The sequence below is a fragment of the Phascolarctos cinereus genome, unplaced genomic scaffold (assembly GCF_003287225.1).
Source record: "Phascolarctos cinereus isolate Bilbo 61053 unplaced genomic scaffold, phaCin_HiC Scaffold_4;HRSCAF=312, whole genome shotgun sequence".
NCBI classification, from domain to species: Eukaryota; Metazoa; Chordata; class Mammalia; order Diprotodontia; family Phascolarctidae; genus Phascolarctos; species Phascolarctos cinereus.
This window is the reverse complement of record NW_027555847.1, coordinates 635,720,490-635,792,578: the sequence shown is the minus strand read 5'-3', so window position 1 is coordinate 635,792,578 and position 72,089 is coordinate 635,720,490. Positions and strand designations below refer to the sequence as shown.

At 39.2% G+C, this 72,089-nt stretch overlaps 1 long non-coding RNA gene across 1 annotated transcript; it reads right to left on the bottom strand.

The window, feature by feature from the left end:
- Positions 1–17,381: 17,381 nt before the first annotated feature.
- Positions 17,382–59,509, bottom strand: LOC110216085 (uncharacterized). The gene is made up of 2 exons (XR_013486342.1): positions 59,341–59,509; positions 17,382–18,130 (listed from the first exon to the last, which is right to left on the bottom strand). It is a non-coding gene; the product is annotated as an uncharacterized LOC110216085 (long non-coding RNA).
- Positions 59,510–72,089: the final 12,580 nt, after the last annotated feature.

The window sequence follows — 72,089 nt, the reverse complement described above, 5'->3', positions numbered from 1 at the left end:
AAATGGCAAAAGAGGTCCAAAAAGCCAATGAGGAGAAGAATGCCCTAAAAAGCAAAATTGGCCAAATGGAAAAGGAAGTCCAAAAGATTACTGAAGAAAATACTTCCTTAAAAATTAGAATAGAGCAATTAGAAGCTGGTGACTTTATAAGCAATCAAGACACTATAAAACAAATCCAAAAGAATGAAAAATTAGAAAAAATGTGAAATATCTCATTGGAAAAACAACTGACCTAAAAAATAGATCCAGGAGAGAGAATTTAAAAATTATTGGACTATCTGAAAGCCATGATCAAAAAAAGAGCCTAGACATCATCTTTCAAGAAATTATCAAGGAAAACTGCCCTGATATTTTAGAACCAGAGGGCAAAATAGAAATTGAAAGAATCCACAGATCTCCTCCTGAAAGAGATCCCCAAAGGAAAACTCCTAGGAATATTGTAGCCAAATTCCAGAGTTCCCAGGTCAAGGAGAAAATATTACAAGCAGCCAGAAAGAAAATTCAAGTACTGTGGAAACACAATCAGGATAACACAAGATTTAGCAGCTTCTACATTAAGGACCAGAGGGCATGGAATATAATATTCTGGAGGGCAAAGGAGATAGGATTACAACCAAGAATCACCTACCCAGCAAAACTGAGTATAATCCTTCAGGGGAAAAAGGTCATTCAGTGAAATAGAGGACTTTCAAGCATTCTTGATGAAAAGACCAGAGCTGAATAGAAAATTTGACTTTCAAATACAGACTCAAGTGGAACATGAAGAGGTAAACAGGAAAGAGAAATCATAAGAGACTTATTAAGATTGAACTGTTTACATTCCTGCATGGAAAGATGATATTTATAACTCATGAGACCTTTGTCAGTATTAGGGTAGTTGGAGGGAAAAATTATATGTGTGTATGATAGATAGATAATAGATAGATAGATGATGAGATAGAGGGCACAGGGTGAGTTGAAGATTAAGGGGTCATATCTGGAGAATAAAATTAAGGGTGAGAGAGGATTATACTGGGAAGAGAAAGGGAGAGGTAGAATGGGGTAAATTATCTCACAAAAAAAAACAGGAAAAAAAGGCTCTTACAGTGGAGGGGAAACACAGGACAGTGAGAGGGAATGAGTGAATCTTATTCTTGTAGGATTTGGCTTAAGGAGGGAATAACATACACACTCAATTGGGTATGGAAATCTGTCTTACCCTACAGGAAAATAGGGGGAGAAGGGGACAAGAGAGCAGGGGATGATAGAGAGGAGGCAGATTGGGAAAGGGGTAATCAGAAGCAAACACTTCTGAGGAGGGACACGGTCAAAAGAAAGAATCGAATAAATGTAGGGGGGCAGGATAGGATTAAGGGAAATAAGAGTTAGTTTTTCACAACATGATTACTATGGAAGTGTTTTGCATAACTGCACATGTACAACCTATATTGAGTTGCTTGCCTTTTCAATGAGGGTGGGTGGGGAGGGAGGAAGGGAGAAAATTTGGAACCCGAAGTTTTAAAGACACATGTTTAAAAAAATAATGTTTTCACATGCAACTGGGAAATAAGAAATGCAGGAAATGGGGTACAGAAAATCTATCCTGCCCTACAGGAAAATAGAAGGGGAAGGGAATAAGAGAAGTGGGAGGAGAGATAGAAGGGAGGGCAGACTAGGGGAAGGGATGTTCAGAATGCATGCCATCCTGGGGTGGGAGGAGGGGCAAGATGGGGTGAAAATTTGGAACTCAAAATCTTGTGGAAGTAAATGTGGAAAACTAAAAATAAATAAATTTTAAAAAAAAGAAAAAGAAAAAGAATCCAGACCAGCAGTGAGTTTACCCAATAGCCAAGACACCATGCCCTGCAAGCATAGGGAAAACTTGTGTAATGGCTATGTCCTGTCCAGAAGCAAAATCAGCAAGGAAATGTCTGTAGCAACCATCTTAAGTACAAGTCCACTCTCCACAGGTACTGAGGGAGCAGAAGAGACAGTGTACTTCCCCCTAGAACAGCTAATTAATTTATATTTGTCATCAGTGATATCAAGGAGATAGTATTGAGTTAAATGGTACTATTGTGGTGAACACATGGAATGGAAGCTTAAGCAGAGAATTAGAAGAATTATATTTATTAGAAGAACTTTAATCTTTCATGATTTCTGGGGTAGGGTCTTAGCGTGTGTGTTCATTTATATGAACATATATGTATACATAGGTATGTGTGTATATACATGAATATACTTACATATATATATGTGTGTGTGTATATATATATATATACACACATATATATACTTAATGTGAGTACAGTTATCCCTTCCACATCATGACTTTCCAGTTTCCATATATCATGGGTCAGCATAAGAAATGAAATGGGAATTTGGGGGGAGTTTTGCAGAAAACACAGACAATGTGGAAGGCTAGCAGATGACACAGGAAAAGTTTTGAAACTCATAAATGTATAAAATATATGTATAGTATTATATAATATCAACACATTTTATCTTTTAATACCATAATAATTCAGACTTCTTCACTGGTACCAAAGGAAGGTCAAAAAATCTTACATGGATTTTCCAGATTGTAGGGGTGCTACACCCCTAACCCCTGCAATGTGGAAAGGATAACAGTACATATATGTGTGTATACATAGATATCTATGCATATATATATTCAAGTAACATTGACTCATGTTTATTGAGCAGATTTATAAAATATGATCCAAATTCATATTCATTTGCCACTTGGAAGCATAGTTCTAAAATGACTTATCTTTATGCCTTCCGTTAGAGAGCAAAACTTTCTAATAATGATCTGGTCAGTCCAAAACTAGTAAAGGTCCCTCTCTTTTGTATGTTTCCCATTGGCCATCATGCCTCAAACAAAGGGAGCCCAGGCAATTTATGGATAGAGTCAACTACAGGTGCTTATGACCAATAATACTAAATTCGGCCAATGTATTCCTTAAGATAATTTTTAAAATGAACAATTAAGCAGAAATGAGGCTGGAGTAGGGTAAGGATTGCCCACTCCTCTTGGCTGATTTCTTTCACTCAGTTATCCTACCACAACAACAAAAGGCTATGATAAAACAGTCATACACCTCCCAGCTTGTCCATTTAGAAATCAACTCTCAAAATCTTGAAGAAGGGAACTTTAAGAGTGGCAGATGCCAACTGCTGCCATGGTCATGCAGCTGTCATGGGCTGGCTTCAATTTCACCCTTCTCTCCTCACTCTCCTTCAGAGTCCTGCAAAACTTCTGATGCCTGAGCATGAAAATTTCAACCACCCACACCTCACCTGGGGACTGATCTCCCTTTAGTTTCCTCTCTTCTCAAACTCAGAAGAACTATAAATCTCTGGTGTTTTGTGGCCAGCCAACCCCTTGCCAGAGGTTGTTAAACATACATAACATACACATGTACATACATGTACATATACTGTGGTAGATCTGAATCACTAATAAACATATTAATTCCCCTAAATGCTGATGCCCCACATCTTTATGTATGAGAGGCAGCATGTATTAAGGGTGGTGTATCAGTGTTGAAGCTAAGAAGACTTGAGTTCAGTACTGTCTCTGACACAAGCCTTTCCCAGCCCTGCTTAATGAAGACTGAGAAAAGTTCATTGAATTTAGCAGGTAAGAGCTCACTGACAACTTTGGAGAGAACAATTTCAGCCTAATGGTGGAGTCATAAGTCAGGTTTGTAAAGCTTAGAGAAATGAGTAGACAATAGGGCTTTTCTCAGGGCTGGGGGAAAAACTTTGTGACCAGTGTTACAGATGCAAGAAAAAACAAAAAAGATAAAAAGAAAAAAAAGAGCTTTGATACAACGTTAACACTAGAAAGAGCTGAAAAAAATTATGATGGGACAGAGACACACAGGGCAGTTTGTTACTATAGTGTTAAATTTATTATACACTTTAAAAATAGAAATTCACATTTTCTTATAAAATCTTTTAGTTTGGGTATATGTAGAAGGGTTCCTTTTGTTGAAATTTCTTAAATTCAGAATAAAACATCAAAAATAAGAAATGAGTGGGAGGTGAGGAGTTGGAAGATCATGACAGACAGGTCTTCCTAAAAATTTGGCAGTGAAAGGATGCTTAAGGAGATGGCAGAGTCAAGTGAGGGATTTTTAAGGATGGGAGAGGTCTGGACAACTTTAAAGAGTCAATACCAGGGCAGGAGTCAGTAGAAAAGGAGAAATCGAAGATAAGGAGAAGAGGGAATGATACCCTAGGAAGTTCCTGGAAAAATGGAAGCAGGTGGGATTAAGGATTGACTTCAACAAAGACCAGGACCAGCTCTACTTTGGAGGCTGGAACAAAGAAGGGGAGGACAGGGTTGTTGAAGGCTTTTCAGGTACAGGGTAAGGGAAATGAGAGAGTGCTGTAAGAGTGATCTCAATTTTCTCAATAAAGTAGGAGGGGAAGTCACCTCCTGAAGGAGAAGAAGGTAGAGATGGTATAAGGGGTTTAGGAGAAAAGAAGGAGATTAGGAGCAGCCAATGTAGAGAGTTTAATAGGAGAGATAATCAAAGGAGGATAAAAGGATTTCAGCTTTAAGGGCCCAATTGGGATTGGATAATATTTGCATTGGACCCAGTCAACAGCGTTGGATGACTAGAAGTCATCTATTCCAGAGGTATCAAACTCTTAGGGAGCAAAATTTCCCATTGGGGCCAAATCAGATTAAAATATAATTGGGAAATATGTAACAAAATAAATACAGTACAATATACATAATGGTAGTTTGTGGTTTTCTAAATCAATATATGGCCCATAAGCAGACATTTCTGTTTGAGTTTGACAACTCTGTTCTAGCACAATATAATGATTTCAGGAATGCAGAATCTGAGACCTAGGGAGAAAAAGGATTAGAATCCAGGTCTTCTGACTCCTGGTCCAATCCAGGGTTCTCTCTACTACCTTATCATATGAACTCTGCCATCAGCTCAGTGACTTTGAGAATGTCACTTAATCCTCATCTCAGTTTCTTCATTTATCAATCAAGTATTATCAGTTTATCAATTAAGTATTTTGTCTATCCTATTTACCTATGTTTATACCTTCTCATCTTTCTATCTCTGGTGATCATCACTCATCTATCTGTCTCTATCTTTCTATTTATCATCACTATCATTCAGCTGTCTCTCATCTATAAATCCATCTATTACTATCTCAGGTACAGGGGCCACAAAGACGTAAATGAAACAGTAGCTGCCCTCAAAAAGCTTATATTCTACAAGGAGAGATAATGAATTCACACAAAAGTTTGTATAAAGGGTGTGTGTGTGTGTGTGTGTGTGTGTGTGTGTGTGTGTGTTTTACTGGATCTGAGATGTGGTTGACGTAGAGAATTCTAGAAGAAGAATATCCTCTACCAATGTAAACTGGCAACTTCTCTGCAATTTATAGTTTTAGAGAGTTGTCTAGAGCACTAAGAAGCTAAGTGAAATGTTCATTAATTAATCATTAAAAGATACTGAACTAGAAGTTAGAATCCTAAAATCCCTTGAACTTGTTACAGCCTCTGTCTTAAGTCCTGGAGTAGATCCTCTTCCTCCCAAGGTCTACTGCAACTGCTTTTTTGGGGGGAAGGATTGGGGTTGGGTGAGAAGGGAGAAATAAAAGGGACGAACAGATTTCTGAAGAAACAAACTGATCAATCATGTTAAAAGCAAACTTTTACTACTGACACATTTTACTTCACACCAAGGAAAGCATTTAACATTTGTGTGTGTGTGTGTGTTTGTGTGTGTGTATATGTGTGTGTGCGTGTGTGTGTGTGTATGTGTGTGTGTGTGTAGTGGATAACAAATAAGGAGGAATAAGGGGAAAAAAGATTCAGCCAGCCAGGTACTAGAAGAGACAGGCTAAAACTAGATGTTCAGCAGGGACAGGATACATAAGTCCCAGCCTTAGGTGCTAAAATCTCTAAACCCTGAAGGTGAAAGAAAGGAATTTATGATTCAGGTGAGAAGTAATAACAGCTAGCATTTATATAGCACCTACTATGTGTCAGGCACTGTGCTAAATGCTCAGCACCCAGTCCCTTCTCCAGTACTTTGGGGAGGGATACTTGGGTCACACACCCAGGCCAAGCAGTGATATAAGAGAGCACCATATATCATCTAATCAGTTTAGCTAGAGACTTACCAATCAGCAAGACTGTGTGGAAGCTGGAAGTTTCCTTTCAGGAAGCTTTCAGGGGACTTTGAGACAAGGGTACCAGGTATCACTAGGCAGAGACAGCCTATTACTTGAAAAGCTAGGCCCAAGAAACTGGAAATTTTTTTATTTGTTTGTTTGTTTGTTCTTCTGAGCCTTCATGATAGCCAGCTCTTAAAAGGTCACAAATTTGACCATTGTCACAGAGAGCAATACTGCAAATCTCTGACTGAAAGGATGTCTCCAAACAGTGGAGAATGTCTTACAAATAAAAACAAACCTACACCCATACACCAACTGGCAAATTAAGACAAATCAGTCAAGCTCCACACTCTAGTTACTTACTGTTTTTTTGTTTTAAATAATATTTTATTTTCCCTCAATTACATGTAAAAACAGTTTTAAACATTCTTTTTTCTTTTAAGTTTTGAGTTCCAAATTCTGTCTCTTCCTGGAATGGTAAATGATCTGATATAGGTTATAAATGTGCAATCATGTAGAATATTAGTCATTTTGTTTGCCAGTTTATTTTTTAAAGAAGTTTTGTTTTGGCAATTTATTTTTTAAATCTTGTTTGGCAGTTAATTTTTTTTAAGATTCATTAACTTCTTTATTTTTAGCTTTCAACATTCACATCCACAAGATTTTGAGTTCCAAATTTCTCCCCATCCCATCCCTCCCCCAACCCCAAGACATAGTGAATTCTGAATACCCTTTCCTCTAATCTGCCCTCCCTTCTGTCTCCCCCCCACCTTCTCTTATCCCCTTCCCCTTCAATTTTCCTGTAGGGCAGGATAGATTTCGATACCCCATTGCCTGTATATCTTATTTCCCAGTTGCACGTGAAAACAATTTTTTAACATTTGTTTTTAAAATTTGGGTTCCAAATTTTCTCCCTCCCTCCCCACCCACCTTCATTGAGAAGGCAAGCAACTTGATATAGATTATACTTGTGTAGTGATGCAATAGTAGTAGTCATGCTGTGGACAACTAACTCTATTTCCCTTCATCCTATCCTACCCCCCATTTATTCTATTCTCTCTTTTGACCCTGTCCCTCCTCAGGAGTGTTTGCTTCTGATTGCCCCCTTTCCCAAGTTGGCCTCCTCTCTATCATTCCCCTGCTCTCTTGTCCCTTTCTCCCCCTATTTTCCCATAGGGTAAAACTGATTTCCATACCCAATTGATTGCTTATGTTATTCCCTCCATAAGTCAAATCCTATAAGAATAAGATTCACTCATTCCTTCTCATGGCACTGTGTTTCCCCTCCATTGTAAGAGTCTTTTCTTTTCTGTTTTTTTCTTTTTGTGAGATAATTTACCCCATTCTACTTCTCCGTTTCTCCTTCTCCTAGTATACTCCTCTCTCTCCCCTTAATTTTATTCTCCAGATATCCCCCATTTATCTTCAACTCACCCTGTGCCCTCTATCACTCTATTTATACATATAACTTTTTTCCCCTCCAACTACTCTAATACTTACAGAGGTCTCATGATTTATAAATATTATCTTTCCATGTGGGAATGTAAATAGTTCAACCTTAATAAATCCGTTACAATTTTTCTTTCCTGTTTACCTCTTCATGCTTCTCTTGAGTCTTGTATTTGAAAGTCAAAATTTCTACTTATCTCTGGTCTTTTCATCAAGAATGCTTGACAGTCCTCTATTTCTCTGAATGTCCACTTTTTCCTCTGAAGGATTATACTCAGTTTTGCAGGGTAGGTGATTCTTGGCTCCTTGGACTTCCAGAATATCATATTCCAAGCCCTGCATCCCTTAATGTAAAAAGTTTCTAAATCCTGTGTTATTCTGATTGTGTTTCCACAATACTTGAATTGTTTCTTTCTGGCTGCCAGTAATACTTTCTCCTTGACCTGGGAACTCTGGAATTTGGCTACAATATTTTTAGTAGTTTCCCTTTCAGGATCTGTTTCAGGAAGTAATCAGTGGATTCTTTCAATTTCTATTTTGCCCTCTGGTTCTAGAATATCAGGGCAGTTTTCCTTGATAATTTCTTAAAAGATGATGTCTTTTTTTGATCATGGCTTTCAGATAGTCCAATAATTTTAAAATTATCTCTCCTGGATCTATTTTCCAGGTCAGTTGTTTTTCCAATGAAATATTTCACATTATCTTATATTTTTTTTAATTCTTTTGGTTTTGTTTTACAATGTCTTGATATCTCATAAAGTCACTAGCTTTCAATTGCTCCATTCTAATTTTTAAGGAAGTATTTTCTTCAGTGAGCTTTTGGACTTCCTTTTCCACTCAGCCAATTATGCTTTTGAAGGCATTCTTCTCCTCATTGACTTTTTGGACTTTTGCCATGTGGGTTAGACTATTTTTTTAAGGTGTTATTTTCTTCAGTATTTTTGGGGTCTCTTTTAGCAAGCTGTTGGCTTGTTTTTCATGATTTTTCTTGCATCACTCTCATTTCTCTTCCTAGTTTTTCCTCTACTTCTCTTACTTGCTTCTCAAAATCCCTCTTGAGTTCTTCCATGGCCTGGGACTGATTCATATTTTTCTTGGACGCTTTGGATGTAAGAGCTTTTACTTTGTTGTCTTCTTCTGGTTGTATGTTTTGAACTTCTTTGTCACCAAAGAAAGATTCTATGGTTGAACTTTTTTCCACTGTTTGCTCATGATCCCAGCCAATTACTTGAGCTTTAAACTCTTTGTTAAGGTACAGGTCTGCTTCTGGTATGGAGAATGTACTGTCTCAAGCTTCTGGGGTTTTGTGCAGTTGTTTTCAGAGATACTTCTTTCAAGGTGGTATGATCAAGGGTGAGAGGTGTTTACTCCTTTCCTGGCCTGTGCTCTGGTCTATGAGTGACCACAAGCACTCTTTTCTGCCTTGGAACTGTGAAGAGGATTCTCTCTTCACTGCCACGACAAGCTCCACCATGCCAGCACTCCTTCTTGCCCCAGGATTGCCACCCAGAACTGTGACCCAGGTCCAAGCACAGGCAAAGCAAGTGAATACTGCCTCAGCACTGGCAAAGAGATCCCTGCAATCCCTCTCTGATTAGCCACTCAATTCTCCCTCAGTCTGTGGGTTGGAAGCTCTGGAAGCAGCTGCCACCCCAGGGCTGCATCTGGACTGGGGCTGGGACTGAGCTTCTCTCTCACCACAGTCACGGACTTTTCCTACTGACATTTTAAGTTGTCTTTGTGGGTTGAGAATTCTAGAAAGTACCCCAGCTGCCCAAGATTCAGTCCCCTGAGACTTTCTCCAGGTTTGCTGAGGCCTGGTTGTTGCCTTCATGCCCACTCCAAACTGCATTCCTCTCCCAACCAAGAGCAATAGACCTTTCTAATCAACCATCCAGGTTGATTTGGAATTATGTTTCACTCTGTCTTTTTGTGGGTTCTGCTGTACTAGAATCTGTTTAGATTCATTTTTTACAGGTATTTGGAGGGGTTTGGGGGACAGCTAAAGCGAGTCACTGCTTTTACTTCACCATCTTGACTCCACCCCAACTCTAGTTACTTATAATCTGAGCCCTGCCTGAGTTCACCCACAGGACCTGTTTTTGATCCCTAGTTTCAATCTTGCTTTCTGATTGTGACACTGCCTTGTGCATATAGGCCTTTGCTTATTCACACCTTGATTCTAACTGCCCTTGGCACATCCAGGGTGCATGCTCTTGTCCCAGACCTCCAAATTGGGGAGGATTTTCAAGCAATGCCATGGACGCATCCATTTTATCCCTTTGACTAACTAGTATGGTTAATGAGAAATCTTGAGCAATTGTCCTAGAGTAAGATAATAGGAAAGTATCTCCTTAAATTCCAAAGAGAATAGATCATAATCAGTCAACCAAACAAGGATTTTTTTTTAATTATATTTTTTTAAAGACAGGGTCACTCCATTTTAACCAAGTAGCAAATATAGGGGCTATCCAGGGATCCTTTCCCACTGTGATCAGCATGGAAGCCCTGACCTATTCTGCCCTCGATCCAGGTCAGTCTGTTCCTCCCTAGCAATCTTCCCACTCCCATTCTTTGCTCCCAAAGGCTTGCCATATTAATGATCAACTTGCAGTGTATGTCCAATCAGCATAGCCCACTGCAGCTTAGAACTGCCATGGTCAAGAGATCCTCCAACCACCAGCCATCAGCCTTAGGTTTCCTGTTAGCTGAGACCACAGGCATGTACCACCACATCCCACTCAACAAACATTTATTGAGAGTTAACTATGTACCAGGCATTGTTCTAAATGCTGGTAATGCAAAGGAAGGCACAGTCTGTGCCTTTAAGGAATTCACATTTTAATGATGGAGACAACATGCAAAAAATTGCACATACAAAATATATGGCGCAAAAGAAGGTAATCTCAGAGGAAGGCACCAGAGCTTCAGAGCACAGTAGAGGAAGAACATAATTGTCCAGTGGAATCTAGAATGGAAAAGAGGATCCCCATTGGGAAGTCTTTACCGCCTTCTTTTATCTACCATCCACCAGCGTTAGCTGCAAGTCTCTGTTTTCCACCTTAGAGAAGAAGAAGGGAGAGAGGTAGGAAGAGAGAATTGCCCAGGTCAACTCTTATAATCTCTATTTATTTCCTTGGAAGGGGGTTTGAATTTGTTTTTGCATTTTTTAAGATCTTGGAATATAGATATAGCTTACCTAACATTAGTATTTGAGTCTATGAAAATTCAGTTTTAAGTGAAACAACATTAGAAGGGCAAATTTGCTTCAGTTTCTTATTGGTAAAATGCAAGGAGTGGGAAAGGTTAAACTAGATGAATTAAAGTCCCTTCTAGGCTAAATCTATGAACTAGGATGGGAGGGAAGACACAGGGCTTGAAAAGAAGGTACTGAAAAGATGGACAGTTTTGTCTCTCTTCCCTTGTTCTCATTCCTTTCAATGGTCTTTTCTCCAAAGCTTCCTCAGGAGCCCCCAGATTTCCTTCACTGCCACATTTTCCACATCTCTTCTCCTGAAGAACAAACTCTTGTGTTGGCCAAGCTGTGTCTCAGGGTTCACTTCTCATTCACATAGCACTCAAAGTGCTCATGTGGAAGCATGAAACTCAAGATTACATTCAGGTGACAGGGATATTTCTTGTAGCATAATAACACAGTAATATTTACAGGTATTTTGGTAAAGTTACCTCTTTTCCTTCCACATTTGGACTTTTAAATTTCCATTAATTTTGGTTTATGCAACACCTCAGTTTTATTTTTCCTTTGAAATCAATAAGATAGATGTGACTGAGCTGTGTCTCTAGACAATTTGTGGGAACCATTTCTTAATCCCTTCAGGGCCTCTTTATTAGGGTCAGACATTTTATGATACAGTGTAGAGACAGATAAGTAGAAAGAGATGCTAGATTGATTGATAGATAATTAGGTTTGCCAATTAAAATCACTGGCAACTTTGGAGAGATCATGATAGATTAATGATAGATTAATGATAGATAGATAGATAGATAGATAGATAGATAGATAGATAGATAGATAGATAGATAGATAGATATTAGGGAGAGTATGTATAGACATATATTAGGGGGAAGAGAAAGAGAAATAGATAATGTAGGTAGATACAGACAGATTGATAGAATGATAGAGAGACAGACAGATAGATAGATAGATAGATAGATAGATAGATAGATAGATAATAGATAGATAGATAGATAGATCATTAAGGGTTTACTACATGCCAGGCACTGAGTTAAGGCTGGGATTACAAGAAAAAGAAAAAGAAAGACAGTCTTCATGGAGCTTACATTCTAATGGAGGAGCATACATTCTAATAATCTTTATGATTCCACAAATTCTCATTAGGGAATTAAATCTTCTATTTCTTTTTTTCCTTTTTTTTTTTAGTTTTATTAATTTATTTTGATTTACCAACAATCACTTCCATATGCCTTTGAGTTGAAAGTTTTTCTCCCCTTTCCCCCCCCTCCCCAAGAGGCCACAATCTGATATAGGCTTTACATTTACATATAAACATATTTTCGCATTAGTGGAGTTGTAAGTAAAAATTAAAACCAATAGGAAGAACCATCAGAAAGATGAAACAAAACTCAACAGAAGGTAAAAATAAGTGATAGCGATTCAACTTCCATAGTTCTTTCTTTGGATGTGGACAGCATTTTCCATCCGAGGCCTCTGCAGATGTCTTAGATCCTTGTAATGCTGAGAAGGGTTAGGTTTAACAATATTAGTCATTGCATAAGGTGGCTGTTATTGTGTACAAAGTCCTCTTGGTTCTGCTCACTTCACTCAGCATCAGACCATATAAGTCTTTCCAGGTTTTACTGAAGTCAGCCTGTTCATCATTTCTTATAGTACAATAGTATTCCATTACATTCATATACCACAACTTGCTCAGCCATTCCCCAATTGATGGGCATCCTCTCAATTTCCAATTCTTTGCCACCACAAAAAGAGCTGCTATGAATATTTTTGTACATGTGGGTCCTTTTCCCATTTGTTTGATCTCTTTGGGATATAGCCCTAGAAGTGCTATTGCTGGATCAAAGGGTATGCACATTTTTGTAGCCCTTTGGGCATAGTTCCAAATTGTTCTCCAAAATGGTTGGATCATTTCACAACTCCACCAACAATGTATTAGTGTTCCAATTTTCCCACATCTTCTCCAACATTTATCATTTTCCTGTTTTGTCATGTTGGCCAATCTGATAGGTGTGATGTGGTACCTCAGAGTTGTTTTGATTTGCATTTCTCTAATCAATAATGATTTAGAGCATTTTTTCATATGACTATAGATGGCTTTAATTTCTTCATCTGAGAACTGTCTGTTCATATCCTTTGACCATTTATCAATTGGGGAATGGCTTGTGTTCTTATAAATTTGTCTTAATTCTCTATATATTTTAGAAATGAGGCCTTTATCAGAGAGACTGGTTGTAAAAATTCTTTCCCAATTTTCTACCTTCCTTCTAATCTTAGTTGCATTGGCTTTGTTTGTGCAAAAACTTTTCAATTTAATGTAATCAAAATTATCCATTTTGCTTTTCATAATGTTCTCTATCTCCTGTTTGGTCATGAATTCTTCTGTTCTCCATAGATCTGATAGGTAAACTATTCCTTGTTCTCCCAGTTTACTTATGGTATCAGCCTTTATATCTAAGTCATGAACCCATTTTGACTTTATTTTGGTATATGGTGTGAGATTTGGGTCTATGCCTAGTTTCTGCCATACTCTTTTCCAGTTTTCCCAGCAGTTTTTTTCAAAGAGTGGGTTCTTATCCCAGAAGCTGGGGTCTTTGGGTTTATCAAATAATAGATTACTATAGTCATTGACTACTGTGTCTTGCATATTTAACCTATTCCACTGATCCACCTCCCTATTTCTTAGCCAGTACCAAGCAGTTTTGATGATTGCTGCTTTATAATACAATTTAAGATCTGGAATTGCTAGGCCACCTTCCCCTGCATTTCTTTTCATTAGTTCCTTTGATATTCTGGACCTTTTTTTTTCCAAATGAATCTTTTATTATTTTTTCTAACTCTATAAAATAATTTTTGGTAGTTTGATTGGTATGGCACTGAATAAGTAAATTAGCTTAGGTAGGATTGTCATTTTTATTATATTAGCTGGCCTACCCAACTGATGTTTTTCAATTATTTAGATCTGATTTTATTTGTGTGAAAAGTGTTTTGTAATTGTGTTCATAGAGTTCCTGGGTTTGTTTGGAGGTAGACTCCTAAATATTTTATAATGTCTACAGTAAACTTAAATGGGATTTCTCTTTCTATCTCTTGCTGTTGGGCTTTGTTGGTAATATATAGAAATGCTGATGATTTATGTGGGTTTATTTTATAGCCTGCAACTTTGCTAAAGTTGTTTATTATTTCAAGTAGTTTTTTTGACTCTAGGATTCTCTAAGTATATCATCATGTCATCTGCAAAGAGTGATAGCTTTGTTTCTTCTTTGCCTATTCTAATGCCTTCAATTTCTTTTTCTTCTCTTATTGCTAAAGCTAAGGTTTCCAGTACAATATTGAATAACAGTGGTGATAATGGACATCCTTGTTTCACCCCGATCTTATTGGAAATGCTTCTAGCCTGTCCCCATTACATATAATGCTTGCTGAAGGTTTTAGATATGCTATTTATTATTTTAAGGAAGACTCCATTTATACCTATGCTTTCTAGTGTTTTTAATAGGAATGGGTGTTGTATTTTATCAAAAGCTTTTTCTGCATCTATTGAGATGATCATGTGGTTTCTGTTGGTTTTGTGTTGATATGCTCAATGATGCTGATAGTTTTCCTAATATTGAACCAACCCTGCATTCCTGGTATAAATCCTACCTGGTCATAGTGTATTATTCTTGTGATAAGTTGCTGCAATCTACTTGCTAGTATTTTGTTTAAAATTTTTGCATCTATATTCATTAGAGAAATTGGTCTATAATTTTCTTTCTCTATTTTGACTCTTCCTGGTTTAGGTATCAACACCATATTTGTATCATAAAAAGAATTTGGTAAGACTCCTTCTTCACCTATTTTCCCAAATAGTCTATATAGTATTGGAATTAATTGTTCTTTAAATGTTTGATAGAATTCGCATGTAAATCCATCTGGCCCTGGAGATTTTTTCCTAGGGAGTTCATCAATGGCTTGTTCAATTTCTTTTTCTGAGATGGGGTTATTTAAGTATTTTACTTCCTCTTCTGTTAATCTGGGCAATTTATATTTTTGTAAATATGTATCCATTTCACTAAGATTGTCAAATTTGTTGGCATATAGTTGGGCAAAATAATTCCTAATTATTGTTTTAATTTCCTCTTCCTTGGTGGTAGCTTCCCTTTTCATTCTTGATACTAGTAATTTGGTTTTCTTCTTTCTTTTTTTTAATTAAATTAACCAAAGGTTTATCTATTTTATTGTTTTTTCATAAAACCAGCTCTTAGTTTTATTTATTAGTTCAATAGTTTTCTTAATTTCAATTTTATTAATTTTTCCTTTGGTTTTCAATATTTCTAATTTGGTGTTTAGTTGAGGATTTTTAATTTGTTCTTTTTCTAGTTTTTTTTTTGTATGCCCAATTCATTAATCTCCTCTTTTTCTATTTTATTTATGTAAGCATTTAGAGATATAAAACTTCCCCTAAGAACTGCTTTCGCTGCATCCCATAGGTTTTGGTATGTTGTCTCATTATTGTCATTCTCTTGAATGAAATTATTGATTGTTTCTATGATTTGTTGTTTGACCCAATCATTTTTTAGGATTAGATTATTTAGTTTCCAATTATTTTTTAGTCTATCTTTCCATGGCCCTTTATTACATATAATTTTTATTGCATCATGATCTGAAAAGGATGCATTTAATATTTTGCCTTTCTGCATTGGATTGTGAGGTTTTTATGCCCTAGTACATGGTCAATTTTTGTGTATGTGCCATGTACTGCGAGAAAAAAGTATATTCCTTTCTATCCCCATTCAGTTTTCTCCAGAGGTCTATCATACCTAACTTTTCTAATGTTCTATTCACCTCCTTAACTTCTTTCTTGTTTATTTTGTGGTTAGACTTATCTAGTGCAGAGGGGGAGGTTCAGGTCCCCCACTAGTATAGTTTTGCTGTCTATTTCTTCCTGTAACTCCCTGAACTTCTCCTGTAAGAATTTGGATGCTATACCATTTGGTGCATATATGTTTAGTAATGATATTACTTCATTGTCTATGGTGCCTTTTAGCAGGATGTAGTTTCCTTCCTTATCTCTTTTGATTAGATCTATTTTTGCTTTTGCTTTGTCTGAGATCAGGATTGCTACCCCTGCTTTTTTACTTCAGCTGAGCATAATATATTCTGCTCCAGCCTTTTACCTTTACCCTGTATGTGTCACTCTTTTTCAAATGTGTTTCCTGTAAACAACATATTGTAGGATTATGGTTTTTAATCCATTCTGCAATCCATTTCCGTTTTATGGGAGAGTTCATCCCATTCACATTCACAGTTATGATTACTATCTGTGTCTTTTTCTCCATCCTTTTCCCCCATTTATGCTTTTCTTTCTCCTTTTTCCTTTCCCCCTTCACTAGTGTTTTGCTTTTGACCACCCCTCCTTCAGTCCCTCCCCCTTTTATTATCCCTTTCCCTTTTCTTCCCCTTTAGTCTTACTGCTTCTTCCCTCCCTTCTTTCCCCTCCCTTTCTTTCCCCCTCCCTTTTCTTTCCCCTTTTCCCTCCTACTGCCTATAGGGCAAGTTAGATTTCTATACCTAACTGATTATGTTATGCCCTTCTTGAGCCAAATCTGATGAGAGTAAGGTTCAAACAATGCTCCCCCCCCTTCCCTCTGCTGTAATAGGATTTTGTGTCTTTTCCTGTAATGTAATTTACCCTTGTCTGCCTCCTCCTTTCTCAGTACATTTTCTAAGATCAGATTGATCCACTTATTTGGATCCATTTAACCCACTTGATTAGATTTTTTTTTATCATTACATCAAAGTCAACTAATATCCACCCTCTTTATGTATACTCCTTTAACAGGTGTAATAACAATACAGTTCTCAAGGGTTGCAAGTCATATTCCCTTGTAGGGGTTTAAACAGCCCCCCCCTTATTAACAACATATTGTATTTCTGTCCCAATTACCTTTTTAAGTCCTTCTTGAGTCCTGTACTTGGAGATCAAATTTTTTGTTGAGCTCTGGTCTTTTTATCAGGAAAGTTTGGAAGTCTCCTATTTCATTGAATATCTACCTCCTACCTTGAAAAATGATGCTCATTTTTGCTGGGTAATTGATCCTTGGCTGCATTCAAAGCTCCTTTGCCTTAGGAATATCATGTTCCATGCCCTGCAGTCTTTTAATGTAGAAGCTGCAAGGTCCTGTGTAATACTAACTGTGGTTCCATGATATTTAAATTGTTTCTTTCTGGCTGCTTGCAGCACCTTCTCTTTCATCTGGTAATTTTGGAATTTTGCTATTATTTCTTGGGTTGTCAATTTGGGATCTCTTTCAGGTGGTGATCGGTGGATTCTTTCTATGGTTATTTTTCCTTCTGGTTCTAGGATTTCCGGGCACTTTTCCTTTATGATTTCCTGAAAGATACTGTCCAGGCTCTTTTTTTTTTATCATGATTTTCAGGTAGTCCAATAATTAAATCTTCTATTTCTCATCAAGTAACTTGAGTACAAGATACTGACCCTTTATGTCCTCATTGCTCACGATCTTAGGACAGCATAAAATTACAATATGCTAAATCTCAAAAAATGTTTTAGAACATAAAATGTCAGAGCTAGAAGGAGCCCTAGATTGTAATAGTATAGAATGTTGAGGACCTTGGAATAGAGAATGTTAGAGCTGTAGGAGGCTTAGCAATCATCTAATCCTCCCCTCTCATTTTATACACATAGAAACCGAGTACCCAAAGAGTGACTTGTGCAAGTTCATGCAGCGAATTACAGTCCAAAACAAGAACTAGATCTTATATATTTAGTAATCTTTTCACTGTATCTCCTCACCATCTCTGTCAAATTCTACCTTATTTTCTCCAACAGATTGACTTCTCTAAAATCTCCATTTTCTCACTAATCTTTACTCTCTCCCTGTTTACTGGCTGATTTTCTACTATCTACAAAAATGTCCATGTCTCCCTTATCCTTCAAAAAACACTTGATCTGTCCAACCCCAGTAACTATTGCCTTATATCTCTCTTCCCTTTCATGGCTGAATTCCTTGAGAAGGTCATCTATAACCAACACCTTCACTCCCTCTCCTCTTACTTTCCTTTTAACCCTCTTCAGTCTGGCTTCCAGCCTCATTATTCAACTGAAACTGCTCTCTCCAATTACCAGTAGTTTTTCATTATCAAATCTAATGGCCTTTTCTCAATATTGATCTTCTTAGATCTCTTGGAAACCTTTGACATTGCTGTTCACCCTCCTCTCCTTCATCTTCTTCAGGTTCTCTTCTTTGTCCTGATTCTCCTACTTCTCAGACCACTTCTTCTTAAGTCTTCTTTGCAGGATCTTCATCCAGGTAGCACCTATTAACCATGAACAATATACTAAGATACACCTAATACTTATAAAAACACAATTTCACAACATTCTTGAAAGGAGGGTAGGGAGGGAAAAAGGGAAATAAGGAAAGAGGGAGAAAGGAAGGAAGGAAGGAAGGAAGGAAGGAAGGAAGGAAGGAAGGAAGGAAGGAAGAAGGAAGGAAGGAAGGAAGGAGGGAGGAGGAAGGAAGGAAGGAAGGAAGGAAGGAAGGAAGGAAGGAAGGAAGGAAAGAAGGAAGGAAGGAAGGAAGGAAGGAAAGAAGGAAGGAAGGAAGGAAGGAAGGAAAGAAGGAAGGAAGGAAGGAAGGAAGAAGGAACGAAGGAGGGAGGGAGGGATTAAGGGAGGGAAAGAGAGACAGAGAGAGACAGAGAGAGAGAGAGAAAGAAAGTTGCAGAAGTACCCATGTTCATGACTAGATCATGCTAATATAATAAATAGTTATGACTTTACCTAAATTAATGTATACACTTAATATTATTCTATGACCTCCCACATTCTCCGATTCCTAGATGTAATGTTATAAAGCAAAACAAAATAATGAAAAATTCATTTAGAGCAGGAGTTCTTAACTTGGAGACCACCAAGGTTCATGGATATATTTCAAGTGAAGTGAGCTATGATTTTTAATATAGTTTGATAATTGTAATCCTACTTATTTTATTTTGTGCATTTAAACTCTGAGAAAGAGTCTACTGGCTTCATCAGACTGCCAAAATAGGTCCTTCCCCCATAACACACACACACCACGCACACACACAAATGTTAAGAATCCCTGCTTTAGAGGAACAAAAGTCTAGAATCTTATAGGAAATAATAGAAAGGAGGAATAAAAGCAGAATCACACCTCCAGACTTCAAATGTTATTATAACATGGTAGTTGTCAGTCAATCAGAAGAGCATTTATCAAGCACCTACTATTTAGTACTTGTTTTAGAAATGCAAAAGTATATCAGTGGACCAGACTAGATAAGCAAGAATCAGAAGCAATTAAACTCAATACCTCAGTGCTTGACAAACCCAAGGACATAACTACTTGGGGAAGGATTCCCTATTTAACAAGAGAACTAGAAAAAACTGTGAAGTAACTTGGTAAAAAAGAATAATAATAATAATTTCTATCAGCATCTTACATCATAGGCATTAACTAGTTCCAAATGAACAAGGATTTAAATATAAAAGATAACAACATTCATTTTCAGTGGATAAAAATAGAGATATCTTTCATAATTATGAATGGGAATCATTACCAAACAACAACAACAATAGCTGGCATTTATATGTCACTTTGAAGTTTGTAAAGTGGGTTAAGTGACTTGCCCAGGGTCACACAGCTAATAAGTATCTGAGACCAGATTTGAACTCATAAAAATGAGTCTTCCTGACTCCAGGTTTGAAGACTGTAACCATCGAGCCACCTAGCTGCTCCTGAAAGGTCTTTACTGATCCCTGTAGTAGGTCCTTTTTCCTTCCTCCAGCTTTCCTCCTCACTCCTTGCCCATCCACCCCAGCAAAATTGCTTTGTAGTTACTTCATATGTATTTTGCATTTTCTTATTTGTGTCCATATCATCCACTGAACGCTATTGTCTCTCTCTGGGCAACTCCTTAACGTCAGAGAGTGTTTTCATTATTGTCTATGTAAGGGAAACTTACAAGAAGACTAGTCTCCCTGAGTTCAAATCTGGCCTCAGACACTTACTAGCTGTGTGATCTTGGACAAGTCACTTAACTCTGTCTGCCTCAGTTTCCTTTTCTATAAAATGAGCTGGAGAAGGAAATGACAAACCACCCCAATATTTTTGCCAAGAAAACCCCAAATAGGGTCCCAAACAGTTGGACATGACTGAACAAAAACAAAAAGCACCTAGCACCTGGAACACAGTAGGTGCTTAATGGAGCTTTGTCCAATTGACTTGAATTGAACTTAACTAAATTGATTCTAAACTGAGTTGAGTTGAATTCAATGACAAACAAATCCTTCCTTGTCCTAAACAGAAGTGAATTTTCTAATATTATTTTTTTAATCAAATTTAAAAGTGTTCCCCTTGTGCCCCACTGCATGGCACACTCTAAGAGGTTGACTGTCTTGCCAATCTCTAGTCCAGAGGCAGAACCTGAAGGCTTGTCAGTTAATGGTTCAGAGGGGCTAAGTTGCTAACTAGCCCAGAGCCAGAGTCATGCCTTTGGCAAAGGTGATGTGAGCAATGCCAATAAATGCAGGGAGAAAATTGCTACTTAGAGAGAAAAAATCATCACTGACTTCACAAAGGGGTCAAGGGTAGGCCATGTGGAATGGAGTTGGAAAGTCTAGGGGAATCCTAGGATTTGAGAGTTGGAAGGGACTTGAGAAAACATCTAATCTAGTCCTAAATGTAAACTATCATGACAAATGAGGAAATAGGCCCTAAAAGATAAGAAATGACTTACCTAAGGTTACATAAGTCATCATGGAAATAGTGCTAATTACTTAATAACGGGAAATCATCAAGTTTTAAGGTTTACAAAGTGATTTCCTTATAATACTCCTATAAACTAAATAGTGAATAAGTGTTATTTTCCAGATTTATGAATGAGGAACTTGAGGTTCAGAGATTTTAAATGGCTGGACTGGAGAACAAAGATCTGAGTTCAGGTTTTCCCTGTGTTCAGTTCTTGTGTTCTACATAGTCTGCCACTTCATTTCCCCCTCTTCATCCTGGTTCTTTCTGGTATATATTCATGTGGATCTGTTCCTTATTCCTTAGATAAAAATCCCTCAAATCCTTGATTAGCTCGCCCTGAGAGTCCCCATGTTTGTTCCTCTTTCTTCTTCTTAAGACCATACAGAGCTGTTTCTCAAAGAAAAAAGAGCTATTTAGGTGTGAGGGATTCAGGGAAGGGGTTAGATTGCTATGTACTATGATGACTATTTCTTATTTTACAAATTAACCAAGAGATCATATAATAACTTGTGAAAGAAAAAAAATCCCTTGGACAAAAAGCAGATAAACAGTATGTAATCTGGAGTGGCATATTTATTACTTGAGATATAGAAAAGAGTCACAGTCATTTACACGATCAAGGGAGTGTGTAACACACAGCAGCGTTCTCTGTAAGTGCTTTATTGTCCTTATTCAGTCATTTCAGTCATGTCCGACTCTTCATAACCTCATTTGAGGTTTTCTTGGCAGATACTGGAGTGCTTTGCCATTTCCTTCTCCAGCTCATTTTATAGATGAGAAAGCTGAGGCAAACAGGATTAAGTGACTGGCCCAGGGTCACAGCTGGTAAGTGTCTGAGGCCAGATTTGAATTCAGGAAGATGAGTCTTTCTGACTTTAAGCCCATCACTCTACACTGTGCCATGTAGCTAGCCACCTAAAAGTAGGAGATCTCAATCAACATTGTAGGGCACCCCTAGGAAGAATTAGAAGAAATTCATGGGAAGGATAACTAGGAGAAGACTTGGGGCTGCCATATACTCAATTAGAGCCATCACTCTAGAGCTGGAAGGAACCTCAGAAGACAATCTTCTTCATTTTACAGGTGAGGCTAAGTAGAATGTTCAAGGTCACATAGGTAAACCTCACAGGCAGGTTTTTAATACAATTCTGCTAGCTCAAGAGCTGGTTTTCTTGCCTTCCAAGAAAGGGTTGTCTACACATTACGTCTTACCCAGGTGGTTTAAAATGTGTATTTTGTGAAACTATCTTTTTTGCTTTTACTCATATATCTAGGGTAACTTATTTCCAGTGACCTTGTATCCATACCTACACCTTCATCTATGCAATAAGGAAACAGAAAGTGGGGACTTATTTTCTCCATGACTCTCCCCTGTTTCCAACAGAGAGGATAGATATCTATGACCTTCAGGTCTCTAGCTCATCTATAGAAGCACCAATTTCTTTTGGCCAATTGTCCACTTCCATTTCAGGGGAATTAGCTGTCCCTGACTAAATGATTTCTAAGGTCTCTCACAGTTATAACATTTTATGATTCTATTAATTATCCTTAGGGCATAATAAGGCCCTGTACCACTCAGAGAATTTTAATATGAAAACCCTCCCCATTCTCGAAACAAAGTGTAGAATATTCGAGCCAGAAAAGAACCTAGAGAAGAGAACATCAAGTCCAAGGCCCTCATTTCACAGAGGAGGACATTGAGACCTAAAGTAAACCATCTTGCTCTAAGTCATAGATGCCCCAAATCCTACCATCAAGAATCCTGCACATTTCTACAAAGCTTCATTGTCTACAGAGTCTATTCAGAGCCTCTGTGGTTGTCATGGCAGATATGGTTATCTCTGTCCCCAGATTATAAAACTGTTAGTATGGGCATTTTACCCAAAATAACACTGAGATTTTCATTTTATAGGTGAAGAATGCAAGATGGGAAGAGTTGACTGGTTTTCCCAAGGTCACACTGCAGGTAGGTACCACAATTGAGACTTGAATCTGGGTCTCCAAAGCTGCCAGGCTAGTATTCTTTCTGCTAGGACATGCTACCATCGAGATACCCATCTATGTCTGTATAGCAATAGCAGTCAATGGGGCAGATGTCACTCAATTAAATATCAAACTCAAAGTAGTTATGAAAAAGAAAGGATTAGTGCCAGGTAGAGAACCTGTTCTTTTTTTTTTTTGATAATTTTTTGGGGGGAGCCAGGCAATGGGGTTAAGTGACTTGCCCAGGGTCACACAGCTAGTGTTATGTGTTTGAGACCAGATTTGAACTCAGGTCCTCCTGAATCTAGGGCTGGAGCTCTATCCACTGCACCACCTAGCTGCCCCCTAGAAAGCCTTTTCTTGCTGTGATCAGATCTGAAAAGACTACTGCAAAAAAAGAAATTGGTTCCTGGGACTTAGTGATTCTAAACTGATTGGGATCCCCCATGAAACTGGGAATCTCAAGAAATCCTTTTACTTCTGCTCAGTATCCCCAGTGAAACTGAGAATCTCTCCTCTTTCCATTTTTTTTCTCTGAGAGAAAGTTTATATTTCCCTGGATCTTTGAGATCATGTGGTACAACAAAGAACATAGAATGTTAGCTGGGGGTAGCCTTGGAACATAGAATGTTAGCTGGGGGAGCCTCAGAACATAGAATGTTAAGGCTGGAAGGGACTTTGGAATACATAATGTTAACAAGGAGGGTAATGAAGAGAGATTTAAGGCAGGAGAGTAGATAAGGAAGGAAGGAAGAAAGAAAGAAAGAAAGAAAGAAAGAAAGAAAGAAAGAAAGAAAGAAGAAAGAAAGAAAGAAAGAAAGAAGGAAGGAAGGAAGGAAAGGAAGGAAGGAAGGAAGGAAGGAAGGAAGGAAGGAAGGAAGGAAGGAAGGAAGGGAGGAAGGAAGGAAGGGAAGAAGGAAGGAAGGGAGGAAGGAAGGAAGGGAGGGAGGGAAGAAGAGGATTTGAATTATCAAACCTGAGTGAAGTGGCTGAAGTACTTCACTACTACTTACTTCTTTCTTTTTACTACACTTTTTTTTTTAATTGAAGAGTGATGGTTATGGAGAAAGGGGACAAGGAGCTCCATGAGAGAGAAAACCAGTTTGGTGATATATCTACTCAGGAAGCTTTGGAGTTTCAGTAGTAAAATTCCAGCACTTAGCACAATTCCTGACACAGAGCAGGCATTTAATTAAAGCTGGTTGATTGACTAACTAGGACCTGATCTACTGAGTGGGGGCCCCTGTCTTCACCAAAAGAAGTATGTTACTAATGTCCCAGAGGCGGCTAGCTCAGCAGTCGGGAATGAGCATTCACTGCGAACTGAGAAGACCTTGGCCCTCATCCCTCCTCCACAGTTTTCAGAGCTTAATTGTGTGACCTTGGGAAATCATTCTACTACTCTGAACATCAGTATGTTCCTATCTAAAATGGGTGTGATAACATGTGCCCTATCCTCTTTCACTGTGTTGGTGTGAATATGTATGAAGTACAGAAAAGTGCTCATCAAACTATTCTAATAACCCCCTCTAGAGTCACTGGCTCCACTCACATAGGCAATGTTAAGTTGGGTCCCCAGAGCTATGGCTGCTTTCATGGTTTTATGGGTAACCCTAAGAGAAGCAGTTTTCCTAATTCTGGCTCAATAATGCCCATGAGTATGCTTTTTTCTTTTAACAATGGGCCAACGGATTCATTTCTGTAGCAAAGACATTTACTCAAACGGTATGACAAAGACAGTAGTCACAAAACATTTCACCCAGTACCAAGGTTGTGTTCTCCTACAAACACAATCAAAGTATCTGTATGTGTTGGGTTGGAGGTGGTGGAGGGGACATAAACTTAAAGTATAAAAAGGTTGTTCTTTACATAACATATACAGCCAAGGTAACTCACAGCTCCAGAATGGTGGGATTAGATTCAAGGGAACTTGAGGCCTCAAGGGTACATGTTGCCCTTTAGGTCCTTAGGTGTAGCCTTTTTATTGAGGCCAAGTTTTAAGGAGCAAATCCTTTTGTTAATGGGGTGACCTTTGATTTTTTGGCACTTATTGCAGAAAGTAATCAGTGTTGACAAGGTAAGAGAATCAATGCTGGAGACAAAGGTGCAAAGTTGACTTCTCTATTCCAAGTCATGTTTAGCCTCAGAAGCCATGTAGTCCAAATCCTTCCTTCTACATATGAGGAAACTGAGGTCCAGAGAGGTTGTTAATAGCCTAAAGTCAGACGTAAATCAGAAGTGGGATTTGAACTCAGGACTTTCAAGACCAAAGTCAGTGTTCTTTCCATTGTATCTAGATGGAACAGGACGAATAGATCTAATTCTATAACAAGCAGGATTTGAAATAGGGCAGTAAACTTTATATCTTTATTTCCAGCATCTGGACTCTGCCATTACTATGTCATCTATGTATATAAGTATGTATATAATACATATGTGTGAATATATGTGTATATGTACATAAGTATGTGTGTATCTGTGTATCTGTATGTATGTGTGTGTGTATTTGTGTGCATGTGTGTATATGTGTATCTGTGTGCATGTGTGTATATGTGTATCTGTGTTTATCTGTGTATCTGTGTGCATGTGCATGTATATGTGTATCTGTGTGCATGTGTGTATATGTGTATCTGTGTGTTTGTGTGTATATGTGTATCTGTGTGCATGTGTGTGTATATGTGTATCTGTGTGTATGTGTGTGTAATATAAAGAATCAGTCTTGTAGAAGTCCAGAGAAGTATATTGTTGTTAGAGAAGGTTTCATGGAGGAGGTGAGCTTTGAATGGGATCCTGAGAGATTCATTGATTATAGCTCACAATTATATACATATGAGAGGTTACAACTCACAAGCTTTTCCCCATTTAATAGTATCAGATCTATTCAGCCACTTCTATCTGGGTAGAAAGGAAAGAATACTGGCTCTGAAATCAAAGAATGTAGGTTCAAATCCCATCTCTGAGACATACTATTTGGATGAATTTGGGCAAGTCACTTAACTGCCACGGGCTTCAGTTTTCTCATCTTTCAAAGGAAGGAGTTGGCTTACATAGCCTCTGAGTTTCCTTCTAGCCCTAAATCTGTGCATGGAAAACATGATTTGGAATAGGGAAGTTGATCTGGGGCTTTTATCTCCGGTGTTTGCCTCTGAGAGCCCTTCTAGCTCAAGAACTATGTGATTTTGTAACACGTAACGTGTGACAACCCACAGGTCAGGGACAACCAACTTCAGATGATTGGTGTGGGGTCCAGGACTGGTTATTCTAGAATAGACCACACGTGGGGCAGCTAGGTGGCACAGAGGATAGAGCACTGGCCCTGGAGTTAGGAGGACCTGAGTTCAAATCTGGCCTCAGACACATAACACTCACTAGCTGTGTGACCCTGGGCAAGTCACTTAAACCCATTGCCTAGCCCCCCCCCCAAAAAAAATAGAATAGACTACATGAGTTGTGGCAGTTTTTAGGCCCACAGAAACATCTAATCTTGTTTATTCCAAATCATAGAAAGGTTTCTGTTAATTATTCTCAATTTATTCTGTATATATGTCTTGTTTATACACAGTTGTTTACATGCTATTTCCTCCTTTGGATTGTGAACTGGAACTGTCTTTTATTTATCTTTTTATCCTCAGCACTACAATGCCTGCTACAATTTTGTTGTTGTTCAATTGTTTCAGTTGTGTCTGATTCTTTGTGGCCCTATGTGGGGTCTTCTTGGCAAAGATACTGGAGTGGTTTGCCATTTCCTCCAGTTCATTTTACAGATGGGGAAACTGAGGCAAATGGGGTTAAGTGACTTGAGCAGGGTCACACAGCTAGTAGGTGTCTGAGGCCAGATTTGAACTCAGGAAGATGAGTCATTGTGGCTCCAGGTCTAGCAGTCTATCCACCTAGCTGCCCTATGCCTGGCACATAATAGGCACTCAATGTTTTTTGACTGACCTCTCCACCTCATGTCACCATAGAATGTCCTCCCATTTCCTCCTTTCTTACAGGCCCCAACCAAAGCTAAAAATTATATCCTTTCTTTTCTTCCTTTATCCCGACTCCTTCCCCACCATATTCCCAATAACTCTACAGCCTTGGCAATTCTCCAGGTCTTAGGCAGCCTTACCCAAGCCTATTGGTCCTGAGTCAGAGAGGAACTGAAAAGTCAATGCAGCCGCCCACTTACTCCTTCTTCAAAAAAATATGTTTGCTTTGGTAGGTTCCAAGGATTCTAAAGCTCCCTGAGAACCTATAATAACAAACAAGACCCACTTCACTTAATCCCTCTAAGCTGGGTAAGAATACCTTCTTTGGAACACTACCATTTATATAACGTCTGCTAGTTTACCAAGCTCTTTCCTTCCAACACTCAGAGGAGGCAACAAGGCACATACCATTGACTCCATTTTACAAATAAGGAAATTAGAAATTTATATAGGTTAAATGACTTGCCCATGATCACACAGAAAGGAAATGGTGCCCTTAGAAGTTGAACCCAGATCTTCTGACCATGTGTGTCCATAGTCTGATGATCTTTCCTTTATGCCTTGTTGCCTCTCCCATAATAATAACTATTTTATGTTTAGAAAACAATTTCATACACATTATCTTATTTGATCTTCACTGTAACCTTTTGAGTTAAGTAACAAAAATATGTTGTTCCCACTCTACATATAAGGAAACTGATGCCCAGAAAATTTAAAAGACTCATGGATTCAAAAGTTCATAGGATTTACAGCTGGACAGGACCTCAGAGATTATGTAGTCCAATTCCATCATCATCATCATCAACATCATCATCATTATTGTTATTGTTATTATAAAGAATCTGAATGAACCCCAGAGAGGGGCAGTGACTTATCCAAAGTCAGACAGCTAGAAAGATGCAGACAGAAGGATTGAACCTAAATCTTCTGGCTCCCTAGTCCAGTGTTCATTAATGAAGAGGATGACAATGATAACTAGTGTTTTTATAGATCTTTAAGGTTTGCAGAGCATTTTACATATGTCAACTCATTAGATGCTCATGACAACCTTGTAAGGTCAGTGCTATTATTATCCTCATTTTGAAGATGAGGATACTGAGGCAGACAGCAACGAAGTGACTTGCTACGGTCACAAAATTAGAGAGTGTCTAAATTACCCATTCAGTCTGTTGAGAGTGAAAGTAATTATTGCTCACAGTACTTGGTTGATATGCAGAAAAGGCAAAAGGCAATGGAGAGAAATTAAGAGTTTAAACAAGGAAGCTCCAAGTGTCTATCCCCACTTTCTCTCTCAATAGGAGCTTATCCTACCTAAGCAGCTCTCACAAAGCAGTGGAGTCCATATTCTGTTTATTTTGCCCGGGAGAAAAAAAAAATGGTGAGAGAGTATATTCTGAATCATTCTTTTGAAGATTTGACCGGTTAGCCACAACACTGTGTGTGAAAGCAGTTCTGATCAAAGATAAGAGTCACGCTCCTCAAAATAAGCAGTATAAATATTCAGAGTAAAGGGCCAGAAGCATGATCGATCTGGTCGTGACATAGGAAGTGAGGACTAGGAAGGTTTAATGAGGATCACATAACCAGCTCATATGAATGAACAACCAACTCTGCATCCATGGGTCATGATGTTCAGTGACTTGAGACAGCAGAGACTTGAATATAATAGTCAAAATATTTACTAAGTGCCTACTGTGTGCCTGGGGGAGGGACGTGGGTATTTGGGAAGGACTAGCACCTCTGGTATGAAGGCTCCCAAGCCCTTTTCAGGGCTGCTGATCCACTTTTAGTGTTTACCTATCACCCAACTCCCCCCTGTGACTTTAAGAAGCTGTAGCATGCCCAGGGGCCACATTCTGGCAAAATTATATTGGTAAGAGGGCTAAGACACGTTGAAGGGAACTGACAGGTCTCAAACCCATTGGGGGTTAGAGGGATATCTACCCCAAGCACATAAAGACTTCTCCTGGTGGAACGGGCAGATGAGAACAATATGTTCCAATGGCCATGAAAGTGGCTAAAGCAAGTTCTGTGGAGCACTTAGAGCTTGGTCAGACATTGAAGAAGCAGAGGCTTCCAGGCCATGACCAGTCATCTTGACTTTTGTCCTGCCACTGGACTCAAATGACTCTGGAAGAGAGAGTGAGGCTACCTCACTTAAATCCAATTCACAAGCAAGTGAAGATGTCACCCATCGTGCACTGTCTTTCCACAGTATTGTGATGTCATTAGTCCTCTTTGAAAATGAAGGACAAACAACAACAACAACAAACTATGTGCCAAGCACTATATGAAGGGATCGAATTATCTTAGACTTTTGATAGACATGAGGTGTCAAGATATTGGAGGTAAAGGACAGAAGGTAGAAGATGATGCATCCTTATCAAGTCACTGGTGAACAATGAAAGCACAAACATGAGAAAACAGGATGAATCCAATAGAGGGAAGGGACTAGGATAAGGGAGAGGAATGAAGGGGGTAAGGTGTCTTAGCTCAGGTTGGAAAAGAGCCATCAAAGAAAATTCCTCTGGCAGAGAAGATATATGTTTACAGAAAGACACAGGGATCGTGTAATGGATTTTTAATGGGGGGAGGGGAAGGGGAGAGGATATATATTTTAGGAGCTTATCTTCTCTGAGGACCACATCAAGGAAGGGGGAAGGAAGGAAAGAAGGAATGGAGGGAGGGAGGAAAAAAAGATTAATAACTTAAGCAAATTCAAAGAATTTAGTATTGCGCGAAACCAGAGGGATTAGGAGGGGAAAAACAGTGTGGAAGTAGACTAGCATCAAAATAGAATAAACAAAATAGTTAACAGGACAAAGCACTGACTGAAAACAAGAAAAAAAAATATAAAAAAAAATAAATGGAGAGAAACATAAGCCTGACATACCAATTTAAAAGGGAATAGGTTAAACAATACAATAAAAATGATGGTAAAGATAAGGAAACAAAACCCACCTATTTGTTGCATACAAGAAACACATCTTAAAAATTATGACATAATGATTTTTTTAAATGTTCAATGTATCAGGGCTTAGAGCATTCATTAGAGACAACCTTTAGTCAAGATCACTAACTGTCAGATTCAAACTCTAAAGGGTAAAGAATGGGAGTGGAGGGAATTAGATCCCAGACTACCACTCCACCAAACCTCAGAGAATAGCCAGTGTCCTCAACTATGTTTCTTTATTCTCTTTCTACCACTCCATTTCTTCTTGCTTTTGGCAGTAAAATAAAATTCCAATTCAAGAGACTTGATTTTAAGCCATATAATCCTATTCAGCTTGGACCATGATTTCTTCCAATAACCTCTTTCTTCCTGGGCATCAAGCCAGGAAGGTACAGGGTGAGGGATTGATGTTAGCCATTAATACAAGTGCACTTAAAATAAAAATATGACTACTTCTGCATACTCTCAATAAGCAATCTTCGGTGGATCTCGTAACTCACTGCTGAAACTGAAAGTATGCAACAGATTTGATTAGCCACATCAAGGAGGGATGGCCTCCGGCAAAATTATAAGTTATTAAAATTGGTCTTTGATATTCTGTTCTACCTTCTTTCTATATCTTTTGTCTATCCTTTCAGTCTGGCCTTGACTATTTCCTTATGCTGTCAGTAATCTCTTTCAACCCCAATCTCCCAGAATTGTAAAATATCAGTTAAAAAAGGGCTTTGTAGTTAAGAAAGGACTTTGTAACTGATAGACCAAGTTGTCCACTACTTCAACTCTGTCTCCTAAAGTTCTCCCTTCCCCCATTTTACAAGTGAGGAAACAAATTTTGGAAGGATGGGCTCGTACAAGGCATTCTTAGCCTCTGTCTAAGCCAGTGTCTCAATGCTTCTTGTGACAGCACTGGGGCCGGGGGGGGGGGGGGGAAGGAAGGAGGGGAAGGAGAGATAAAGATAGTTAATTAAGCTGTCTGTGGTCTTATAGACCAAAACTAAATAATCCAACAATAAATTCCTGATTGATCATTACACTTGGTCTGACCAGAAAGCCTATTTAATCTTGGTAAAATAAAAACACTTAAAACAGCCTTAACTTGCTCCTGAATGGTACCCAAATTAATAGCTCAATTCAGTGAAGGGTAGAAGTGGGAGAACAATTTAACGGGGAATTTAGCATCTTGTAGAACCTCCAAAGTAATATTAATATTCCCCCCAAAAAAAAAACCCCAAGAATATATATGTATTATTTTAAGATTTGACGGGGAAATAAAGAGAAAGTATTGTTTACAAATGTGTCAACTTGAGCTGCTGACTTTCCCTCTCTGGGCCTCAAAGGAAGGATATAAAATGAAGGAGTTGAACTCAATTGTTTCTAAGGGTCTATCCAGACTTAATAATTTGTGTTCCATGAAATATAGTTCTAATGCCCTAGGCTCCCTCTGTCTCTGTACCAAGGTAACTCCAGGCTGTTAAATTTTTTTACCCAACCAGTTTCCTATTTATCACTTAGGGTAGGGTATAACCAGTATTGGAGAGTATTTTTCCACAGATGCCTACTTAAAGGTAGCAGCTCTTAAAATGGTAGAGCTGGAAAGGACTTTAGAGACCATATGTTCTAACCCCTTCCTTTTCCAAAGAAGCAATCTGAAAACCAGAGAGAAGACTCACTTGTCTGCCCTTGGAAAAATACAAGGAGTTGGACTATTTATTTAAGAATTGCATATGTCTTTGTCTTGGTAAGTTCACTCCCAGATATTTAATGCATTGGGATGTGTTGTCTTAAATGAGATTTCTCTTCCTATCTCTTCTCTTGAGTTTTGTTGGGAAAAAAAAAGAAAGGCTGATGATTGTCGTGCACTTATTTTGTATCATGCTAATTTAGTAAAGCTATTAATTGTTGCAATTAAATTTTTTCATTGACTCTCTGGGCTCCTCTAAGTAAACCATTATATTGTTTGCAAATGGAAATAATCTTGCTTCTTCTCTACTTAGCTAATTCCTCCAATTTCTTTTTCTTGTCTCACTAGCATAGATAAAATTTCTAATATTATTAAATAATTGTGAAGACAATATACATCTTTACCTTGAAACTAATGTTATTGGGAGAGTTTCCAGTATTTCTCAATTGCAAATAATACTAGGTTTTGCTTTTAAAAGTGTTTTGTTAAAGATAATATTGAACTTCTTTACAACCAACTAAACATATTTAGGACCTATTTAGATTAAAATTAGTTCATTTCAACATATAAAGTAGCCAAGATATTTTTCATTATTCCCCTAATATGAGGTTTTTAACTAGAGGTCCTTAACTTGTTTATTTGGGGAGGATGTTGGGGTTTTTTTTAACTATTTTGAAAACTGTATTAGTTTCCTTCATAATCCTATGTATTTCATGTTATGTATTTAGAACAATATTCTGAGAAAGGGCCAATAGGCCTCATTAACCCCATTAAACTGCCAATGAGTCTGTGAAACAAAAAAAAGTTAGAAACCCTTGCTCTAAGTCCTCATAAACATTTTAAATAAACACGTTTGATCAAATTAAGGAAGCATTCTTTTTAAAAAGTACTAAATACAAATAAGTGCTGTATTTTGTTAAATGCTTTTAATATATGTATTGATATAAATGATCATGTGATTTAAATTTATTTTTTGGTTAGTGAATTATTAATGAATCCATGAAGTTCTACTCAAAATGGTGTGGAGGTAACCATGGGTTCCCAAAGGGCATGCCAGAAGATTTTGGAAAGGCTTAGTGTGTGGACCCAGCCCAGATGCAGACTACAGCTTTCCAAGACCCAGCCTCACTAAAGACACAAAAGCTGGTCTCTTGACCAGCAGGCTGGTCACTTGGTGATGAATTTTTTTGACCATGACAACCAATGTAACAAAGAAAAATACAGTCCTGAGTAGCCCATTTCTGTTCCTGATGGTGACAGTGATAAAAAGAAAATGGGAAGGGGGGCCAAAAGCTCTAAGAATCACAGTTTTTAGATCATCTAGAAATATTCATTTAACTATTGATAATATAAATGTGAGTTCCTAGTTCAGTGCCCAAGGAGTAGACATACTAGTGGAGGAAATAAATCATATGAATCATGGCATTCTCACCATAAATTAAACTAGAAGACAAAAGTAATTTGCCTGTTAATGGAAGGATGTCTCACAGGTTCTCCTTGGAGATGCAAATGAAGGAGATGGTAGAGTTGGTTTCATTATGAGTCCAAAGGCAACAAGAAACATCATTGCATGAGACACTTGGCCATCTTGTCTTACAGTGCCTATGAGGAGCACACAAATGGAAATGGAGTGGCATGTTGTAGGAATGAATAGGCTGAAATACATTATCAACAAAGAATGGTATAATAGTGCTTTTAGCATCAAGCTAAAAGACATCATTAGAGAAGAAGTGATGCAGTGGAGAAGAACGTGGGCCTGAAGTCAGAAAGACTCATTTTCCTAAGTTCAAATCAGGCCTCAGATACTTACTAGCTGTGTGACCCTGGGCAAGTCACTTAATCCTGTTTGCATGAGTTTCCTCATCTGTAGAATGAGCTGGAGAAGGAAATGGCAAATCACTCTAGTATCTTTGCCAAGGAAACCCCTAATGGGGTCATAAGGAGTTGGACAAGATTGAAATGACTAAACAGCAACATGATCAGAAACCATGTGGTTTAATCACCTATCAAGGGCAAAGGATAACAGATAGACAGAGTGAATACTCTGTTAGTATCTACACAATGTCAGGGGGTCTAAAGGGTGGCTCCCAGTATGGCAAGTAGGTACCTTGGACAGCACATACAGGAGGACATAGATTAGAGTCACACAGAATGGGAAGCCATATGTAGACTGCAACCTGTACCCCTGAAGAGAGAATCCACAGTAATGCTAAAAGGTTGATGAAGATGAAGACTTTTGACTATAAGGTGATAGACTAGAATTGCAGTATGAGACAGGTATTTACAGGGACAATGTGTTGATTTTATTTATATAACTATAATTATTTGTTATGGGAGGGATTTTATTTGGGCAGGAGGATTTTATTCAGAGAGGTGAGTCGGTGGCAATGATAGTAATGCCAAAAAAAAAAAAGGAAGGAAAGAAGGAAGGAAGGATAGAAGGAAGGAAAGAAGGAAGGAAGGATAGAAGGAAGGAAGCATGGAAGGAAGAAACAGAAAAAAGAGCATCAATAAAACATTGAAAAGTACACAGAGGAGAACCAAAAGAAGTTTGGCAGAGATGTACAAAAGCAGAGCAATGTCAATACTATAGTGTTAAATTTTATATATAATTTTAAAAATATGTAATAGAAACTCATGGTTCCTTAGCTGATCCTTTTTCTGTTTTTAATACATGGAAATGTTCATGCTTGTTGATTCCTATTAAGTTTAGAATAAACTTTAGGAGGTACAGTGGATAGAGTACCAGGCCTGGAGTCAGGAAAACTCATCTTCCTGAGTTCAGATCTGGCCTCAGACACTCACTAGCTCTGTGACGCTGGGCAAGTCATTTAACCCTGTTTGCCTTAGTTCTTCATCTGTAAAATGAGCTAGAGAAGGAAAAATAAATCACTCCAGTATCTTTGCCAAGAAAACCCCAAATGTGGTCACAGAGAATCAGACACAACTGAAACGACTGAACAACAACAAAATTAAGTTTAGAATAAACAAGAAATTCTTAATTTAAAACTAAAAAATAACCACAGAATTGGAAGTAGAGGTCATCTTTTCTAAGTGATATCTGAACAAGATTTCCTTCTCACATCCCCATCAATACTCATCTGGTCTCCACTTGAAGACTTCTAGTGAAAGGGAACTCAATGAAATCTATGATGGAGTTGGGGGAGAAGGGCCTCTAATTGTTGGGAGGTTTTTCCTTACTTTGAGCCTAAATCTGACTCCCTAACCTCTACCCACTTCTCCCTTCTGTGTCCAGTCAAAACAAGTGCAATCTATGCTCACCACTGCAATCCTTCAAACACTTATGGAAAGTTATCGTGTGCCTCCATTCTGCTCCCAACCATTTTCTTTTCTAGACTAATAATTCCCAGTTCTTTCATCCAATACCTATATGGCATAGTTACCAATTTCCTCAGCTTTCTGGTCATCCTCTTTAGGACATACTCCAATTCATCCTCCCTAAACAGTGATGTCCATTACTGAGCATAATTCTCCAGATGTGTCAAATTTGGCCTGACCTACCTCATAGAGATTCCGTGGAGATCAAATAAAATAATGTATTTAAAAGTGTTTTGAAAACTATAAAGAGCTATAAAAATGGAGAGTACTGATTATTAGTTGAACCTGATTTTTTGGAGCTTAAGAAAATAGGAAGTTTGGTTTGTCCTATTTTTCCCCTATTAGGTGATAACCCAGCACATTAATGCCTGAGGCAAGGAGTATCTCACATCCTTTATTAACTAATGGTCAGTTTTCCTGGCTTACTTCAAGTCCCAGCTAAAATTCCACTTTCTACAAGAATCTTTTCCCAATTCCTCCTTAACACTGCTGCCTTCCCTATGTTAATTATTTCCAATTCATCCTGTCTCTACCTTGTTTGTACATAGTTGCTCGCATGTGGTCTCTCCTATTAATAATAATAATAGTAACAGCACTTACTATGTGCTTTACAAATCTCATTTGATCTCCACTTTGCAACTCCTGTCCTGCCTGGTTTCAAATAATTAGACCAAGATCCCCTTCCCAGAATAAGCTCATTACTGCTAAACTTACCAGCTGCAACTAATTTCAAGCCTTGATGGACACCATCTCCCTCAGGCTCCGGTCCCCTCCGATTGGAGGGCTGAAGGGCAGATCCCAAACTCCTCCCAATGCCTTTCTTTCTAGAGGGCACAGTGCAGGCACTTAATAAATGTTCATTGGATTGATCCTCACAACAAGCCTGGAATGTGGGTGCTATTATTATCTCCATTTTACAGATGAGGAAACTGAGGCAAATGAAAGTTAATGACTTGCCTTGGGTTATATAGCTAGTAAGTTTGTAAGACAGTATTTGAACCCAGGTCTTCATGACTCCAGGCTGGATCCTCTATCCATTGAGTCACTCACTCAGCTGCCCCATTAGATTGTAAGCTCATTTAAAGCAGCAACTATTTTTTTTTGCTCTGTTCTGTTTTGCTTATTTGTTTGTTTCTTTTGCATTTTCTGTATCCCCACAACTTAGCACAGTGCCTGGCACATAATGGTCACTTAATAAATGGCTTTGCAGATTTGACTTGGCTTGAGCATATTGTTCATGCTGCTGCTGCTGCTGCTGCTGATGATGAAGATGATGAAGATGATGATGAAGATGATGAAGGTGATGATGATGATGACGATAACGGGAGGGAAAAGGGAAGAGGGCTTCAAGTCTCTCCCTACTCCAGTCCATCTTCTACTCAAGTGTCAAAATGATCTTTCTAAACCACAGGTCTAAAAATGCCCACACTCCTATTTTAAAAATTACAATGGCCCCCTATTACTTCTAGGATCAAACATAAAATTCTCTCTTTGGCTTTTAAAGTCCTTCATTACCCGACTTCTTTAAACCTCTCTAATTTTCTTTCATCTTATGCCCCTCCATGTCATACCCTGTGATCCAGAGACATCAGCCTCCTTGCTGTTCCTCAAATATAACACCCCATTTCCCAGCTCCAGGCATTTTCACTGGCTGTCCTCCTTGCCTGGAATTCTCTCTCTCTCTCTCTCTCTCTCTCTCTCTCTCTCTCTCTCTCTCTCTCTCTCTCTCTCTCGATCTCCACTTCCTGGCTTCTCTGCCTGTATTCAAGTAAGTCCTAACTAAAATCTCCATATGTACAGGGAGACTTTCCCAATCCCCCTGAAGCCTTCTCTGTATAATTATCTCCAATTGACCTGTCTATATATCATTTGTACAGAGTTGTTTGAACCTTGTTTCACCCAATAGACTGTGAGCTCCTTGAAAGCAGAGACTGTTTGCCTTCCTTTTCATTCCCGGCACTTATCACTAGGTCTGGCTCAGAATAGGTACTAAATAAATGCTTGACTTACTGACTTGACTTACCCATTACCTGCTCATTGACTGTACTAATGATGATGATAACTTTATATTTGTTGGCAACTAAAGTGTATTTCTCCACTAATGGAACAATTTCTCATATAATGCCTTTGGACTTGGACAGGATAGAACTCATGTCCAGAGATCCATATTTTCCTGAACAACTGACATCAGTTCAAACATGACTCCACACGAAAGGGATGTCAAGGCACTTCCTTTCAAGTCAATTTTAAACATTCAGTTATATCCCTCTTATGAAATGGTGATAAAACCACTATAAGATGCCCATGAGAAAACAGAATGCATTTAATGTTTGTAAATGTCTTATCCATTTGCTTTGCTAATGAGATTGTGGGTGGTTTTTTTTAAATTTTACTTCTAACTTTGAAAATTATATAGCCTTGGGTGACTGAGTTTACAAAGGCCTGGAAGAGAGGAAAAGGACACGGAGGAGGGGGAACAGGAAGAACCTGCAGGTTTAATGTGAGTCAGTGGTGTGATATAGCAGTCAAAAGAGCTAACAATCCCTGGCAGCATTAAGAAAGACACAGAATATAGTATGTGGGCGTTTGCGGGCCCAGTTGTTCTCTGGCCTGATCGGAATATATCTGGAGTATCATGTTTAGTTTTAGGATGTTATGTGGCAAACATTTTAACTCAATAAACATTTATTAAGGACCTATGATCACCAGGAGAAGGCAAAGGCAAACCCTCTAGCATTTTTGCCAAGAAAACTCTAAATGGGGCCAGAGTCAGACACAACTAAAATGACTGAATAACAACAATAAGGGTTAGATCATCTTTGAGTGAGATTCTGTGATGTGAACAAATGATAAAATGGTTTTTTAAAGTACATCTAATTAAGATGTACTTTAAAATTGCTGAATTTAGAGCTAATCTCATCTGTATTTGAGCCCCAATCTTAGTACAAACTATCTGTGTGATCTGTGGACCTTTCTGTCTGTAAAAAATGGGGATAGTATTCAAGTGAGAACATATATGCAAATGGCATCACAAACCTTAAAGTACTGTTCAAATGCAGCATGAGAACTATAAGGAGGAATTTTGGTGCTTTAAGTCATTAGCAAACATGCCTTTAAATCAACTTTGCAATTTATATTGTGAAAATAACACACACAAAAAATAAGAAAAATTCACTTGAGCAAGAAGGGGAACCCACAACCATAGTGTCCTGAATCACGCTTTTGTACTCTTGAGATTTTAGTGCCCTAGGACAAAACCCCAGTCACTAAACCTTAGTTGCAGCACTGACCTGAACTGCTTATGGTGTTCTCAGAAAAATACTCTGTGAGCTCCAATTTTCCATTTGATGGTGATTTTGATGGTTAATGGCAAACCTCTCCAGATTCCTTCTCTCTCTAAGATTAGCAACCTTTTTTTGGGTGAGACAACTGGGTTTAAATGACTTGCCCAGGGTCACACAGCAAGCAAGTGTCAAGTGTCTGAGGCCGGATTTGAACTCAGGTCCTCCTGACTCCAAAACCGGAGCCCTATCCATGGTACCACCTAGCTGTCCCAGCAACTCTTTCAGCTAAGATTTTTAATCTGGTCAAGTGTGCCTGAACAAATGCATTCTAATTAAGGGATCCCCAAGTTGTTAGTTTAGAAGGAAATCTCTTCTGAAAAAGTCCTAGGGACATTCCCAAATAAATCTTCAACACAGAAAAAAAAGATCCCAACCCTGAATCATCTCTCCAAATATCCTCCCCAACAGAGTCTCCCCACTTGCAAAAGTCCTAACCATAACAAACCAAAAATCTACAAATATTTACCGAGGACTGGCTTTGTTCAGGACATTAATTTTGAACACTGACATCTCACATTCTTTATAGGAAGTTTTGATATTTCCATTTATAAAGGGAGAAGGATAGAATAAAGAGTACTTGCTATTTTCCCAGCCAAAAAGAGGAAGTGTAACTTCAGTAACATCCCTTTAAAATACATAATAGAATGTTGAAGTTGGAAGGGACTTTGGAACAGAGAATGTCAGAGTTGAAAAAGACTTTCAAAATAACATAGTTCACATCGATATGCCACTTGTCAATTTACAAAATAGTTTCCTCACAACAACTCTGTGAGGTAGGTGTTGTAAATACTATTGCTCCCATTTTACAGATGAGGAAAACAGAGGTCCAGAGAAGTTAAATGATTTTCTGAAGTTACATAGTCAGAGCAGGGACAAGATTTTACCTCAGGTCTTTTGACTTCAAATCTAGGATTCTTTTCATTATGCCATGGAGCACCAGACTGACACCTACCAAACTCTCTTCCAGATCTATAATTCTTACATTCAGTGCTTGGAAAATGTTTTTGAAGGCATCTCTTTTCATTGAATTTTTATTTATTCTGAAATTAAACACCAAATAAAATGAGCACTTGGGTAAAATAATAAAACAAAAATAAGTGGTTTGAACAGGAAATTGAATCTTTATAATGTACAGTTTGCTATTTTTTAATGTATTATAATAAATTCAACATGAAACTTTCAAAACCGTCCTGTTTGTTAATGATTCCCTCTGTGTATTAAAAACAATTTTTTTTCAAAGTCCATCCTTTCTTTTTTGGAGGGTGGGATGGGTGGGAGTGAGGAGTCAAACTTATCGCTTAACCCCTTCTCCCTCCCACTCCATTCCCACTGAAAAAAGGAAAGGAAAAAAAACCCTCCTGTAACATATGCATGTAGACAAGCAAAACAACTGACTTATTCTGCATCTTGAATCCATCACTCCTCTGTTATGCGATGGCTAACATGCTTCATTATCAATCCTCTGGAATTTGAGTTAATCATCGCATTGACTAGAATTGTTGATGACATCTCAATGGCAAATTACTCCTTTCTGATAGGGTGTGTTTCTCAAAAAAAAAGAGAACAAGGGATTCCTACATGTATCTCCACTTTGCTATCACAAATGGGGTCAGAAAAAAACCATGCTAAAAGACCTGTGACATGGGATATTATACTAAAATCAGAGTTCCCAAAGTAGGTGTCACAGCCCCCATGTGGCATTAGAATGATCCAGGGGGGTGGTAGTAACCTTCAGTGCAACTAGGGAGCATTAAATAAAAATAAGGGGGTGGTGGAAGCATAAAAAAAGAAAAGAAGAGAAGAAAAAAAAATTAATTAATTTATTTTTAGTTTTCAACATTCACTTCCACAAGATTTTGAGTTCCAAATTTTCTCCCCATCTCTCCCCTCTCCCAACCCAAGATGGCATACATTCTGAATACCCCTCCCCCAATTTGCCCTACCTTTTATCACACACCCCCTTCTCTTATCCCCTTCCTCTTCTATTTTCCTGTAGGGCAGGAGAGATTTCTATACCCCTTTGCCTGTATATCTTATTTCCCAGTTGTATGTAAAAACAATTACTAACATTTGTTTTTAAAACTTTGAGTTCCAAATTTTCTCCTTTCCTCTCTTCCCACCCACCCTCACTGAGAAGGCAAGCAATTTGATATAGGTTATACATGTGTACTCGTGAAAAACACTTCCATGATAGTGATGTTGTGAAAGACTAACTATATTTCACTCCATCCTGTCTTGCCCCCTGTCCCTCCTCAATTGCTTCTGAATACTCCTTCCTCTAATCTGCCCTCCCTTCTATCATCCCCCTTTTTCTTATCCCTTTCCCCCCTAGTTTCCTGTAGGGTAAGATAAATTTCTGCATCCAACTGAGTGCGTATATTATTCTCTTCTTAAGCCAAATCCGATGACAATAAGATTCACTCATTCCCTCTCACCTCCCCCCTCTTCACCGCCACTATAAAAGCTTTTTCTTGCCTCTTTTATGTGAGATAATTTACCCTATTGTACCTCTCCCTTTCTCCTTCTACCAGTACAATCCTCTCTCACTCCTTAATTTTATTTTCTGGATATCACCCCTTTATATTCAACTCACTCTGTGCCCTCTATCTACACACACACACACACACACACACACACACACTAGTTTTTCTTGATAATTTCTTGAAAGATGATGTCCAGGCTCTTTTTTTTATCTTGGTTTTCAGGTAGTCAAACAATTTGAAAATGATCTTTCCTGGATCTATTTTCCAAGTCAGTTGTTTTTGAGATATTTCATATTGTCTTCTATTTTTTCATTCTTTTGGTTTTGTTTTACAATGTCTTGATTTCTCATGAAGTCACTAGCTTCCAATTGCTGCATTTTAATTTTTAAGAAAATATTTTCTTCAGTGAGCTTTTGTACCTCCTTTTCCATTTGGCCAATTCTGCTTTTTAAGGCATTCTTCTCCTCGTTGGTTTTTTGGACCTCTTTTGCCATTTAGTCTAGTCTATTTTTTAAGATATTATTTTCTTCATTATTTTTTGGGTCTCCGTTAGCAAGCTGTTGAGTTGTTTTTCATGATTTTCTTGCATCACTCTCATTTCTCTTCCCATTTTTTTTCTCTACTTCTTTTATTTCCTTTTCAAAATCCTTTTTGAGATCTTCCATGGCTGACACCAATTCACATTTTTCTTGGAGGCTTTGGATGCAGAAACTTTGGCTTCGTTGTCTTCTTCTGGTTGTATGTTTTGATCTTCTTTGTCACCAAGGTGAGACTCTATAGTCTGAGTTTTTTCCCACTGTTTGCTCATGTTCCCTGCCAATTACTTGACTTTTTAACTCTTTGTGAAGGTAGGGCTCCACTTCCAGTGTGGAGGGTGCATTGTCCCAAGATTCAGGACTTTTGTGCAGCTATTTTCAGAGATACTTCTAGGGACCTGTAAATTTTCAGTTCTTCCAAGGTGGTATGATCAAAAGAGAGGTGTTTACTCCTTTCCTGGCCTGTGTTCTGGTCTATGAGTGACCACAAGCACCCTTTTCTACCTTGGAACCATGAGGAGGACTTCCTCTCTACCACAGCCAAAATCTCCATCATGCCAGTGCTCCTCCTCACCCCAGGACCATCACCCAGGACTGCAACCCAGATCCAAGCATGGGCAAAGCAAGAGAATCCTGCCTCAGCACCAGCAAAGAGATCCCTGCAATCCCCCTCTTTTCAGCTACTGGATCCCCCACACCACTTCTGGGTTGAGAGTGCCAGAAGTAGCCACTGACATCGTGGCCGCCACCCTGGGGCTACGCGAGGGCCAGGGCTGGACCACACTCCCCTCTCACCCAGGTCCAACAGATCTTTCCCACTGACTTTCTGAGTTGTCTTTGACATTTGTGGGTTGAGAAGTCTAGAAACCACTACAGCTACCCATTAATCAGTCTCCTGAGACCTGGGTCCTGTGCTGACCACACTGAACTGTGCTCCTCTCCCAGCTTGGTGAAACAGACCTTTCCCGTTAACCATGAAGGTTGTCTTGGGCTGGAAATTTGCTTCACTCTGTCTTTTTGTGAGTTTTGCTGCTCTAGAATTTGTTTAGAGTCATTTTTATGTTTTCGTATTTGGAGAGGTTTGAAGGAGAGCTCAAGCTAGTCACTGCTTTTACTCCACTACCTTGGCTCCACCTCAGAAAAGAAAATTTTGAAAAACTGTTCATACATGTTTCATCTGTTGTGTAACAGAGTTAAAGTCATAGTGATTACATTATTTTCCAAATAAACAAACAAAATGTAAGTTATAACCAATCAATCATCAAGTCCACTGGCAGGTCTTACCAAGCAAGTTTTGACCAATAAGTGTATGAGGCACTGTAGTGAAGTCCAGCATGCATTTGCAGGAAGGAATACATGCATGTTATGACTTGTGTACAATACTATATGGTTACATGACACAACATTGCATCATTAAAATTTCAATGCAAGGGAAAACCCATAAATTTACAATAAATTATTAAATTTATTTAAAATTATTAAATAAATTATTAAATTTAATAATTTTGAAATAAAAATATTGAATAAATTATTGAATTTAATAATTTTGAAATGAAAATTAAGTAAATCATTAAATTTAATAATTTTAAAATAAAAATTATTAAATTTAAGATGTGTTTTTTTAAAATCTTATATTCTTTTGAAATTATGCAAATTTAAAGGGTTAAAGAAAGTAGATTTCCAGGGGGGTAATCTTTTTAAAAGGAGGTGGTAGGCCAAATAAGTTTGGGAATCTCTGTGCTAGATAAAAATGAGAAGTTACAAGTTATGAGATGGTGTAAAGTGCATAGAGCTAAGAGTCAGGAGCCCTGGGTTCTAGTCTAACTAGCAGTGTGATGTTGGATAAGTCACCTAATCTCAGCCCTAAAAGGAGGGGATTTTACTCAGTGATTTTTAAGGAATCTTCCAGCTCTGATTCTCTAAAGCCCCATGATTCCATAAGCATGCTTTCTTTCCATGATTCATAAAAACAATCTGAGTTAGTGTTCCTATGTTTTTCACGCCCTACTAATAAGCCAAGGGACTTGAGTCCTGTCTTTGGCCAGTATTGGTCTATGGAATAGACTCCTGCCTGCTTAGAAGAAAAAAAATGTATGAATAGTTTCTTAGATAAAGGTCTCATATCTCAAACACATAAAGCACCTTGTCAAATCTACAAGAATACAAGTCATTCCCCAATTTATAAATGGTCAAAGGATATGGACAGGCAGTTTTGCAATGAAAAAATCAAAACAATTTATAGTCACATGAAAAAATTCTCTAAATCATTACTCATTAGAGAAATACAAATTAAAACAACCTTGAGATATCTTTTACATCTATCATATTGGCTAAAATGATTGAAGGGAAAATGACAAATGTTGGAGGGGATGTGGAAAATTGGGACATTAATTCATTGTTGGTGGAATTGTGAACTGATCCAACCATTTTGGAAAGCAAACTGGAATTATGCCCAAAGAGTTATTAAATTGCCTAAACCCTTGGACTTAATTATTTTATAATTAATTGTTTGTTTGTTTGTTTGTTTATTTACACTTATTATTTATTTATTTGTTTATCAGACAATCAATAACTTAGTTGTTAATAAGTTAACAAGTAATTAGGTTAAAAAATTAAACACCTACAATGTGTCAGGCACTGCCTTAGCATCCCAAATTCTGTTCTTCATCATCACTGTGACCTCCCAACCCTTCATTTCTCCATTCTTTCCCAGGCTGTCATCCTTGCACAGCCTTTCCTATCTCAACCTTTTGGTGAACCAGTTCAACCTAAACTGTCCTCTATACTTGAGTCCCTTGCTTCTTTGAGTCCCTTATTTCTGATCATACGTTAATTAACCCAAAATTTGGATTTCTCCCACCATCCTTTATTTTCATTCTTATTCACAATCTACTGAAAAAGCTGGAGAAGATAGCAAAACCACATTGACTGGTCCACCGCAAATTTATGTTACATAATCTAAACTGGGTCCTCACTCCTTTCCTACCTCTCCTGATTCACTACCCCACTTCACACAGCATCTTTTCCAAACTTTTTCATTCGTCCTCAAATCTGCCATGGTTCTCTCTACTACCACGCTGTCATATAAGAACCTTGCCTCATACTTTACTAGAAAAATAATTAAGGACAGTCACTGAGAGCTCCCACTTTCCCCCTCCCCATCTCATATTATTTAGATGTCTTTCCCCGCTAGCTTGTCCTTCACCCCTATTTCACATGAAGCAGTAATTTTTCTACATGTCAACCCCCCTACATTCATTCTGTCTTCTCAAGCACATTGCCAACCCCATCATTACCCTCTCTCTCAGTAATTTCAATCTCTTCTTGTATGCTTGGATGCTTCCTGCCTGCCTACACACATGTGCATGTCTCCCCAATCTTTCAGAAACTCTCACTTTATCCAACCATCCCCACTAACTATTGTCCAATATCCTTCCACTTTTCCATGGCTAACTTCTTTAATAAAACCATCTACAATACAGGTTCCTCTTCTTCTACTCTCATTATTTTCTAAACTCTCTGCAGCATGGCTTCTAATTTCATCATTCAATTGAAACTATTCTCTCCAAAGTTCTCAATGGTCTTTTAATTGCTAAATCTAATGACCTTTTCTTCATCCACATGCTTCTTGACCTGCCTTCAACCTTTCAAACTGTTGATCATCTTCTTCTTGATATTCTCTCCTTTCTAGGTTTTCATGGCACTACCCTCTACTGATTCTCCTGCCTATCTCAATTCCTTTACTGACTCTTCATCTAAACTATTCCCAGTAACTGGGTGTCCTCTAAGACTCTGTCCTGGGCTCTCTTCTCCCTCTGTACTATCTGATATCATTAGCTCCCATGGTTCAATTTTCACATCTATGCATGTGACTCTCAGATCCATTTATCCAAACCTAACCTCTTTCATGACCTCCAGTCTCACATCACCAACTGCTGATTGGACATCTCAAACTGGAGGGCATGTAGACATCTTCAACTCAAAATGTCCAAAACTGAACTCATTATCTTTCCAAAAAAATAAAAAGCCTCTTCTCTTTTCCTAACTTTCCTCCCTTTCCAGGCTACCCCCATCCTCTCAATCATCCAGAGTCACAACCTAAGTATAATTCTTGATGCCCCTCTTCCACTCACCCCACATATCCAATCTGTTTCCAAGCTCTATCATGTCTATCTTTGCAGTATTTTCATACACATTTCTTTCTTTCCTCTGATACAGCCACCATCTTGGCATAGGCCCTCTTAACCTCATTCCTCGTCTGTTTTGCAATATCCTTCTGTGTGGTCTCCCTGCCTCAACTCTCTCCTCATTCCATCCATTCAACTGTCCATTCTAGTATTCACTTAGCCTCCAGTGCTTTTCCCAAAGTGTAGATCTGCCCATGTTACTCTTCTGCTCAATAAACTCTAATTGCTCCCTATTGCCTCCAGGATCAAACATTAATACCTATATTTGGCTTTGAAACTCCTTCATAACTGGGCCTTTCCTGCCTTTATAGTCTTCTTACATTTTACTCTACTGGATTTACAGTAAAATCCAGCAACACTGGCTTTCTTGCTGCTCTTCATAGATGATTCTCCATCATTTCTCTCTGTCTTTCTGTTAGCTGTCTGCCATGCCTGGGATGTTCTTTTTCCTCGTCTTTGCCTCCTGGATTTCTCGGCTACCTTCAGGACTCAGCTCAAATATTATCTTCTGCAAGAAGCCTTTTTGAGTGACCCTACCACTGCTAGTGCCTTTACTCTGATATCACCTTCAATTTACCTGTATATATCTTTTATACAGTTTTTTTTTTGTGCGTATGTGTGTGTGTGTTGTCTCCCCTTTAAAATGTTTGCTTCTTGAGGGCTGGATGTCTTTTTTTTTTTTGCTTTTCTTTGTATTCCCAGTATTTAGCATGGTGGCAGGAACATAGTAAGTGCTTAGTAAATGCTTACTGACCACTTCAGAATAAGGAAGTGACTTGCCCAAGGTCACACACTGATAAATGATAAAGCATTGCCTTGAACTCTGGTCTTTTGATTCCAAATTCGGGATTACATCCCATAATAATAACTCATCTTCATAAAACTTTATAAACTTTAGAAAGTATTTCATCACAACAACCTTGTGATATAAGTAGTGAAGGCATTATTTTCTATTTTTAAATAAAGAAATTGAGGGATATTGTAGAAAAGTGGGTAACTATTTCCATTGTAGTTTAGTTTTCTATATAAAGACATGTAACATATGCTTTGAAAAAAATCTTTGGGGTTAGAATTTTCTCATTGGTGACTGTTTCTGCCAGATCAAATGTTTATTCTGGTATTTGTTTGCATGTTAAGTATATATTTCCATGTGTTCACTACAGCTCTGCCTATAAATTCTTGGTGATTACATGCCTTTTCTTTTCTTTTTTTTTCATAATACACTATCTACAAGCTGGGAGCAAAAGCAATTTGTATTTTATTGAAGAAATAATTGCATAAGATGAACAAGTCAGAAACCATGTTGTCAAAAGTGATCTCTCAAAAAAAAAAATTAAGTCATTTCTCTTACTGCTTTCATATAAAATAGTTTCAAACATAATACTTCTACCTGACCCAAATTTGTTTTGGAGACAGCATGTGAGTTAGGTGAGCTAGAAGACATCTAGAAGTTAGTCCAGAGTTAATTCATTCATAACAGTATCTTCCTAGATTTGCCTGGGTATCAGTTTAACAAAACTTGCATCTTCCATCAGCCAAATCTAATATTATGTTCTTCATTTTAATTGGGCCTGGCAACATTATCTCCAGACAACAGCACATACACACATCACATATATATATACACACACACATACAGATACATATATAATATGTGTATGTATATAAGTATATGTGTATGTATGTATTATATACATATACACATATATGTATGTCTACATATATAGATATAGATGTAGATATAGATATAGATATAGATATAGATATAGATATAGATATAGATATAGATATAGATATAGATATAGATATAGATATAGATATAGATATAGATATAGATATAGATATAGATATAGATATAGATATCAGAAGATAGAACTTGTTTCATCCTGATGCCCTATCCTAGTCTCCATAGGCCTTGGCATCCTTCAATTTGGGTGTCCTTTGAAATGAATTGGTCAATAATAAGATTACTTATTTGTTTAAGGTCCTAGTAGAAAACTGAAGGAATAGTATATGTGAGAGAGAGAGAAAAAAATGCTTGTGGGAGATATATAACATGTCTTCTTGAACTGGAATGATTAGGGGCAGGGGAGATTTTCTGCTAAATTGAATTTTCTGGTTTGGTTTCAGTCCTTGTTGAAAAGGTTTTGTTTTTTTTTTAATGTGTATTTGGAGACAGTCCATTGTTCTGCCTCAGTAAATAGAGTCTACTGAACTCAAATGAATCTTTCACTGATGATTTAGAATCTTGAAGTGCCTCAGGGTCATCACTGTGAACAGGAACTCTCCTTGTCCAGAACAGAAAATGAAGTCATAAGGCCTGTAGAAGAGTGGGCTGAGGACAGGACATCCGGAGGAGTTTCTTCTTTTGAGCTAATGACTGCCCTAAGCTTGTTCTGATTGTTTTTATCTCTTGCTCCTAAAATGGAAAGTAGCCCTTTGCATTTCCATTATTGGAGAACTTTGGTTTGTATCTGTGAGGTGGGGTGGGGAGAAAGTAAAGTAGTCAGTGAATCCTTTCAACTGGGCAAATAAGGAGGTCAGAATGTTCATCCACCAGCAGAGGTAATCTAGATAGCTATCAGTCACCCTCTCATGCCCCCCAATCTCACACACACACACACACACACACACACACACACACACACACACACACACCCCTGTATGGACGGTGGAGAGGGCAAGGGCAAAACAGTGCCTCTTTTCAAATATTACATATCTATACAGGTCTATCTGAGGGTATCTGTATACAATATACTATATATATATATATATATATATATATATATATATATATATATATATATATATATATATATATATATATATATATATATATATAAAGTAATTCTGCTCATTTTTAACAAACATATTGAAATGTGTATATCTAAATGAGCTCTGTTCTCCTTATAGTCCCCTTGAAAGACTGAACATTCATTCCAATGAAGCAACCTTTCCTCAGAACATTTTGAGAAGTCCTTTGTGGGAATCTCCATCAGAGCCTGTAGAACATTCTTTTAAATGTCCCCACTACTTACACAGCTTATGTTGTGAGTGGCGCTGATTTTTTAAAAATAATTAAGAGTCATTTATTCAATCTGGGAGTTGCCGACAGACAGTTTAGTGGGGCAAAGTGCTCAATGTAAGTCAACCAATGTGACCTCGAATCCAGGCTATGAACCTTACAGACTCTATGAGCTTGGGCACTTCACTACATTGCTCCAAGATTCAGTTTTCTCATGTGTAAACATGGATGATAACTCTCAAGTTGTCTACCTCAGAGGGTTATTGTGACAAAAATGCTTTTCAAGCCTTGAAAATTTATGTAAATGTGAATTATAGCAGTGTTATCAGGCTCAGATAGAAACATGGCAACTAGTCCATACAAAAGGATTCCTGTGGACCACATGATGACTTAGTTTTAAAATGTAATTATGCATGTTTATTGTATTTTTATTCGGTTTGCTAAATATTACCGAATTTCATTTTAATCTGGTTCAGGTGGCACTTGAGAGTATTGTTGGTGATGGCCCACTGGTGACGTGCTTTAAACGTCTGAACTACAGCATTACAGACCGTGTAATGCAGTTGAATGAATAACTTAGTAAGCTCATCCATCAGTATATGCATATATGTATGTAGGCACACACATATATATATATACCCACCTATGTATATGTGTGTAGATACACATATGTATACACATATATGCATACATATATACACATATATACTGATAGATGAGCTGTAGATAAATAGACAGACAGTCAGACAGACAGATAGATAGACAGATAGACAGATAAATAATTGGATGTAGGGCGTGTGTATATTCCTGTGTTTGTCTAAATACAGTTCATGAGATTTTGATAACTATCTCAGGAATCTTGCCCATCCCTTACAAAAAAGACTGATTTCTGCCTCAAGGGGAAATGGTGATTAGGAGCACAAGACTGGACACTTTGTTCCCTCAAGAGAGGAAATATTGAACATAAAGGACGCCATCAAAGGCACACATGAGTGAAAAAGAAGATGGTCCAGTCACATGGGAAGAGCCAAGGATACCCAATGGATAACCCATGTGCTCCATTATGTACTCTTACAATGTCAAGAGAACTGGACCCATAGTCAACATAAGTCATGACATGGACAAGAGTCGCACAGAAAGGGCAGACATGGATGAATTAGATTGATAGATAATGCATTAAGCACATTATATATCAGGCACTGAGAATACAAATAGAACAGAGAAAAAAAGAAATCCTTGCCCTGAAGGAGCTTACATTCTAATGGGGGGAAGATAACACATAAAAGAACACTGCAGGGGGAAGGGGAGGCAGGGAAGGTATATGCACAGAAGTAAGGTGGAAAAGTATGAAGAATGATGAATGGAGTCAGGATAGGGGTGGGATGGCTAGTTTGGGCACTTCTTCAAATCAAGATTCCAGGGAGGAACTCACCAGCTGGAGGGAGAAGGCTATGGGTGGAGGCATCTTCCAAGGGGAGAGAGAAGACAATTGCCATAGAGGTGGGGACTACAGGCACAGTGGCATGTTTCAGGGTGAGAAGGCAGCCAGGGTTGAAGCAGAGAAGTTGGGAAACTCAGAAGAAGAATCAGGAGAGGAATTACAAGCTCCTTGTGAGTAGGAATTTTCTTCATTCCTTGTATTTATATTCCTGAGTACTTAGAAGACTCCCTGGTAGGCACTTAATCAATACTTGTTGATTAATTTATTGGTCAGATCTTAAGAGGGAATACCCACGTCGATGACATCACTGCAGAGCCAACTGAAGATAAGAGAAAACGTTGGGCTCAATTCTTTCATGTTTATCCCTTCACTCAATCCTCTATCTCTGTCAGTATTGACCTCTTAAAGGTGCTGATCTTTAAATGTCAGCAAACCAAGGTTCAGAGCTTATGATTCTTGAAGAGCCCCCAGTGCAATTTCTTTTCGAGAATGGAAGTACTAACCTTGGTGACTTGGCTGGAGTCCAGCTCAGGTAATTGAATTCTGACCACCCTGCCTTTACTCAGAAGTGACAGGTCCCTTTCCATTTCTGCCCTAAACAGGAGTCTAAAACACAGCTGGGTGCTATCAATGAATGACAACCTGCTCCCCCTTAGAGGAGGCTGACTGGCTCTCCTGGGTTTGCTTCTTTTTCTGGAAAGGTTTTTTTTTTCCCTTATAATTTCAGGAGATTAAATAAATTACCCTAGGAAGGAAGCAAGTATCCACATTTAGACTAGGTCAACCTGAGGGAAGCAAAGCATTATCTGATCAAAGGATTTGGAAAGTGGAAGGAAGCTAAGAGATCATCCAATGCAATCCTAGTTTATCTTGAGGGTAAACTGAGACTCAGGGAGGAAAGTGACTCGTCTATCACAAAGTAGCTAGTGGCAAGTGTTAGCACCAGAATTAGAACTCAAGTCTATGGACTCTGTAGAAGGCTCATGCCATTGTGCCACAGTGGCCAAGGGCTAGTGACAGCTGCAGATAGAGAGGGAATGGGACTCTAGGGTCTTTGTCATGGGGCCCTTTAGAGAGAATGAATAGGATGAGATCGAGGATTTCACCAGTTTGTGAGTATGCTTCCTTCCTACCTGAGATTGTTTCCTTACTTGTTTTTTTTAAAACCTTATTTGCATCATATGTATTTGGTTCAGTCAAATCTTTATGTACACCCTAGTGATGGAAGGGAAAATTATTATGTATGAGGCTGAAAAGTTTTCTTTCTTCCAAGTCTCCCCAATCACAGTGTTTTCAATGTTCAATATATCCATAAAAATCCACGAAAAATGTCCGTAAATATCCATGAACTATCCATTAAAAAAATCCATGAAGAACTTTCCTTCCTTTAGGTTGAGATTACAGGCATATGCAGACATTTTGGAAAAATAGGTCCCTAATTAAATTCATAGAAGCAGAGACAGGTGGTGTGGTATGGTGGTAAGAGCACCAGATTTGGAAACAGGGGCTGGAATCTTAGTTCCACTCATTTTTACCACATCACCATGGAAATTTCCTTCATCCACCAGGACCTTAGTTTCCTCATTTGTAAAAAGAGGGTATTGCTGCTGCAGGATGAAGAACCCTCAGATATATTTTATCTTTAAAACCTGTGATAACTACTTTTTTTTAAAAAATCACATAATGTATGTTAGATACCATATAGATCACCTTATCTAATTTCACTGATTTATAGATTTGGAAACTGAGATTCACAGAGGGCAAGTAGCCCAAAATTTCAGGATCAGGAATTAGTTAAAAAAAAAAACACTTACATACTTGCTATGTGCTGGGTACCTAAGTGTGCAATTATGAAACAGAAAGTTTAGATAAGACCTGATCCCAGTTCTCCTGGAGTTTTACAGTCTAGTGGAGAGACACCCAAGTAAGCAAATAACTATAATATAAATAAATGTGAAAAATGCATTAGAGGGTTACAGACGAAGTTCTTCATGAGGGAAGGGTCATTTATTACTTTATCAACTAGAGGAAACCAGGTAAGGCTTCATGGAAGAGATGGCATTTCATTAGATGAGCAAGGGGGGCATTTCAGGCATTGGGAACAAAGAGAGCAAGAGTATTTACAAATGATGATGAACAGTCTAATTTTGCTAGAGCACAGAATAATGGAGTAGACTAGTATGAAATAAAGCTGGAAAGGTAGCACAGTACAACATTTGAGGGGTTCTGAAAACTGGGCTAAGAAGTTTCACCTTTACTCAATTAGGTAATAGGAGACATTCAAGAGATTTCAGCAAATGATTGACATGATCAGATCTATGCTTAAAGAAAGATACAGCTAGAAGTAATGTGAAGGATGGATCTCTGGGAGAAAAAGCAGAGGCAGAAAGGCCTGTTTGGAGGCTATTTCAATAATCCAAATAGGTAGCAATAAGGGCCTGTTAGGGTGGTAGCAGTGAACATAGAAGCATGAACAGGTAGGAGAAATATTGGGAGACACACTTTATGAGATTTGGTCACTGATTAGATAGGAGGAGTGAGGGAAAGAGAAGTGTTAAAGACAACAGTGTTTTAAATCTATAAAGGTTGGGGGAAAGGATGAACAGCCAATAAGAGCAAGAGAGGAGAGGAGAAAAAAGAGTTGGAGGAGATAACTCAAGGAAGATGAGGAATCTAATTCAATTCAATAAACATTTATAAAATACCTACTATGTGCCAGGCACTACACTGGGGATACAAAAAGAGGCAAAAGACAGCCTCAGCCTTGAAGAAGCATATAATCTAATGAAGCATACGACATTCAAACAAATATATAAACTAGCTACACACAGGGTAAATCGGAAATAATTAAAAGAGAGAAAGCACTAGAATTAAAAGAGGTTAGGGGAGGTCTCCTATACAAGGTGGGATTTTAGTTGGGACATAAAGGAAGCCAGAGAGGTCAGCAGTTGAGCAGAGGAGGGAAAGTATTCCAGGCATGGCGGACACGCCCAGAACAGAAAAATGGAGTCTCATCAGTGGAAAAGCCACCAGTGTCATTGGGTCAAAGAGTACATGTCGGGGTGTAAAGTGCAAGAAAACTGCAAAGGTAGGAGGGGGCTAGATTATGAAAGGTTTTGAATGCCAAACAAAGCAGACCAAACTAGACCATTTAAATAACTTGCCTAAGACCACACAAAGTAACTTGATGGCACATTGGATAGAGTGCTGGCCCTAGAGTCAGGAAGACTCATCTTCCTGAGTTGAAAACTGGCCTCAGTCACTTAACAGTATTTGCCTTGGTTTCCTCATCTATAAAATGGACTGGAGAAGGAAATGGCAAACCACTCCAGTGTCTTTGCCAAGAAAAACCCAAATGGGATCACAAAGAGTCATACATGACTGAACAACAACAACAAACACTATGCAGCTGATAGAAGTAAAAGTCAAGCCTCTGGATGTCCAGTTACGGGACAGGGCAAGTAAGGAGCTTTCTTATCTATCAACTTCATTTACTGGATGAGCTTTCTCACTATCAAGCCAATCAATAAATCTTAAAATTAGATGATGCTGATTGTCAGCTCAGCTACCCTAGGGAAGAGTTTTAGGTCTAAAAAATTCTTCCTTCCTCTCTAAAAAGTGGTTTACAATGCAAGAAAAAAAAGTCCTATGCAACAGTGGATGCAAAGCATATACAGCCACTAGAAACATTGCTAAAGTAGTGGACAAGTCAATCCCACTCAAGAGGCAGTTTGGAAGAGTAGATGAAGTGCTGGAGTCTATCAAGATGATAGGTCAGGAAGATCTGGGTTCAAATCCTACCTCAGACACTTACTAGCTATGTGACCTTGGGCAAATCACGTAACCTCTCCCTATGCCTCAGTAACCTCATCTCTAAATGAGAAGTTTGACTCGAAAGCCTCTTTCCAGCTCTAACACAAATCTTTCACCCCATCCCTTCCTTCCCAGGACCTATGAGAGTAAAACAACTTTTAAATTTGGTTCAACTCCTCCACCCCTCAAGTATGGAAAGAAGAAAGTACATCCTTTGTCCACTAGAGCCAGATCTCCCTTCCTCAAACCCCAGTTTATTTTGTTGGGTCTTCTCCTTTCCCCACCCCAAATTTTGAAGTCCTTTGGTAAAATGTCATGCGCCACCTGAGCTTAAACAAATAAATAAACAAATGAATGAATGAACAATTGCATAGTTGAACAGCAACAAATAAAAATCTGGTGGCCATCAGATAATCTCAGGCATCATCTATGATCCCATGAATAAGTATTCACTACGTATATTCATTCACACATTAAGCATTCAATCTGTGTAAAACACTATGATAAGTGGTAGGAATAAAAAAAAATCAAACAAAATACTATCCCAGACCTCAAGTAGCTTACAATCTAGTAGACTATGACATCCTCTGACTGTTGTTTCATGTTTCTCTATTGACTAGCAGAAGAGAATGTCCGATGGAGACCCGGAGCACTCCCGAATGCCCCAGTGTGGCTATGATTTTGATTAGTTTATTGTATCTTCTGGAGTCCATTCTTAAAAGTCTATCTGATATTGCATAGACATAGACTGTCAAATAGAGGCAATGTGTCAGCTGGTTTTGGCTCATAGAGTCTGTTTTCTCTTTTAAAAAAACTGTTACAAACGAGGGCTCCATAAGTAGGGAAGGGAGATGCATATGCAAATAAATGTATAAAAGCATGCCATCAATAAAAATAAAAGTAAATGTAAAAGTCAATTCAATTGTACTAAGCACTTACTGGCGAAGCTCCTCACTAAGACAAGTCCATGATTTCATGCTTTCCCCTCATGCACTTTACGTCATGCTCATGCTTTCTTATCCCTCTATAGTTCTTGTTTATGAGTGTTTAAATTCTTCACAGAGAATTCACCCAACACGTTGGTGACTTTACTATGGTTCATCTACTGTTTGGGCCATATGAGTACTGAACTTTATCTACTTCACTATTACTGTATTATTGGCACAGTTATTTCATGAAATCTTTCCCACCTCTTTTAAAAAATAAACCATTATAGATAATACAAAGGAGATCAGGACATGTACTAGACTTGTAATTTCTCAGTTATAATTTCTCTCAGTTCTCAGATGAGAGGGAACTCCTAGGTGGGTGAGGAAATTCACTTCACCAATTTACTCACTTTTTCTTCAATTTCTTGTTTTAAGACAATTGCCTAAAGCAGTAATATCAAACAAGACCACTAAACTGTATGTATGGGCCATATATTAACTTAGAAAACCACATATTAACATTATCTATGTTCCATTGTAGTTTTATTCTGTTAAATATCTACCAATTATATCTTAATCTCGTTGGGGAAGCGCTTGGGCCAAGTATTTGACACCCCTGGCCTAGAGAACAGAGAGATTTTCTGACTTCTCTGCCTTACACAGCACTTAGCGATCAGGGGCAGTATTAGAACTCAGACCTTCCTGGCCCCCAAACCAATTCTCTGTCCATTACATGAGAAAGATGCAAGAACTAACTAAGAAATTGTACCTAGTCTCATTAGGTTTGACATTTATGGTGAGGATCCAATTTATTCACAAACAACTATACCCACTTTGATAGCTTGGCAATTTTATTCTTGTGGGCTCATACAGCCCCTCACAATCCCAATGATCTCTTCATCCTATATAATTTTTGTACATGTGTTTGCCCAATTTATGCATACAGGACCTACTGAGTACACAGGAGGCTTTCTTCTGGTTATTTTAATATCTTAGGGAAGTAACTATAATGCAAAATCCAATGCAAATCCACTTGGAAGGGGTAACCTTAAACTTCAATCAGCTATTTATAAGCCTGGATTCCAAGCAAGCTTCTGAAAAAATAAAGGGAGTTGAGATCCAAAGTTATGGTGTATTTCTGCTCCGAGTTGGCAAGGAAAGGATGCTAAGGTGATTAATCCTGGTCAGCTAGAGAGAAAGCTTGAGATGACAGTCATCATCAGGAGGAAAAGAGCTTCAGAAAAGGGGGTAGAAAATAGAGAACACAGTTGACATGGATGAAGTGCTGAATGTGGATTCAGGAAGACATGGGTCTGAATCTTGCCTGACATTTACCTGGGTAGCCATGTTGCCAAGGCTGAATCATCACTGATTTCTCTGTTTTCATAACCTAGTGTTGCCCACCCCACCCTTCCAGTCTTCTTACACCTTATCCACTACCCACTCCTACACAGGTACTCTTAGATCCAGTGACACTGGCCTCCTGGCTGTTCCATGAATAAGACACTCAATGTCTTAGCTAGGGGTATTTTCTCTGACTATCCCCCATGCCTGAAATGTACTCGCTCCTCATCTTTACTTCCTGGTTTCCCTGAATCCCTTCAAGTACCAGCTAAACTCCCACCTTCTACAGGAAGCCTTCTCAATTTCTCTTAATTCTAGTGCATTCCTTCTATTGATTATTTTCCAATTCATCCCGTATTTAGCTTGTTGTACATAGTTGTTTGCATGTTGTCACACACACACATACACCCTCCCATAGTGAGCTTCTCCATGGCAGGGACTGACTTTTGCCTTTTTATCCCCAGTTTTGAGAACACTGTATGGTATATGGGAGGCTCTGTTTTTTTTTTTCTGTAGGAGTTGGTATTATTTTTCATTTATTTTATTTTAAATTTACAGAACAAGCATTTCCATAACATAGCATAATAAAAAATTAGATTGTACATGAAACTGCAAATCTATTATGTACAACTTACTTTTAAATATATAATAAAGTTATCACATAAATTTCTTACCCCCTTCCCCACCAGAAATGGCTACCATTAGATGCAAATAGGTATATATATGTATATGTACATGTATATGTATATGTATATGTAAAATCATTCTGTACAAACCTGTATTTATCAGGTCTTTGTATGCAGATGGTGTCTTTCTTCATATGTCCCTTATAGTTAATTTGGCTATTTTTAATAGTCAAAATGACTTATTCATTCATCGTTGTTCTTAAAACAATATTGCTGTTACTATATACAACGTTCTCTTGGTTCTGCTCATTTTGCTCCTCATTATTTCCTGCAAGTCTTTCCATGTTTTCTAAGTTCATTGAGCTCTCCATAAATGCTTATTGACTGATTTATTGCATCTCTCCAAGCCTTGGGTTTCTTCATCTGCAAAATCAGGGTAATAATAGCTGTGGCACCTACCTCAGAGGGTTGTTGTGAGGTTTACCTGAAATAATGTACGTGAAATGGTTTTACATACTCTTAAAGATAATGCAAATGTCAGCTATTGTACTTAAGAAGTTCAGAATCAAGGATCCTGACTCATGGGGCACTGACATCAGGTATGGGGTTCAGAGACACCAAAGACACATTCAGTTACAAAGTGCTTACTTGTAACAGCTAAGACACCAACGTTCTCCCTTGCTTTTCTGCACAATCAAAAATATGGGATTACAGACCATTAGGACCTTTCCATTTTTGAAAGTGCCAAGAATTGGGGGTGAGGGGAGGGGAAACATGGTATTTGTGATAGGAATGAATTAATTTTTTAAAACTGTTACTACTGAGAGCTTTTCTTATTTCTCTGAACATGTGGGGAAAGTGAACACTTGATCATTTACAGGATCTTAAGAGAACTCTATGTACAGACACTCCCAATAATAAGTATTACCAGTTGTTCCCTGGAAGTGTGCATTCTGAGATATGTCCAGAAAAAACTCTATAGTTAGAAACAAACCTATATAAAATATATAACTTTTATACACATATCTAATAAACTTGCTGCCTGGAAATGATCCATGTTCTTACTGCATCAGAACTCTTCCCTTCCTGGAATATTACAGACCAATCAGGAAGAAAGAAAGAGGATCACCCAGCAATAGAGTGAAAATACCATTTTTATTAGAAATGTACTGGGATAAATAAAGATTGGTTGTACTACTACACAAAGGAAGTCATATAAATTTAAAAGGAAATGCTGCATAAAATTTTAACCACTTACTTAGAAGGTAATGCCAAGACTAGAGACATAAGTCCTGGATTCTAATCTTCTCTCTCATACTTTTATTATTTCTGTTATCTTGGTAAAGTCATTTAACCTTTTTGGTTAAATGGTCACCTATAAAATGAAAGGTTTAGATTAGATGATATTTAAGGTTCCATATAGTACTAAGTTCAGTGATCCCTATGACCAGGAGTAAGATCTGGGTTTAAATTCTGACCCTGCTACTTAACTGCTTGTGATTCACTAGCAGGTCACTCAACCTCTTCTGAGACTCAGGTTCCTCAGCTGTAACAAGGGGATAAAAGCTGCAATACTCCTACTCCACAGATTTGTTGTGAGAGTCAATGAGACAATGGCTATAAAGTTCTGTAAGTACACCTCACCATTTTAGAGGAAGCAAATATTCTCATATCCTTAATAATAACAGCTAATGTGTATATAGTATATATTCAGCACTTAACTATGTGCTGGGCACACTTTACAAATATTATCTCTCACGAAAACCTCACAACAACCCTAGGAGGTAGGTGCAATTATTAATCCCCATTTTACAGATGGGGAAACTGAGGTAAACAGGAGTTGAGTGATTTGCTCACACAGCTAGTAAGTGTCTGAGGCCTGGATTTTGAACTCGTCACATCTTCCTGATTTTGGGCCAAGCACTCTATCCACAGGGCCAATAGTTTAAGAGGATTTCCCCTGAGCTTAAAAAAAAAAACTGACCCCTGTGGAAAATGAAGTAGGTGAATCTCAGAAGTGCAATATAGTCATTGCTCCTACCAGTAAACCTTCTTAACTCTTCACCCACCCTACCCCATCCCCCTCACCAAACATTGGAGAGGAAGTTCTGGGAAGGGTGAAGTTAGCTTAGTCATTGGGAAAAAAACCTCTGGTAACTACCCAGGAAGTTTGGAAGTCTGAAAGACGGGGCTTGGCTTTTTATCTAGCTACTGAGAAAGTAATTTCCTAGTCTCTAGGCGAAAGAATGACTATTCAAGGCTTCTCAAAGGGAGGAGCCCTAAGAGCTAAATAAAAAAATTTAAAAAAAATACTACCACTAAAAATACTCGGAGCTCGGAGGAGAGCTTAGTCATCGCAGTGCCAGACCATTCCAGGTCTGGCTGTTCACGTAAAATGCGGTCTTACTGATCCCGGCTCTCCGCTTAAGTCCATGGTCTTCTCTCTCCTTCTTCTCTGTTCCTGAGCTTCCCTCTTTCTTATCCTTCGCTATTCCTCCTTGCTGACCCCCACCCCTATCAATTGTCTTTACGTCTCTCCACCTCAGTCTTCCTCTCGTTTCTCATTTTTTATTAGTCTGTCTCATTCTCTCTCTCTCTCTCTCTCTCTCTCTCTCTCTCTCTCTCTCTCTCTCTCTCTCTCTCTCTCTCTCTCTCTCTCTCTCTTTCCCCTTCCCTTTTCCACAGACAGGTTTTTAGAATTGATTTACAGAAGCAATTAAAGTCAGAAGAATTCATTACTAACCCTGTCCTTCCCCCCATCTCCACGATATTGCTCACGCAAGAAATGAGTGTTTCTTGGAAAAATGCCGTAGCCAGCGGATATGAGCTGTACGGTACAGGATTTTTTTTCACTTTTAAATTATTCATTTTTTAATTCACAAAGGGCTCCATAATATTCTTCCTCCCTCCTCCAATACCCACCCCACCAGTCGCTTTTAGGGGCATCTCTAGAGCACCTAGGGGTGACCATGGAAAAGACTTCGGCGACTCAGGGCTGAGACTTGAGCGGCGGCTAGGGCTGGGGGATGGATGCTCCGACTCGGGACAGCCTTTTAACCTCATCTCTTCGTCCCTCTCTCCCCCCGCAGTGCTCACCCTCAACCTCTGCGCCTCCTTCTCAGTCGGTCTCACGTAGTGCCGGCATTACTGCAGGTCTGGTCCCTGTACTTCCAGGAACAACTGCCTTTGCGATGTCTCGATTTTCTTGTCTGTGTTTACGGTCATTCGCTTGCTGATTTCTCTCTCTCTCTCTCTCTCTCTCTCTCTCTCTTCTCTCTCTCTCTCTCTCTCTCTCTCTCTCTCTCTCTCTCTCTCTCTCTCTCTCTCTCTCTCTCTCTTTCTATCCCCCGCTCTCTCTCCTCCGCTTGCTTCATTTTTCCCTTTTTTCTCTGACCTCCCCTCCACCACCACACCATCCGTTCCCCAGATGGATGGCATTTGTTTCTCGTCTCCTCTCTCTACTCCTGCGAGGATACTTCTATCGCCACCCACCCTGGGATCTCCGCACCTCTCCCCTCAGCTCCTGGCTCTCCAGACGCTTCTCGCCGCCTGGTGTTATTATCTCTGCCCAACCTTAGACAGGGAACTTCACCCCTCTATCTCTGCAGGGGCCCGAGAGAGAGAGAGAGAGAGAGAGAGAGAGAGAGAGAGAGAGAGAGAGAGAGAGAGAGAGAGAGAGAGGGAGGGAAGGAGGGAGGGGGAAAGACAGAGAGAGAGTGTGTGTGTGTGCGCGTGCGCGCGCGCATCCAGACTCCTGTCCAGATGCGGGTGTCCGCCTGGCCCCTAGCCGTCCCACCTTAGCTTCTCCCGCGGTGTTGTGTGAGTGTCTGTGTGCGTGCACGCGTGTGTGCTTGGGTGTCTGTGAGTGTGTGCCTGCGTCTGCAGCTGAGGTGGAGCCAGATCAGAGGTGTTTAGCTCGCTCCCTCCCATCCACGTGGCTCCGGGAGTGCTATATTAGGTTCGCAGGAAGCCAGCCCAGAGAGAAAGCCGAGCCGGGGTTCTGGAGGGCGGGGGAGCGAAGCCCGGCGGACGACAAGGCGGACGGAGGGAAAGGAGGAGGAGGAGGAAGAGGAGGTCTCAGCGTGTCTGCTACACACGAGTGTCTCGCTCTCAGTCTCTCTCACTCCTCTTCCTAGTAGGGCTCACCACTTGCCCGAGGGAGCCGACTCCTCCCCGCTCCTCCCCTCACCCCTACCCCCCAAAACCACGAAAACCTCCTCCCCTCTCCCGCTTACAGCCCAGGGAAGGTGTTCCGGAGAACGCTCCCACCCCCTGCCCCAGCCCCGCCCCTGCCTCCGCCCCTAGGCTGGCTCCCCAGGCTCCTGCTAGCTCCTACTCCCCCACTATTCCTGACAGTTTCGACACTTGGCAAAGACAAAGAGCGAGAGACCACGGGGAGGAGAAAGAGGAGGGAGAGATGGAAGGGGTTATGTGAAATCCGAGTGCCCAGGACCTCACTCCCCTCCAGCTCAGAGCCTCCCCAACCCCTGCCCCCCACAACCACATACGCGTTCACCCACCACCGGACCAGTCCACGAAACTCTCCATGCCTCCGACCACGGTGAGTGTCTGCGCTGGGTTAGTGCTGCCTGCGTCTAGGAGAGGGGCGAACTGAGTTCCGCGGCGTAACTGGGGGTGGGGGGTGCGGCTGGGGGAGACTCAGGAGAGAGAGAGAGAAGAACGAAGTCAAGGGACTCCCTCCGCGTGTGCAGTTGGGAGCTCCTGATGGCCCCTAGTGTTTCCTTCTCTGGGACAAGCCGCTGCTCACCCCCACAGCTGGAACACTGGGGCGCTGAGGATTCGAGGAAAGGTCAGGGGAAATAGAGAGATGGCTTTGGGTACCGATGGGCGCAGAGGGGCATGAGGAATTAGGGGAAGGGTCTAGTTAAGATACGCAGAACCGGCTGTGGGAGAAGAGAAAGAGAAACACACCGGGTGGGAACTCCCAGCAAATAGAACTGGGGGAGCTGGATAGTGGAGGGCGAACAGGGAAACTGGAAGCGGGCTGGGGCAGGATCACAGAGGAGACGATGAGCGAACTACTAGATACAACTGTCTTTAACCTCACACTCTGCCCCCTTCTTGAAATCGATCCTTGAGAGAGCAGGGAAGCAGCTCCTCCTTCTTCCTGGGGTACATGAGTGATAGAGTGAAGGCGGGGGATGGAAAGCCCTCTGTCACCCAGGGCACTGGGGCTCAAAATCCCTGGATCTTTGGGACAGGATGCGGTGGCACGGATAGGGGTGTATGTGGCTGGAGGGACGCAGGCAGAGAAAGCTGGGAAGCCTAAGTTAATTCTACCAAAAACAAACAAACAAACAAAACCAAACAAAAACCTTTTCGAAGAAAGCAGAGTGAAAGAGCTCCGCTCTCGTTCCACTTGGGGCAGAAGTGACAAGTTCGGCGCTGCTGGAGGTGGGGGGAGTGAGGCGAACCGGCTAGGGAGGAAGGGGAAAGACTGGGACTGCAAGCTGTCGGGTTACGGAGCCGGGGGTCTGCGTGTGTCCTAACCTTGGAACGGGAAGGAGGAGAGGGAAAATGGGACAGGGGCTTCGAGTAGGGCAGTTGCCCAACACAAATTAAGCCTCTCGGATTCTGCTTAACCCAGAACTCAGCATCGCCTACTTCATCACCGTTAGATGAAGCGGCTGCTCAGAAAAGGCAGGAAAGCTTAGTAACTTAGCAACTTTCTTTCTCCGTCCTTTCTTTTTATCTTCCTTTTCCTCCCTTCCCAACTCCCTCCACCTCCTTTTTCACTTCTGCCCTGGAGTTTGATTCCCCCCGCCCGTGGGGGGGGGGGGAACGAGGGGAGGGAGTAAGGTTCGCTTAGCTGTTTGGCTGCCAGTGGAGGCCAGTAGGTGTGACCCAGCCAAAGCTGGGGTTGGGAGCTCCCAAGAGTGGTGTAGCTTTTAGAGCCTGACTTCTCAAATCTGGCAAGACTAAGGGGGCTGGAGTGTTGGAACTCTCTGCACGAGAAATGGGGCAGATTTTTCTTTTCCTTTAAGTGGATATTTGAGGCTTTGGATCTACTTATCACCTTGCTCAACGCAGGTAACAGCTCTGCAGTCTCCCTTTTCTCAAATTCTCCACTTCGATCCTTAGGGAAATAGTATTTGACTCCTAAATCCTCATTTCATCTTTGCTCTTCTCTGGCCCTTTCTTCAAGCAACTAACCAGGGGGACCCACCACGTCTTTCCCAGTCCCATTTTAAAAAAAAATGAAAATGAGAGAAAGAGAAAGAGAGGAAGGAAGGAAGGAAGGAAGGAAGGAAGGAAGGAAGGAAGGAAGGAAGGAAGGAAGGAAGGAAGAAAGGAAAGAAGGAAGGAAGGAAGTTAGTTTATGCCTGTGTTAGGAGAAGGAACTAACTGGGTGTAGACATCTCCTCTCCCAGCTGTGTTAGCTCCTTGTTTGGTTAGCCTCTTTTAGGAAGACAGAGGGGAACCTGTTAAGGAAAAAAAAATGTGTATACATATATATATATATATATATATATACATACACACACACACACACACACACACACACACACACACATATATATCTATGTTTAGATATGTTCTATGGATGTAGGTTTAAGCCAAGTTTATTTGGTCTAGTTCTAGGTTCAAATCCTAGCTGAGATGACCTTGAACAAATCACTTCTCTCTCAATCTTACTTTTCTCAATAGTAAAGGAATTGGGTGAGACTTTTGAAGTGCCTTCCAGCATTAAGTCTCTTATCCTTCTAGGCTGCATGACCACGTGCTTAATCTTAATCTCTCTTCTTCAGTTTTCTCTTCTGTGTGAAGCCCTTGTAATGCTATCTAATGTTATCTACCTTCAGGGTTGTTTATGAGGAAAGTGTTTTGTTAACATTATAATGCTTTGCAAACAGTGAATTACTCTTATTGGACTTTGGTAGAAATGAAACTTCTTCCATACTCCCTGTTTCCTGAGAAATGTTTGGGCTCCAGGGCAAAAAGAATTCGGAGCATGGATTTTTGGGGAAAAAAAAAACAACACTGCAAGAGTTTCTCCAGTGAAGCCAGTAGTAGTCCTAGGTGAAACTCCTCCTTTTGACGGATGAGAAAGGGGAAGCCCAGGGAAGGGAAAAGTGACTTACCCAAGGTTACATTTGCATTTATTAGCCTCCTCTGATTTTTAGGTGGTGTTGAACAGTTTTCCTAGTGGCTCTTTACTTCTCTGGACTCCAGCTCCCAGAGCCCCCTTTCTGGAGCGTTAAGTGACTTCCCTCTTCTAGTCTGGATAACCCAAGCCCATTAGCATACTTATCTCACTGGGGTCTGGGCTGTTGGAAGGGTGCATTCATGGGTGTCTTTTTTTAATCCAAGGCAGTTCTAGCCTTTAGATACTGTAGAATTCCCTCCTTTTTCAGATCTATGGGGATATAAAAAAAGGCATACATGAATCCCTAGGTATCCCTGGACTGAGGTGTGGAGAAGAGATGGAAAGTTGGGAAAAATGTAGAGCTGTCTGGAAGAGCTGAAGTGAGTGACAGGGTTTTTATTCTGCACCTGAACCTTGAGTAAAGGAATCACTAGAATCCTGTATCCTCCAAATTGTACCTCTCTACCTCCCCACCCCCACCCGATACCACTCCCACACCCAATTTGGACCCCTGGACTCAGTTTGCATCCCCTGTAGTAGCCGTCTAGTACCAGACTAGGGAAGGAAGGGGAGAATAATTTCAGTTTGACTAAAGCAGACTGCCCCTCTGGGGTTCTTCGGGGTATTGCTTTCTTTGGTATTTTCCTGTGTGCATTGGCTTGAGGTGGAGGTGGTATCCCCAAGGTTACAAAGAGGTGGAGCTGGGGTGGTATGAAGTGGGGTAGAAATTCTGAAGTGAGTTTGGAGAGAAGCTTGGGACAGTTTCCTAACCTCCTAACCTCCTGGAGTAGTAACTGAAATGATCTAGTTCAATCTCTCTGCTTCGAGGCAGAACCACAGCTAACAGATTAGGAGGCATAATATATTCTGATCTAGCAACTTTGGGGTGGAGGTGGGGGGTACTTTGGCTTGGGTACAACTTTGCTGGAAAAAAACTCAAACCCAAATCTTAGCAAATCCAAAGCAGGTCTCTTCCTGTATTTCCTCTTTTGGTGGATTTCAGACCCTGATCTCCCTTTTTTCCCTTGGTCAAGCTGACAACCTTAACCCGCCTCCTGCAGTTGAGATAAACAGGAAGCAACTAAAAGGTAGGGAAAGGAGTTTCTTCAAAGAGAGATGCTGTAAATCGGGATGACATGATATGATCTGTCCTTTGCTGTAGGTCCCCTCTCCCCACTTTGGTCTACCAATGGAATTGAAGCTTTAGTTGATAACTGTAGCGTTGACAGTGTTAAAACTTGAGACTGCTCTTTGCTATGAAACCAAACTGTTCATCCCTCACTCAGCTCTTCTTTAGCTCAGAGAGTTTCAAAGACTTTACACAAGATAGCAGCAGTAGTCTGCCCCCTTTTGGGTATGAAGAGATCTAACAAAGATTCTTAAGGTCTTGAGAGTTTTAGCCACTATCTGTGCTGAGTTCCAGGTCAGTGGGTCTCCCGGTTTTCTGGGTACACACACACACACACACACACACACACACACACACACACACACACACACACACACACACACTTTCCCCTCACACACACATCTACAAATGCCTAACTCTTTAGGTTAGCCAAGGTTGTTAGACTAAACTAGGTGAGTTCCTAGGTCCTGTAGAAAAGGCTCTGGGTTTGAAATCAGAATGCCCGAATTCAGATCTGGGTTCTGCTATTTACTATATGTGGGATCTCAGGCAAACTACTTTAAATCTCTGGGAATCCTTTCTTCAGTAAAATAAAGAATTTGGACTATATAATCTCTAACTTGCCTTCAAGCTCTGGATCCTGTGACCCCCTCCTTTTTTTTTTTTTTAACAGAATGGTGTAGAGAAACTCACACTGAACTGGGAGTCCAGAGATCTGGATTCAGAGCCTAGGTTGCCACTGAATAGTCATGAAATGATGGGGTTGGTCTAGAATTCAAGAGTTCTTAACCTGGAGTCCATGAACTTTTAAAAATATTTTGATAACTGTATTTCGATGTAATTGATTTCCTTTTTAATCCTTTGTATTTTATTTGATGCGTTTAAAAACATGATTCTGAGAAGGGGTCCACAGGCTTCACTAGACTGCCTAAGGGGTTTGAGATACAGGAAAGGTTAAGAACCTCTGAGAGAGATGATCTAAGAGTTCTTCCCAGCTGTAACTGCCTGTTAATCTACAACAGATTCAACAAGGAATCCAGCAAGGCAGCTATCAATCTCTCCTGCTATCCTTGTGTCCAAAATGGGCAAATGCAGGCTGAAGGAAAATGCAGAGCTCTGCTTGAAGGCAACTAAATTCAAAGTGCTAAGATTAGTAAATGGAGGTAGGTGTCTAGTGGAGTGCCCCTATGCTCTATTCTGGATCCTGTGCTTTTCAACATTTTTTTTAAATCAAGAATATATACATGAAGTCCACTGACTAGCTGTGAAACAATAAGTCTTATTTCTGACACATGCTGGCTGTTCAAGCATGGATAGGTCACTTAACCTCTCAGGGCCCCAGGCAAATTTCTGAGACCATAAGCCCAGCTCTAAATAGTTCTGTTCTTCTAGACAATCTCAAAGATCTTCTCCAGTGCTAAAAGTCTATGATTTTACTTAATAGTTGCCTTTCCTCAAGGGATTTGAGCCTTACCCCACCACTATACCACAAAATTAGTCACCAGGATTATAAAATAATAGAATTAGTCAGGCCCTCAAATCTATTACATAAGTAATCTTTCCTGCCTCATGACTCTCATAGCACGTTGTATCTCGCTAATGTGCTTAATGTGTTTTATTTCATCTTGTCATTTGTTGTACCTGTCTTGGACCCAATAAGATTCTAATGTTCTTTAGTATATATGTCCCAAATTTTAGATATTTTTTCACTCTTATTGTACCTAGCATGATCCCTTACATAAAGAAGTACTGTTTTTTTTCCCCCAAGATAATCATTCTAATTTTTTTCAGAGACTAAGACTAAGAAACAGGAACATTTCCATAACCAAAAAGAAAAAAATAACAATAAAGAGGATTACATATGAAATCATGGATTTGTTATGTATATAACTTGTCTTTTTTTTTTAAGCATATAACAAATTCAACATGTTAGCTCCAAACCAGTTCTGTTTTGTCTTTTTCTTCCTTTGGACTTCATTGTATTCTGTTTTATGCATTAAAAATGTTTCATTGGCATTCTTAATTTCTTTATCCCTTCTGTTTTTTTAGTCACTGACACCAGCTGTCCCTTTTTTCATACCCCCAAACAAAAAGTCCTTCTTTGTAACAAATAAGCATGGTCAAACAAAACAAGTCAGCACATTGGTCATGTCTCTAAATGAATGTCTCAGTCTGTATTTCTCTGCCAGGAGGTAGGAAGTATGGTTCATCCAGCATCAGTCTTCTGAAATTGTAGTTGGCTATTGCTTTTATAAGAGTTCTTAAGCCTTTCAAAGCTGTTTTCCTTTACAGTGTTCTAGTCATCACATAAGTTGTTCTATTGGTTCTGCTCATTTCATTCTGTATCAGTTCATACAAGTCTTCCTAGGTTTCTCTGAATTTGCCACTTCCTATGGTAGAATACTGTTGCTTTATTCATAAGCCATAATATGTTCAATGATTTTCTAATTATTGTTACACCCTCTCCATTTCCACTTCTTTATTACAACAAAAAGTGCTGCTTAAATATTTTTGTACGCATGGGACCTTTCCATCTTTCTATGCTCTATGTTTGGGGTATATGCATAGTAGTAGCATCACTGGGTCAAAGTATGTGCACAATTTAGTGACTTTGGGGACATAGTTCCAAATCACTTCCCAGAATGGCTGGATCAATTCCACATATGTTAATGTGCCTGTGACTGTGGTCCCATGTCCCCTCCAACAGCTGTCATTTTTCCTTTTTGTCATCTTTGCCGATCTGATAGATACAAAGTAGATCAGTAGTAGGTTCTTAATAAAGGTGTGTTGGAAGCTGTTGAATCAATAATAGAGTTTCCTACTGCCAATTTGGACCAAGGGCTGGAAATCTTCCCTGTTCCAGGATGAAGATTACAGTCTTGTTAGATTTAGCGAGAGGTCTGTATATCCAGTAATCACAGTATTAATCTCACACATTAATCTCTTTTGAGTTAAGACTCTAAGAAATTTCTCTTGTTTTAGTATGAGAAGCAACTTTTGTTATTGTGATTGTTCAATCTTTTCAGTCATGTCCCCACTTGGGGTTTTCTTGGCACAGATACCGGAGTGGCTGCAGCTCATTTTATAGATGAAAAACTGAGACAAACAGGATTAAGTGACTGGCCCAGAGTCATACCAACTAGTAAGTAGGTGTGTGAGGCCAGATTTGAACTCAGGAAGTTCCTGATATCAAGCCCAATGCTTTATCCACTGTATCTCCTAGAGAAACAGCTAGTAGAATAAAAAGATCGCTGAACCTGGGGCCAAAAGATCTGGGTTCAAATGCAGGGCAAATCACAACACCTTCAATTCCCCATCTGTAAAATAAGAATTAATAATCCTTGCAGCACCTATATTACAGAACAGTTGTAAGGAAAGTGATTTTTATACATCCAAGCATTTTTTGTTCAGTCATTTTTTCAGTTGGGTCCTGCTCTTCGTGACCCCATTTGAGGTTTTCTTGGCAAAAATGTTGGAGTGATTTGCCATTTCCTTCTCCAGCTTATTTTACAGATGAGGATTCAAGGCAAACAGGGTTAAGTGACTTTTCCAGGGTCACACAGCTAGCACCTGAGGCCAGATTTTAACTCAGCTCTACTTGACTCCAAGCATAGCACTCTATCCACTGTGCCATCTGCCTGCTTATGTAGCACTTACTATGTGCCAGGCACTGTGCTAAGATTTACAAATTTTATCTCATTTGATCCTCACAACCCTATTGTTATCCTCATTTTACAGCTGGGAAACTGAGGCAGACAAAGGTTAAGTCTTGTCTAAGGTCACACAGCTAGTAAGTATCTGAGACAGGATTTGAGCTCAGATCTTCCTGACTAGAATCCCAATGTTCCATCCTCTGTACCAACTAGCAATCCCTCCAAAAATAGCCCCTGCCATCAAAGAGTTTACATTCTACTGGGGGCTAGAAAATGTAAAGAATTGAGCAAAAATGAAAAACATTAAGAAAGTAATGCAAAGTCATTTCAAGAAGGAAAGTGTCATTGGGGGTGTGGGATAGGAAGAGATCAGGAAAAGCCCAAGAAATAGCACCTGAGTTATACTTTGAAGTAAGCAAGAGATTCTGGAGGTTGGAAAGGTACGCATTCCAGGCACAGGTAGGGAGGCAGGTTGATAGAAGGTCACGTGTGGGAAAGAGTTTGTGATCCAGTTTGACTCGCACCTCGAGGCACGATGGGAAATAAGACCGGAGGGGTAAGTTCTCTTACTCCATGTGAATGTTCTTGCCACTGTACCAAGATTTCTTGAAATCACCAATGCCAAATGGGCAAATATCCATTGGACAACAAAACTCTTAAAGCGTGTAATTATTTATCATCCAGATTCTGAGAGGTCAGACAAAAGCTTCCAACCTGGAGGTGTAAAGTTGCCTACCTAAATTATACCTATACCAGGGAAATTAATATGGAGACACTAACTAGAAGATTTTAGGAGTCTATTCCCTTTAGGGTGTTCCCACCTATGAAGGATAATAAGAACTAGGATTTAGAACTAGGGGGGCCTTAGAGAAAATCTAGTCAGTTTAACCGTCTCATTTTGGAGATGGAGAAACTGAGGTCCAGTGAAGGGAAAGTGTGATTAAGAGGGCTTCTGAGTCAGAGGTCCTCGTTTTGGATCCTACCTCTCTTACTACTTCTGTGGTCACATGATCCCACTGGGCCTCTGTTTCCTCTGTCAAATAAGAATGTTAGACATCATCATCAATAATGAAAGTAGTATTTATATAGTGGCTGCTATGTGCTAGGCCCTCTGCTAAGCACTTTATAAATATTACGAGGATCGCAACAAATCTGGGAGGTAGGTACTATTGTCATCCCCATTAAGAATCTTTCCAGCTTTAAATCTGTCATTTTGTGATCCTAGGAAGTAACCCACTTTAACTAGATAGTTCATAACTGTGCCCCAGGATTGGAACTCAGGTCCCCTTACTTCAAAAACAGTGATTTTTCCATTATACAACACTGAAAAAACCCACTGTTCTTTTTTTTTTAATTAAAATCAAAGTGGACTGCTTGACTATTGCCCCTGATGAAAATCTCACTACCTTGTGAGGATACTCATCAGATTTTCAGACAGCTCTCTCTTATGGTTCTGAATGTGAAATCACATAGCGGGATGGCAATGACATTTTATTATAGCCATTTGTTACGTCTTTTAGCAAGATGACACATGGCCCAAGTGCCAGGTCCCATTTGGATTTAATCTAACTCTGTTCCTAATCCGTGGAAATAGTCAACTTTGCATTTTTCTACAGGGTATTATGGCAGTGTTGCTTAGTACATAGAGATCTGGCTCCTGCGTTAGGAAGGAACTAGCTTCAAATTCCATCTCTGACACATACTGACTAGACAAGTCACTTGAACCAATGTAGCCAAAATTAGAAGGAAAGAAGAAAACTGGGGCGCGGGGGGGGGAGAGATTACAACAAGCTTCTCTGATAAAGGCCTTAGTTCTTAAATATACAGGGAAATGAGTCAAATGTGTAAAATAATTGCCATTCCCCAATTGATATGTGGTCAAAGGATACAAATAGGCAGTTTTCAAAAAAAGAAATCACAGCTATCTATAGTCCTGTGAAAAAATGTTATATGTCACTATTGATTAGATTAATGAAAATTAATACAATCTTATCACACCTATCAGAGAAATGCTGGATGGGATATGTGAAAAGAGGTACATTAATAAACTGTTGGTGGAATGGGAACTGATCCAATCATTCTGAAGGACAGCTTGGAACAATGCTCAAAGAGCTATGAAACTGTACAGACCCTTTGACCCAGCAATACAATGACTAGGTCTGTATCCCAAAGACATCAGAGAAAAAGGAAGAAGACCTATGTGCACAAAAATATTTATAGCCGATCTTTTTATTGTGGCAAAGAATTAGAAATTGAGTTCATGCCCATCAACTAGGGAATGACTGAATGAGTTATGGTATGATTGTGATGGAGTGTTATTGTGCGGTAAGAAATGATGAGGGGGGGCTGGTTTCAGAAAACCCTGGGAAAACCTATATAAATTGATACAAAGTGAAGTGAGCAGAACCAGGAGATCATCGTACACATTAACAGCAATATTGTATCAATGATCAACTGTGAAAGACTTAGGTGCTCTGATCAATACAATGATCCAAGTCAATTCTTAAGGACTCATAATGAAAAATGCTATCTATCTACCTTAAGAGAGAGAAATGGTGAACTCAGTGCAGATGAAGTATTTTTCTTGCTTTTTTTTTTACAACATTGCTAATATGCAAATGATCCCATGGCTTACCTTCTTAATGGGTTGGTGGAGAGGCCAGAGGAAGGGAGAGAGAGAATTTGGAAATCAATTTTTTTAAAATGTTAGAAATAAATATAAAATTTAAAAAAAAATCTTTCAGTGTGCCAGGTCCCTTTCTAAGGTTATCAATTGAAGAAAAGAATAGATAGAGGAAGTTAATCAATGGGAGCCACTTAGACAGATGTAATCATAGGTCTGGTCAAATCTATCTATCCATCTATCTGTTTATCTATCTATCTATCTATCTGTCTGTCTGCCTATCTATAAATATATACAGATAAAGACAGATAAACAGATACATAAGCAGTAAATGTATGTGTGTATATATATGTATATTATATGTATATATAATATACATATATATGTATGTTTCTCTATTAAATATCTATCTTCTCAGAGAAAGTCTCATTAAAAAAGACAGGGTAGTGCTTTGGAAAGAGCGATAGTCTCTGAGTCAGAAGACCTGGGTCTCAGTCCTGGTTGTACAAGACTTTAAGCAAGTCATTTCCCTACTCTGGACCTCCATTTTCTCATTTGCAAAATGAGGGAGTTGGAGAGGATAATCTCTAAGGTTTCTCCCAGGTCTACAGTATGATTTTAATTCTCAGTGTTTTTGGAAGTTCAACCCTGAGACACCAATTGTACGTTTACTATTCCAAGCTCAGTGTTGCTTAAATATAGTCAATCTGAACACATATTCAGCAACAAGACCACAGTTGCCCAAAGTTGTCTTCATACATATTTACTTAGAAGGAAGCAATCGAGTAGAACAAAGAATTCTGACTGCTGATATGCCAGATACAATGGAACGGTGCCAAAGAATCATTTCTATCTGGAGTGCATGAAACAGCTTTACATTAAAGACCAAGTCTGTCTAATTAGACATCTACCTTCTGGGAAATTCAAGCATATTTAAGAACAACAACAAAACAGGTTTCTCTGTATTCAGAAGACTGGACCAAAGAAAAAAAGCTTCCTTTTGAATGTAAAATAATAAAGGCATCTGTTCTATAGATTGTTATTAAATCTTTGAGCCAGAACAGACATCCAAGGTAACTTAGTACAACTTATCTGTTGGATTAATGAACTAATTGATTCCTTCATTCATGCTTCAAGCATTTATGTGCTAGGGGCTGTGTTGGCTTTTGAATCGCCTTTATGACATCTTCAACAAATGGTTATCCAGCCTCTGTTTGATGACCTCCAGTGATAGGTACTCACCAGCTCTTGAGGCAGCGTCTATGTAGATGATTTTCCAATCAATTTGTCTAGCCTTAACCTCTCTCCCAACCCCCAGTCTCACATCTCCAA